The following is a 72089-nucleotide window of genomic DNA, read 5'->3' as shown; positions in this document are numbered from 1 at the left end:
CAATCTTTCCCCCAACTCTTCCATAAGAGTCCCTGAGCTGGTCAAATATTTGTCTGTCCATCTTTACATCTGTTTCAGCCAGCTACTGGGTGGGGCATCTAAGAGGACAGCTATGTTAGGCTCCTGTCTGCAAGCATAGCAGAGCATCATTAGTAGTGTCAGGCCATAAATTATAGGATACCCACACTATAATCCATAGATCCAAAGAAGCTAGATAACAGGGAGGGCCCAAGGGTGGAATCTTAAATCTTACTCAGAAAATAAAATAAAATATTCATTGGAGGGATGGAGGGAGGGAACTGGGTGGAGGGGGGATGGGAGGAGTCCAGGACATGGATAACCAAGTGTAGGGGAATTCGGGGAGAGACAGCCAAGAGGGCTGGGAGAGTGAGGTGGGTGGTGGTGGTGGGGGGATTGGCATCAGAAACCTGGGATGGGGGAGGTCCAGAGAGTCTATGAGGGTGACTTTAGCTGAGACTCCTAGCAGCAGGAGTTATTGATCCTGAGTAGCCACCTCCTGTAGCCAGGCAGGACTCCCAGTATAGTGTTAGGTACATCTACCTATTCACAAAACCTTCAACCCAAATTTGTTCTGCCTACAAGAAGTACAAGTACAAAGATTGAGCAGAGAATGAAGGAACAGCCAGTCAAGGACAGGCTCAACTTGAGTCCATTCTATGGGCAAACACCAAGTCCTGACACTATTCATGATATTTTAACCTCCTGGATATTTTTCTTGACTGGTAGCTGTAAGAAGCATCCTTGAGTTTATGACTACGATGATAGCAATTTCCCCCTTTAAAACTGGATAATTCTCTCTGCGTCTTTCTCTCTCTTCTTTCTCCCAACTTCTCTCTGTTCTCTTCCTTTGTTTCCCTGTGTGGGTAGAAAATAATGGTAGAAAACTTAATCATATGTATATGTATATGTATATGTACATGTACATGTACATGTACATGTACATGTACCTGTACCTGTACCTGCACCTGTATCTGTATCTGTATACACACACACACACACACACACACACACACACACACACACACACACAAACATATATATATAAATGCTAAACTTAAGATAAAGCATATAAAGTATATAAGGTTCAAACATTTGTTTGAAATATAGTATTTCCTCTCAATTGCTAGTTTCATGCCATTTAGTAATTGACAATGTCTACTGCAAGCAATAGACCTTAATGATCTGTGATATTATATGCATGCCACTATGGTAAAATATTTGGGAATACACTCAATAAGTTGAATATAATTACAGTATCTGGTTTTTAAAAAATACTGCCAAGGGCAGCAAAATTTCAAGAGGGTGAAGGTTGATTTCTTAGTAATTATTTCTTAATATTTAGTTAGTATTTCCAAAATAAATGATTTTCAAAATTTAGAATATGTCCAGTTTTAAAATCATATCAAATTATATTGGGTTTGATCCATTGGGTCATTGGAAACTTTGCCTCCCAAACTTACAACTACAGCATACTTTCAGGGGCTGTAAGTCCAATTTCACCCCCCCCCAAATTCAATAGAGAAATTTCAAAGGTAAGAATAGCTACATAATTTTAAAGACTAATATATTTAGGTTAGAAAAGTTTTACATTCTTTTACAAAGGGAAATATTTACTGTTACACCCTTATAATTCAAATTGCTTAATATGAATTCTAAAGATAGTTTCTCAGCATATTTTAGCATTTTGGAGAGGAATATATGCTCAAATAACATCTGCACTCAATGGCTAATAGAAACATTTCAATGTTTAATCAGAAGTAACTGTTCTGAATAAATTGCACAGGGAGCTACTATGTTGCTGCCCACAATTCTTAACACCTCTGAGTCATCAGAGAGGCAAGGATATGAATGATAGAAATGACAAGCAAAACCATGGGAGGAAGCGGCATATTTATTCCCAATTACTTGTGCAATATATGGGCTTTAAAGAATTTAAAGAAAGGTAGCTTTATTTCCCACAATTATAAAAATGATTTGTTTATTCTAGGCAATTAGAACAACTTGTAGTAGTATAAATTAAGAGAACCTAAAACTCATCCACCACAATTCCAAGAGTGACAAACACCAGCATTCAGTGTACATGCTACCAGGCCAGTTTGATAGACATTGATTTTTCTTTAAGGGTTGTTTGGGGTTATATGTAAAACAGGAGTTTAGTATCTTATATAATCCGAACATAATTTATTAATTTTGTATCAATAGCCATTGAGTTTATTTCCAAACTTTCTCTATTAAAATTATGTTACAGTAAATTTATATATTTATTTGTTAACCAATAAAGTTTATATAGTAGGCATTTCTGTATGATTTTTCTTGTTTATTAGGTTAATATATATTTTTCTAAATACCTCCAAATTTTTTCTAAACACTCTTGGTAGTTATACCCATGTATAGTGTCTGAATTTTAGTTTCATAATTGTTTATTTTTAAAGTTTTCAGATTATTAATAACATTTAAAACAGTATCAATATCTTTCATATGCTTATTAAATTTTACAGGTTTTTTTTTCTTCTTTGGGAGCCTGTTTATTAAACTCTGTCTCTGTCTCTCTGTCTCTCTGTAATCTTGATCAGTCAAGATCAATTACCCCTCCTAATACTGCATTTCCTTTCTTAACCTGCAAAATTAAGGGTATCAAATCCCAAAGTGGCCAGGGGAAAAAATCTACGCTTCCAGTTCAATGCAATGTTGGTTGTGTCTCCTAGCAGGACTCTAGCTCCTACCCACTGAAACAAAAATTTCTAGTCCAAAAAGCCTTAATGAAGTAACAGGAAGAAAAATTGCACTAATGGGTATCTAGGGTGATAAAGAGTGGAGCCATCATATTATAATAGATGCTGATTTCAAGCATATTCCAGGTTCTGGAAACCCTATTCCAGCCTTCTAGTTTGCTGCTGCCTAATTAGTGCTGTACTGTGTCTTCAAAGGTCATTCCTTTGTTTGTCAAGCCAGCTGCTTCAGGCTGGTGGGATACATGGTAAGACCAGTGGGTTACATGATCATGGACATACTGCTGCACTTCTCTGGTTGTGAAATGAGTTCCCTCGTCAGAAGCAGTAGCTTGTGGCATACCATGATGATGGATGTCAGAGCATTGGGTTCAGAAATAGCAAGCTCATAACCAGAATAAGTACCTATTCTAGTAAGGACAAAGTGTTATCTTTTCCACAAAGAAGTGATCCAAGGTAAGTAAACCCTACCACCAGGTCACTGGTGGGTAACCCTGGAAAATGGTGGCATATAGGAGGCTTGGTGTTGGTCTCTATTGTTGGCATAGCTAGCATTCAGCAGCAGCAGTAACAAGATCAGTCTTTGTCAGTGGAGGTCTATGCTGTTGAGCCCATGAACTGATTCCATCTCTGTCACCATGGTCACTTTGTTCAGGAGCCCACTGAGAAATGACAGAAATGGCTGAGGAAGGAGATTGACTGTCCATAGTGCATAGAATGAATCATCTATCTACTTGATTATTGAATTCCCCCTCTGTTGATGTCACATTTTGATGAACATTTCCTTGGGACACAAATATCTTCACATCCTTCTTCCATTTAGAGCAATCCATCCATAAACTTCTTCCCAAGTTATCTTTCTCACCAACTTTACAAGCCCCTAACCACCCAGACAGTCCATTAGCTGTAGTCCATGTATCAGTGAACAATGGCGCATCTGGCCACTTCTCATTCTAAACAAAATGTATGATTGTGTGTATTCCCGATGTTCTGTCCACAATGAGGATTTTCCCTTTCCAGGTGTCTTTCAGGATTGTTCGCAAAAGGGGTTGAATTTCTATGACTATCTAATTCTGTATGGTGGTTACACCATGCGTAGAAAAATCAGTAAATCAGGCCTGAGTGAAGCAATAATAGGGCACACTCCATGAAGCTATAAGTACATGATTGGGAGAAAATTATAATAGGAATAGAAACTAGAGGCATTTATGCACATTCTTCATGTAACTTGCTTGTACCTTCAGAACCTGCTTGGGTTTGGTCAAATATATACTTTCTCCATTTGATAATGGATTGCTGCTGTGCTTGGTGGGTCAGATAAAACCCAGATCAGGTCACATGGTAACTTGGTTACCCATTGTCAAATATTCCATTTCTAATAAAGACCAACAGTGAGCCAAGAGCTTCTTTCCAAAGGGAAAATAGTTGTCTGCAGATAATACATTCTTGCTACAAAATATTAAAGGTGGTCTTTGTGATTCACCTATAATGACCTGGTCTGATGGATGAGATGGTCTAATTGGTAGAGCAGTCTGCACTGTGACCTGAACCTGTTGAAGAGCCTACTCTTGTTCTAGATCATACTTAAAACTAGCAGCTTTCTGAGATGCTTGGTATATGGGCCAGAATAACAGATCCAAGAGAAGAATGTGCTATCTCCAGAATCCAAAATAGGTCCACTACACGGTATGTTTTTTCTTGGTGGTGGGAGGGCCCAAGTTCAATAACTTATCATTCACCTTAGAAGCAATATCTCTTCATGCCCCATACTACTGGACTCCTAAATTTTTACTGAAGTAGAAGACTCTTGAATTTTGCCTGACTTTATTTTCTATCTTATACTATGCATATGTATTACCAACAAGTCCAAAGTGGTTACCATGTCTTGCTCATTGATTTAATCAACATATCATCATTATAATAGAGAAGTTGCAGAAAATTAAACCAAAACCTTTCTTATAAGATTGGCTAGATTACAAGAAAAATTCAAGTTCCAGTCTCAAAGGGTATGTGTAGTTTAATTTACTTTAATAGTAAAGAATGAGATCTTTCAACTTTAATCAAGTTGCAATGTTGTGAAAAGAAGTATGATCAAGATCACGTCAAACTAAGTGATGACACAGAGCTGAAGAGTCAATATATCCTTCAGGTAAAACTGTATAGGTATACTGTTGGCCTTGCCAACTAAAAGCAAATTTCTCCTGGTGATCCTTTTGTACAGTTACCAAGAAAAAGGCATTTGCTAGATCAATAGCTACATAACATGTATCAGGAAATGTTAGTCTGCTTAAGTAAGAACACCACATCTGGTACAGCACGTACAGTTTAGAGTCAATGCTTGATTAAAGTTTCAGTATCTTTTTCTTTACTATTAAAGTAAATTAAACTACTGATACTCTTTGAGACTGGGACTTGACCCCCTCCCCCCCCCCCCCCCCGGATCTCTGGGTTGAAGCCTACTTGATCATGATGGATGATAGTTTTGATGTCTACTCCTCTTGGGTGAATTTGCTTCCTTTTGTTCTAGAGCTTTTAGGTGTGTTGTCAAGCTGCTATTGTGTGTTCTCTCTAGTTTCTTTTTGGGGGCACTCAGAGCTATGAGTTTTCCTCTTAGGACTGCTTTCATTGTGTCTCATAAGTTTTGGTATGTTGTGGCTTCATTTTCATTAAACTCTAAAAATTCTTTAATTTTTTTCTTTATTTCATCCTTGATTAAGTTATCATTGAGTATAGTGTTGCTCAGCTTCCACGTGTATGTGGGCTTTCTATTGTTTATGTTGTTATTGATGATCAGCCATAGTCTGTGGTGATCTGATAGGATGCATGAGATAATTCCAATTTTTGTATCTGTTGAGGCCTGCTTTGTTACCAATTATATGGTCAATTTTTGAGAAGGTCTACTAGGTGCTGAGAAGAAGGCATATCCTTTTGTTTTAGGATGGAATGTTCTATAGATACCTGTTAAATCCATTTGTTTCCTAATTTCTGTTAGTTTCACTGTGTCTCCATTTAGTTTCTGTTCCAGGAGCTGTCCATAAATGAGAGTGGAGTGTTGAGGTCTCCCACTATTATTGTGTGCGGTGCAATGTGTGCTTTGAGCTTTCCTAATGTTTCTTTAATGAATGTGGTTGCCCTTGCATTTGGAGCATAGATGTTCAGAATTAAGAGTTCATCTTGGTAGATTTTACCTTTGATGAGCACTAAGTGTCCCTTCTTGCCTTTTTTGATAACTTTAGGTTGAAAGTTGATTTTATTCCATATGTGAATGGCTACTGCAGCTTGCTTCTTGGGACCATTTGCTTGGAAAATTGTTTTCCAGCTTTTTACTCTGAGGTAGTGTCTGTCTTTGTCCCTGAGGTGGGTTACCCATGTGAGTAAATGTGGGTCCTGTTTGTGTAGCCAGACTGTTAGTCTTTGTCTTTTTTATTCAGGAATTGAGTCCATTGATGTTAAGAGATATTAAGGAAAAGTAATTGTTGCTTCCTGTTATTTTTGTTTTTAGAGTTGGGATTCTATTCATGTGGTTATCTTCTTTTAGGTTTGTTGAAAGATTACTTTCTTGCTTTTTCTAGGGCATATTTTCCCTCCTTGTGTTAGAGTTTTCCCTTTATTATCCTTTGAAGGGTTGGATTTGTTGATAGATATTGTATAAATTTGGTTTTGTCATGTAATACTTTAGTTTCACCATCTAGGGTAATTGGTTTTCCTGGGTATAGTACCCTGGGCTGGCATTTGTGTTCTCTTAGGGTCTGTAAGACATCTGTCCAGGATCTTCTGGCTTTCATAGTCTCTGGTGAGAATTCTGGTGTAATTCTATTAGGTCTGCCTTTATGTGTTACTTGACCTTTTTCCCTTACTGCTTTTAATATTGTTTTTGTGTGTGTGAGTGTGTGTGTGTGTGTACATTTGGTGTTTTGATTATTATGTGATGAGAGGAATTTCTTTTTTGGTCCAAACTATTTTGAGTTGTGTAGGCCTCTTGTATGTTCATGGACATCTCTTTCTTTAGGTTAGGGAAGTTTTCTTCTTTGATTTTGTGGAAGATATTTGCTGTCCCTTTAAGGTGGAAGTCTTCTTTCTATAACTATTATCCTTAGCTTTGATCTTCTCTTTGTGTCCTGGATTTCCCAGATGTTTTGAGTTAAGTTCTCTTTGTATTTTGCATTATATTTGATTGTTGTGTCCATGTTTTCTATGGAATCTTCTGTACCTGGGATCCTCTCTTCTATGTCTTGTATTCTAGTGGTGATGCTTGCATCTTTGGCTCCTGATTTCTTCCTAGGTTTTCTATCTCCAGAGTTGTCCCTTTCTGATTTCTTTATTGTTTCTACCTCCATTTTTAGATCCTGGATGGTTTTGTTCAATTCCTTCATCTGCTTGGTTATGTTTTCCTGTAATTCTTTAAAGGATTTTTGTGTTTCCTCTTTAAGGGCTTGTACCTGTTTACCTGTGTTCTCCTGTAATTCTTTAAGGGGTTTTGGTGTTTCCTCTTTAAGGTCTTCTACCTGTTTAGCTTATTCTCCTTCATTTCTTTAAGGGGGCTAGTAATGTCCTTAACATCCTTTACCAGCATCATGAGATATGATTTTAAGTCTGAATCTTGCTTTTTCCGGTGTGTTGGGGTATCCTGGACTCGCTGTGTTGGGAGTACTATGCTCTGATGATGTCAAGTAGTCTTGGTTTCTGTTGGTAAGATTCTTGCGTTTGCCTTTCGCCATCTGGTAATCTCTGGTGTTAGATGTTCTTGCTGTCTCTGGCTGGAGCTTGTTCCTCCTGTGACTCTGTAAGCCTGCATCAGCACTGCTGGGAGACCAACTCTTTCCTGGCAAGACCAGTGCACAGAGGGCTGTGGAACAGCCCCATCTCCCGGGTGCAGATGTAGGCCTGTAAGACTCTTCCCAGCTGCTCTGCTGCTTATGTGGCCTGTGTGTTCCTGAGTGAACTGGCCTTAGAGAGTCACTGGAGAGAAATTGGCGATCTCTCCTGAGTCTAGGGGTCAGAGCACTCCCTGAAGGCAAGCTTTCCTCTCAAGTTACTGTTTCTTCAGAGACTTGTGATATTATTTTTCAGTAACATCTGGCCTAACATGATTATAACAGAAATTGTGCTTATAAAAGGGGTTTTAGTCCATCAATTTAGAGTATAGGCAAGCCAGATAAAATGTATTTTTTCAGAGTACTAAGGATTGTTTCCTTTTCTCAGAAACCTAAACCTTTGCACCTTTCATTTTGTATATCTATTAAGCAATAATCAATTAATTCTTGAGTGGTGGCAGAAATCCATTGAATAAGTTTTTCTGGCCCTATCATAGTTTATACTGCCTCATCTTTACTATGCAAGAAAATGAAGAACTATGAGAACAATGTGAACACAAAGATAACCCAAACACAGTGAACAGAAACATCACATTTCAGTTTTAACCTAATTCTGTAAGTTTTACATCTCAATATTGTCACTCTATTATGCACTTCTTCTTCCCCTCCTCCTCCTCCTCCCTCCTCCTCCTCTTCCTTCCTCCTTCCTCCTCCTCCTTTTCCTCTTCTTCCTTTTGCTTGTATTAAACAGAAAGGCTTAATAATTCACAGTCACATCTTTCCACAATTTTGCAAACAAAACATAGTTTTTTTCCTCTAAACTTAGATATTTTTTTTAAGATTTAAAGATTTTAAAAAGTCTTATGATGTTCAAATTCAGAATTCAGAGAAAATAGTCATGACAATAGTCTCCCATAATATTGATATTCTCTATGTCAGAGGGATATTTTCTTTGACTCCTTTTTTTTAAGCCTACATTGTTATGCCCTTGCCATCTGATATTCATTAGGTTCCTATCAGAATCTCATAGTAGACAGCTTTGGACAAATGTTCTTAATATTTTATAATATTATGCATGTTTGTGACTACCCTAAAAACTCCAGTGTGATGCCCATTCTATCCCTTTCTCCTCTGCATAACTTGAAATGTCCTTTGTGTTTGAATGCTGTCTTACTGGATTTTCCCTTTACTCAGGGATTGGTTAGATGCAGTCACTTTAGTCACATAGTATAAGGTAAAATTTAGGGTTTGCTTCCTTCAGTTCTGTTCCAATAAATAGATTTAAGTTTGTTAAAATAAAGTGAAAGTGGAGGAACAGAAGGGGAGGGAGAGAAGGAGTGAGGGAGAAAAGGCGGGAGAGGGAATGAGGGGTGAGAGAGAGAGCAAGAGCGAGAGGAGAGTGAGAGCAAGAGAGAGAGAGAGAGAGAGAGAGAGAGAGAGAGAGAGAGAGAGAGAGACCTGGATCATGTCCCTTTCATCTTCAACTAAGACTTATGTATAAAAATATTTTGTAAAATAATTGTCCACAGATACACACAAAAATATATTTTAAGGAAGAAGTGTACTTTAAGCACTACTCTAATCCAAAGTGTGCGTATATATATGCAAACATAAAGCACATAGGGCCTTTGTGGGCTCTGGCCAGGGTATTACAACTTAGGAATGTATGCTCACCAGAACTAAGGCTGAGCTGGACCACCCACTAAACAGGGGCCACCCAAGGGAAAATTGGAGACCTGGGCAGGCAGTGCTGCCAGATTTGCTTCACAAAAACAGCTGCAGACATGGAGTAGAACTGGGATGGCCATCCCAGCACCTGCTGCCTGGCCCAGACAGCTGGGGATAAGGCTGTGTGGGCCCAGCTGCTTTTAGGAAGGGCACTAACAAAGACTACCGCCGTTTTGGCATATGTCAACTCTTGCTATATTTGGTTGAGGAAGTTTGGCAGGGAGTTATGTGGTGTACCAACTAAAATTTAGGCTGATTAGTCATAAGCCAGAATCATAAAATCATAGGATTGGAGGAACCTCCCGTAAAGTGGGTTTCAAACTTTGGTATGAATTAGAATAACATTGGGAATTCCAAACAAGGGTTGTTTCCAGACCTAACACCTTACAGAATCTAATGCAGTGGGCCTTGAGTGAATTTATTTAGAATTTACATTTTAGTCAGTACATGAAGTAAATGTCATCTAGATGAACTATGGAGTTTAAAGTTCTAAGGAACCTCACAGTTTGGGATATTTGTTTAAAATATATATCATGTTGAGTTCTTATTTCAAAAGTAAGGTTGTATATAAATCTACCAGAAGTTAGGAATTTCCCCTCCGCTAAACACAAATGTGTAAGAATCATCCAAGTGATTATTGTCTTAAAGGTTCAGTATAGGCCCCCAGCCATACATTTCCTTTAATGCCTCTACCTGCCAAAGTTACCACAACCTTTACAAACAGCACGACCAGGTGAAGATCAAGTTTCAAACAGCAAAGCCTGAAGGGCAGATTTCATATTCAAACCACAGTAGTTAGGCAGGCTTCTATGAGGAAATAAAAGGTTAGCAGGAGGAAGTCAAAGTTCTGTGACAATATGGTTGCCCAGGATAAAACCAAGTAGGACCAGGGGCCCTACCTATGAAGTCAGAGAAAGACTGTATGCAATGAATGATTGACACTTTACAGATTCATCAGAAGGGCTGGATGTTATGATAAAAGGTGTGTGTTGGGGCAAAATAAACTTGATAGACATCTTACAGGTGACAGGAATTTAGATACTGCATTTGTTTGAGCCAGTGGAAGGATACTCTTGTGCATGGCCCTGGTGCTGTTGTATTTTGATGTTAATTCCATTTTCCTAGGAAGGGTTGTCTGGAATGAGGAATGAGTCACATACTCAAGTGTCTCATTGTGACCCATCCCCTAATGAATACACTAATCAATCATTGGAAGAGTAGGTGGGACTTCTGGGTTGGAGAGAGGAAACAGAAAAGAGTTAGGGGCTTTTTTTTTGGGGGGGGGGTCGGGTTAGCGAGAGGCAAGATGTAGCTACTAGTGTCGGCTTATATGGTCAATCTGCCAGGATTCTCCACCAGAGGATTTAGATTAATATCATTTAGAAGATTAGGATTCTGATTGTTGTGCCCAGAGATTGAGTTTCCATTGTTTCTGAAAGTTTGTGTTGCATTTTTCCTTCATGCCACGGTTTGACTGGGTTTAAGAGAGAAAGGTACGGCGGTTTGCCAGATGTGTACCACAAAGGCCGTGGGGATTTTGAAGCATGGGGCTAGCTGATTAAGATCCATCAGTGGGAATTTAGCGAGCTGGGTGGAAAGATTTAAAACTCCGGGGCCAGAGAGTCTGCTGAAATGAGAACACCTGGCTAGAGCCATGTGGCCCCACACAGTGCCCAAAGTAGGGCAGGAATTTGCTGTTCATTTTAATATTTCTCACAACACACTCTGAACAAGAAAAAATATTTTTATTGAGGGGAGGAGAGGGTGATAGAGGTAGATAGATGGTACATTGATAGATAGATAGCCATATCCAGCATAGAAATCCATGAAGGAATATTGGGGAATAAAACACCACAATGAGTAGAAGAGAGGAAATGGAAGTCATTTGCCAAAGACAAACCAGGAAAAGCCGAGCAGTACTGTTTTGTTTTGTTTTGTTTTGTTTTGTTTTTGTTTTTGTTTTTGTTTTTTTTAACAGATCCATAGTCCTCACGAGACTCAGCCAGCTTCAGATCCAGTGACTATTGTGGTGTATGAATCAGCGGTAGAGAGAAACACCATTTTATCATTCTATATGATCCAAAGACAGCAGCTAGGCATCAGATGAAAGAGAATCTATTGTCAAAATCTGAGTTCTTTGGGGATCTGATCTGAATGAAGAGGAGAAAGCGCCGACTCATCCTGCTTAATCTCCTATGTAAGGGAAGGGCCCAAAGGGAGAGGCAATTCTGTGGCACAGGAGAGTCAGACACATACAAAGGAAAAAAATGTGATCAGGCTGGAAAGTGAACAGGGAAGGATTGTATGCTCAACCGAGAATTACTCTGGTGTGTGGTAGATTGAATAATGAGACCAGCCAGGGATCAAATTCAGCGGCCATTTATCTGTCTCAGTGCCACAGGGCCCTTGGATCCTAAAGTTATAAGGCTAGAGATGATACCTATAGATAAATCCATTTATCAGGGTTAGAAATAGTCCAGAAGCCTTAAAAATATGAAAACAAGTCATCTACAAATACAGATTTTAATGATATGGATGCTCCCTGTATTCCCATCACTCTTGGGAAACATCACCTAGATAAAATAAAAGTACTAAAAAAGATAAGCTCTGAAAAGTCTCAGGAGGATGGGAGAGTGAGCTCAGTGTACAGGTGGCAGAATTAAGTGTGACCAACAGAGGCCCCTGACACTCAGCAGCAGAGAAGGGAAACTACCAAAGATAGCTCTGGGGGATTTTGAACAGCCATTCAATCCAATCTAAGCAATGGACCAAGCCATTGAAAAAGGATTCCACTAAAACTGGTCTTTGTATTAGAGAGCTGACAGAGCAGCTACTCCAAGACTTCCCATCCTTACTGTTGTGATTCATGGTTTTTATATTTAGCAGAATTTTTACTTTTTATATATAAATTTTTATGTTGTTCTTGCCCCTGTCGTAATCATCAACTTTTATATGTGATTTTTTTTCACTTTTAGGCAATGTATTTTCTTTTTAACATTTTTATTCATTTTCCTTATGTGTTTCTTACCACTTATATATTTAGTGTGTTTTAGATTAAGTGTTATTTCCCCAATGTTCTTTATTACATTTATCCACTTTTGTTTCTCACATAAGTTACTATGGTCTTTTTTTCTAGTTTCATTCTTTTCTCCTTCCTGCCATTATATTTTTTCTCCATTCTTCTTTATTCGCCTTTAATTTATTTAACTTTGCCTTTTTTCTGTTCCTACTAGTTCTACTTCCCTCCTGCATATCATTCACTTACATTCTCCACATTTACCTTAAATAATTTAAAAGTTCATTTTTGAGTTTTGACATTTCCAGAGGCCATTGGTAATGTCTTAGTTTTATCATTCATTTTAAGTATGTTTCTGTATCATGCATGGTTTGACATCATTGCAGCAACAGTAGCCTTTTTACTGTTTACAAAATGATTCCAGTGATAAAGTATTTTTATTAGATATTTTCTTTATTTACATTTTAAATGCTATCCCAAAAGTCCCCTATACCCTCCCTCTGCCCTGCTCCCCTACCCACTCACTCCCATTTCTTGGCACTGACATTCCCCTGTACTGGGGCATATAAAGTTTGCAAGACCAAGGGGCCTCTCTTCCTAACGATGGCCGACTAGGCCATCTTCTGCTACATATGAAGGTGGAGACACAAGCTCTGGGGGTACTGGCTTGTTCATATTGTTGTTCCACCTATAGGGTTGCACACCCCTTCAGCTCCTTGGGTGTTTTCTCTAGCTCCTCCATTGGGGGCCCTGTGTTCCATCCTATAGATGACTGTGAGCATCCAATTCTGTATTTGCCAGGCACTGGCATAGCCTCACAGGAGACAGCTATATCAGGGTTCTTTCAGCAAAATCTTTCTGTTATATGCAATAGTGTCTGGGTTTGTTGGCTGATTATGGGATGGATCCCCAGGTGGGGTAGTCTCTAGATAGTCCACCTTTTCATTTTAGCTCCAAACTTTGTCTCTGTAACTCCTTCCATGGGTATTTTGTTCCCTATTCTAAGGAGGAATGAAGTATCCACATTTTGGACTTCCTTCTACTTGATTTTCTTGTGTTTTGCAAATGGTATCTTGGGTATTCTAGCTTTCTGGACTAATATCCACTTATCAGTGAATGCATATCAAGTGACTTCTTTTGTGATTGGGTTACCTCACTAAGGATAATATCGTCCAGATACATCCATTTGCCCAAGAATTTCATAAATACATTGTTTTTAATAGCTGAGTAGTACTCCATTGTGTAAATGTACCACATTTTCTGTATCCATTCCTCTGTTGAGGGCCATCTGGGTTCTTTCTACCTTCTAGCTATTATAAATAAGGTTTCTATGAACATAGTGGAGCATATGTCCATATTACCAGTTGGAACATCTTCTGGCTATATGCCTAGGAGAGGTATTGCTGGATCTTCCGGTAGTACTATGTCCAATCTTCTGAGGAACCGCCAGACTGATCTCCAGAGTGGTTGTAACAGCTTGCAATCCCACCAGCAATGGAGGAATGTTCCTCTTTCTCCACATCCTCACCAGCATCTGCTATCACCTGAACTTTAGCCATTATGACTGGTGTGAGGTGGAATCCAAGGTTGTTTTGATTTGCATTTCCCTAATGATTAAGGATGTTGAACATTTTTTTTCAGGTGCTTCTCAGCCCTTCAGTATTTCTCACTTGAGAATTCTTTGTTTAGCACTGAACCCCATTTTTAATGGAGTTACTTGAATTTCTGGAGTCCAGCTTCTTGAGCTCTTTGTATATATTGGATATAAGTCCCCTATCAGATTTAGAATTAGTAAAAATCCTTTCCCAATCTGTTGTTTGCCTTTTTGTCTTATTGATAGTGTATTTTGCCTTACAGAAGCTTTGCAATTTCATGAGGTCCCATTTGTCAATTTTTGATCTTACAGCACAAGCCATTGCTGTTCTGTTTAGGAATTTTTCCCCAGTGACTATATCTTTGAGGCTTCTCCCCACTTTTTCCTCTATAAATTTCAGTGCCTCTGGTTTTATGTTGAGTTCTTTGATCCACTTAGTCTTGCGCTTTGTACAAGGAGATAAGAATGGATCAATTTGCATTCTTCTACATAATAACTGCCAGTTGTGCCAGCACCATTTGTTGAATATGCTCTCTTTTTTCCACTGGATGGTTTTAGATACCTTGACAAAGATCAAGTAACCATAGCTGTGTGGATTCATTTCTGGGTCTTTAATTCTATTCCATTGATTTACCTGTCTGTCATTGTACCAGTACCATGCAGTTTTTATCACAATTGCTCTGTAGTACAGTTTGAGATTAGGCATGGTGATTCCACCAGAGATTCTTTTATCATTGAGAAGAGTTTTTGCTCTCTTAGGTTTTTTTATTATTCAAGATAAATTTGCAAATTGCCCTTTCTAACTCAGTAAAGAATTGAGTTATAATTTTGATGGGAATTGCATTGAATTTGTAGATTGCTTTTGTCAAGATAGCCATTTTGACTATATTAATCCTGCCATTCCATGAGCATGGGAAATCTTTCTATCTTCTGAGATCTTCTTCAATTTCTTTCTTCAGAAACTTGAAGTTCTTATCATACAGATCTTTCACTTCCTTAGTTAGAGTCACACCAAGGTATTTTATATTATTTGTGACTATTGTGAAGGGTGTTGTGTCCCTAATTTCTTTCTCAGCCTGTTTATTCTTTGAGTAGAGAAAGGCCATTGACTTGTTTGAGTTAATTTTATATCCAGGTACTGCGCTGAAGCTGTTTATCAGGTTTAGGAGTTCTCTGGTGGAATTTTTAGGGTCACTTATATATACTATCATATCATCTGCAAATAGTGATACTTTGACTTCTTCCTTTCCAATTTGTATCCCCTTGATCACCTTTTGTTCTTGAATTGCTCTGGCTAAGACTTCAAATACTATGTTGAATAGGTATGGAGAAAGTGGGCAGCCTTGTCTAGTCCCTGATTTTAGAGGGATTGCTTCCAGCTTCTCACCATTTACTTTGATGTTGGCTACTGGTTTGCTGTAGACTGCTTTTATTATGTTTAGGTATGGGCCTTGAATTCCTGATCTTTCCAAGACTTTTATCATGAATGGGTGTGGGATTTTGTCAAATGCTTTCTCTGTGTCTAAGGAGATGATCATGTGGTATTTGTCTTTGAGTTTTTTTATATAGTGGATTACGTTGATGGATTTCCGTATATTAAATCATCCCTGCATCCCTGGAATGAAACCTACTTGGTCAGGATGGATGATTGTTTTGATGTGTTCTTGGATTCAGTTAGTGAGAATTTTATTGAGTATTTTTGCATGGATATTCATAAGGGGAATTGGTCTGAAGTTTTCTTTCTTTATTGGATCTTTCTGTAGTTTAGGTATCAGAGTAATTGTGGCTTCATAGAATGAATTGGGTAGAGTACCTTCTGCTTCTATTTTGTGGAATAGTTTGAGGATAGTTGGAATTAGTTCTTCTTTGAAGGTCTGATAGAACTCTGCACTAAACCCCTCTGGTCCTGGGCTTTTTTTTTTTTTTTTTGGTTGGGAGACTATTGGTGAGTATTTCTATTTCTTTAGGGGAAATGGGACTGTTTATATTGTTAATCTGATCTTGATTTAACTTTGGTACCTAGTATCTGTGCAGAAAGTTGTCCACTTCATCCAGGTTTTTCAGTTTTGTTGAGTGTAGACTTTTGTAGTAGGAACTGATGATGTTTTGGATTTCCTCAGGTTCTGTTGTTATGCCTCCTTTTTTCATTTCTGATTTTGCTAATTAGAATACTGTCCCTCTGTCCTCTAGTTAGTCTGGTATATATCTTGTTGATTTTCTCAAAGGACCAGCTCCTGGTTTGGTTGATTCTTTGAATAGTTCTTTTTGTTTCCACTTGGTTGATTTTCAGCCCTGCCGAAATTTGATTATTTCCTGCTGTCAACTCCTTTTGGGTGAATTTGCTTCCTTTAGTACTAGAGCTTCTCTGTGTGTTGTCAGACTACTAGTGTATGCTCTTTCTAGTTTCTTTCTTTCTTTTTTTTTTTTTTTTGGAGGCACTCAGGGCTATAAGTTTTCCTCTTAGGACTGCCTTCATTTGTGTCCCATTATTTTTGGTATGTTGTGACTTCATTGTCATTAAACTCTAAAAAGTCTTTAATTTCCTTCTTTATTTCTTCCTTGACCAAGGTTTCATTGAGTAGAGTGTTGTTCAATTTCCATGTGCATGTAGCTTTCTGTTATTTATGCTGTTATTGAAGATCAGCCTTAGTCCGTGGTGATCTGATAGGATGCATGGGATAATTCAATATTTTTGTATCTTGTTGATTCCTGTTTTGTGACCGTTTATATGGTCAGTTTTGGAGGATGTACCATGAGGTGCTTAGAAGAAGGTATATCCTTTTGTTTTAGGATAAAGTGTTCTGTAGGTATCTATTAAATCCATTTGTTTCATAATTTCTGTTAGTGTTCATATGTCTTTGTTTAGTTTCTGTTTCCAGGATCTGTCCATTGATGAGAGTTGGGTGTTGAAGTTTCCCACTATTATTGTGTAAGGTGCAATGTGTGCTTTGAGCATTACTAACGTTTCCTTTATGAATGTGTCTGCCCTTGCATTTGGAGCATAGATATTCAGAATTGAGAGTTCATCTTGGTAGATTTTACCTTTGATGAGTATGAAGTGCCCCTCCTTCACTTTTTGATAACTTTGGGTTGGAAGTCAATTTTATTTGATATTAAAATGGTTTCTTCAGACCATTTGCTTGGAAAATTGTTTTCCAGCCTTTCACTCTGAGTAGTGTCTGTCTTTCCCCTGAGGTGGGTTTCCTGTAAGCAGCAAAATGTTGGGTGCCGTTTGTGTAACTAGTTTATTAGTCTATGTCTTCTTATTGGGGAATTGAGTCCATTGTTGTTAAGAGAAATTAAAGAAAAGTAATTGTTGCTTCCTGTTATTTTTGTTGTTAAAGGTGGGATTCTGTTCTTGTGGCTGTTTTCTTTTAGGTTTGTTGAAGGATTACTTTCTGGGTTTTTCTAGGGTGTAGTTTCCGTCCTTGTGTTGGTGTTTTCCCTTTATTGTCCTTTGAAGTGCTGGATTTGTAGAAAGATATTTTGTGAATTTGGTTTTGTCATGGAATACTTTGGTTTTTCCATCTATGGTAATTGAGTGATTTCCTGGGTATAGTAGCCTGGGCTGGCATTTGTGTTCTCTTAGTGTCTGTATTACATCTGTCTAGGATCTTCTGGCTTTCACAGTCTCTGGTGAGAAGTCTGGAGTAATCCTAATAGGCTTGCCTTTATATGTTACTTGACCTTTTCCCTTACTGCTTTTAATATTCTATCTTTATTTAGTTCATTTGATGTTCTGATTATTATGTGGCTGGGGGAATTTCTTTTCTGGTCCAGTCTATTTGGAGTTTTGTAGGCTTCTTGTATGTTCATGGGTATCTCTTTCTTTAGGTATGGGAAGTTTTCTTCCATAATTTTGTTGAAGATATTTGCTTGCCCTTTAAGTTGAAAATCTTCATTCTCATCTACTCCTATTATCTGTAGATTTGGTCTTCTCATTGTGTCTTGAATTTCCTGGATGTTTTGAATTAGGATCTTTTTGAATTTTCTTTGATCGTGCTTATATTCTCTATGGAAGCTTCTGCACCTGAGATTCTCTCTTCCATCTCTTCTATTCTGTTGATAATCTCACATCTATCGTTCCTGATTTCTTTCCTAGGTTTTCTATCTCCAGAGTTGTCTCACTTTGTTTTTTTGTTTGTTTGTTTGTTTACTTGTTTGTTTTTGAGACAGGGTTTTCTGTATACCCCTGTCTGTCTTGGAATTCACTTTGTAGACCAGGCTTGCCTAGAACTCAGAAATCTTCCTGCCATTGCCTCCCAAGTGCTGGGATTAAAGGCATGTGCCACCACTGCCTGGCTCACTTTGGGTTTTCTTTATTGTTTCTACTTCCCTTTTTAGGTCTTCGATGGTTTTGTTCAATTCCATCACCTGTTTGATAGTGTTTCCTTGTAATTCTTTAAGGGATTTTTGTGGATCCTCCTTAAGGACTTCTATCTGTTTAGCAGTGTTTTCCTGTAATTCTTTAAGTACTTCTACCTCTTTAGCAGTGTTCTCTTATATTTCTTTAAGTGAGTTATTAACTCCCTTCTTACAGTCCTCTACCAGCCTAATGAGATATGATTTTCAATCTGAATCTTGCTTTTCGGGTGTCTTGTTGTATCCAAGACTGGTTGAGGTGGGAGTGCTGGGTTTTGATGATGGGAGCAGTCTTGGTTTCTGTTGGTAAGATTCTTATGTTTGCCTTTCGCCATCTGGTAATCTCTGGTGTTAGTTGTTATAATTGTCTCTGGCTGGAGTCTGTTCCTCCTGTGATTCTGTTAACCTCTGTCAGCAGACCTGGGAGTCCAGTTCTCTCCTGAGTCTCAGCGGTCAGAGTACTCTCTCCAGGCAAGCTCTCCTCCTGCAGGGAAGGTGTACTGAGGTCTGGCGTTCAGACCTGCCTCCTGGCTGAAGATGAAGGCCTGAAACAGGGCCTGTCCCGGAAGATGTGTTGCCTCTGTAGACTGCATGCTCACCTGCACAGACTGGTCTCTGAGGGACCCAGGACACAAGATGGCTCCCTCATCTGCTCTGGAGGTCAGAGCCCTCTCTGAAGGCCACCTCTCCTCTGATGGTGGAGGTGCCCACATGTCTGGAGCTTGAAATGGGGTCTGTTCCTGAAGCTGTGTAGCTTCTGCAATCCTCTTGCTTACCCTCAGCAGTCCACGAACTTATCTGCGGGATTAAGCTTGTGTCTCTAGCTGCTTATGTATCAGAAGATGGCCTAGTCATCCATTAGTGGAAAGAGAGGCCCATTTGTCTTGCAAACTTTATATGCCTCAGTACAGGGGAACGCCAGTGCCAAGAAGTGGAAGTTGGTGGGTAGGGAAGTGGGGAAGGGGAGAGTATGGGGGACTTTTGGGATAGCATTTGAAATGTAAATGAAGAAAATACCTAACTAAAAAAAAATTACAAAAAAAAAAAAAAAAAAAAGAATAAGCTGATCAGTGAAAAAGATCCATTCCTCAAATCCAAAGCAACAGATGTGGAAATCACAACACTGAAATGTAAGAAGCTTGGAAAAATAGGCAGTAAGACTCCAAAAGACCAGGGGTCCTCTGCTACTGAGGGCTGATCTCGTTAGAGATATGGAAGTCAATTAAAGATGAGCACTTCAAACATTTCCTGGTGAAAATAATCAATGAACTCAGAGGATATAAACAAAGGAGTTTGTCCCATGTCCTAGAAAGGAAAATCAGCCAGATGAAAGTCAAAATCATCAAAGTGAATGAGAAAAACAGCATGAGAGATGAAAAAAATCACCAACATAGATCACAAAATGAACAAAAAATTGAGATTTTTTTAAGAAATAGAGAAAAATTAGAAAACTGAATAAATAAAAAAGTAATGAAAATGTCACTAATAGACTAAGAGACAGGAGACAAATTTGACAAAGCACTATAGTGAAGTATCAATAAAGTTTTTCAAAATAAAAATGAGCACAATGTCCAAGAATTCTAATAAATAATTTTCTAGCAAACTATTTTTTAGAGCCAGTCATAAAATATGGCTCAATATAGGCATAAAGTAAACATATTTAATAAGAAAACATGTCCTGAGAGCATTATTTAGAAATGTTAAGTCTAAGTCAGAAGCATGGTAAAGAACTGAGAGCCTTACAGCCCAATGTCACTGGCAGCTTCTCACACCAAGTTTTGCTACTCCAGACATCCCTAAGTAGGATGGGAAAACTGTGCTTGGGTACAGGAGGTGGATATTCACTTAGAGTAGAGATGATGTACTTGGATCCCATGGCTACATTCTTCTCTTCTCCCCCTGCCCCTTTTTGTGGTGATGAGAAACAGCTATTTTAGTCCCTTTCAGTTTTAGAATAGTGAACAGAGTTACACTGATCACAGAGGTCAAGCTGAAGTTGGCACATGTCTTGTTTAGCTGCCTATACTTCACTATTCCAACTGCCTCAAATTGTTCAAACAATAAAAAGACTAACACTTGATAAATATTTTTAAATGGTACCCAGCTACATAATTTATATCTAACCCTAACCATGATTCTTTTAAAGATTAGTACTGCTGTTAGTTTCATTGTCTTAGTATGAAATCAGAAATTATGGAGTTCAAATGTATTTTCATAGCATCAGACAGCTAGAAACGATGGAGCTGGAATTCAGTCTCTGGTTCGAGTGCCAGGAAAATTAAATTGAGGCAAGAATGACATAATGGGTCAAGAGAAGCCACTAAAGAGTAAAATAGCAAACAAAAAGAGACTTATAGGCTGACTGTTCTGGACAACAAATGTGTATATATATATGCATATATATGTATAAATATATGTATACATGTATATATATTAGTATTTAACACTGCAATAAATTCATTTTCATAATGTCTCTTCATATTTTCTACAATAGAAATATAATAATCAATGAAAGATTATTAGAAAAACACAGTTGAGTTGTGTACTTGAAAATAGTATGAAACATTGAACCTGCATAGGGACAGTGTAGTATATCTACCTGTGAAGAGTTTTAAACGGATAGAAGATAACCCCCCAGAGTGTGTGCACACACGCGTGTGTGTGTGCGTGTGTATGTTGGTGGTCAGGATCAGACCCAAGGATATCATACATACTGAACATGTGCTCTCTGAGCTACATCTCTACTCCTAATACCCTGGTTCTGAAATTGAGGATTTCACGTAAGCACAAGGCTTCTTACTGGTTTGTGGTTGTCTCATAGAAAGACAGTCACAGCCGGGGGACAAATTTGACTTATAATAGGTGTCACAAAAACTACAGCCTCTCCTTCAATATACAGCTGTGAATGTAGACATGTTTGTCAGGACTTAGCATTGGTCAAATGAATAGCACGTGGTGGCAAAAAGAAGCACCAGTAAATACAAATAGGAGCTTAGAGGCTGACCATGGAGTCTGAACAGGGAAAACCTGAGAACCCTCTGCAATTTGAAAAAGAGTAGTGCCACCTGGATGCAGTGTGAGCCGTTCTGTGGCAGAGAACAGTGCTTCCTAACTTGCTCTGTAAGTGGAAACCAGCTTTTGTCAGTTTCCCTCACCTCCCTCTAGCTAGGTGGAAAGTTGGAACCCTTACATCAAACCACGGTATACGTACGAAATATAAGAAATGAACATTAATATGTCTAATCAATTAGGGAGGAATGTGTTCGATCAATGAAAGCTATTTCTGGTGAAATTTGATGCAGGCTTTTGAGCAGTGTAAATGTAAGCCATTTTCTTTTGGTAGTTAACTTCAGTTGATCCAAATTTTCTCTGTGACTTCATAAAGTTTTTAAGTGGTCTTTACATTCATGGTGAAATTTTATTCTGGTAACTAAAAGTGTTTTCCTTGCACTGTTCTGAAACCTCTGAGCAAGGTGTTCTGTTATAGAATGGATGTGGGACTAAATGAATTTGATAGGAAAAGTGTGTGTTCTACTCTAGGCCTTGCTTCACAGTTTAAATCACCTTTCTGGGCTGATGTCCTCTGAGAAAAAGTGACAGCTATTAGTAGTTAACTTCTGGGGCTTGCGGTGTATATATTACAAAACAGTCTCAACTATATTCATGAGTTGAAAGTTAATGATTTTCCTGAGTGAATATTCTGGTAAATATGTAACACTACCATAAAGAAAATTAAACCAATTAAAAAATATTGCATAGTAAACTTGAGGACCAGATCCCTTGCATTAAGTGTTCCTGGTCCGTCTTTGTACACCTCAAAGCAGAGATGTGGAAGTCAAAGAGACAGACTGGACTGGCATATTTAACTAGCAGTTATACAAACAGATATCTTCACAGATTCACCCTAATGGAGATACCTGTTTAGAATATGGGATAACTACTGTTTAAGCCTGTAGGCAGCAACATCAGAAAAAAAAAATCATTACTCACACTTAATTGGAAGGAGTGCTACTAGTTGCATAAACACTCTGTGGTCAATAATTGCAGTCCCCACTGGAAAATAAATTGAAAATGTAGAGAGAGCATTAAGCAGGTGATTTTGCTAAGGCAACTGTTGTACTCAAGTGAATGGACACCAGCCTGGTTTGTTTGCTTGCTAATTTGTTTGCCTGTCCTATTTTTTTTTTATATATATATATATACCATTGGTTCCCAAACACAGCTCTTCATTTCGGTTACCTGGAGTTTCATTTGTAATTAAAATATTGAATGAGCATACATCGTTTTAAGTTCCATTATGGCTTGTTCAAACAAAAGCTGTTTTTGTTAATTTCCTACCCCTTCTTTTTCCATCCCCCAGATAACTACTACCCCCTAATACTGTAGCATTCTACCCATTCACCAGATAAATCCTGATCTCTAATATGGTAGCAAAGTGTCCTACCCATCCCCTAATATGTTAGCTTTCTGCCCATCCCTGATAGCTTCCTTTCCAGTTTCAAACCACTACTGTACTACTGTCCTCCCTTCCAACAACTCTCTGTCTCTCCTCATGATCTCCTTTCTAGTTTGATATTCTCTGTCTGCCTTTCTGTCTCTGTCTGTCTCTGTCTCTCCGTCTCTCTCTTTCTCTCTCAAACACACACATGTTTGTGTTATGTGATATAGATATCACATATGTATATCACACATATATATCATATATACACACACATGTGCACGATAAGCTAGGATTCAACTATGAGAGAGAACATACTATTTTTATTTTTCTGAATTTGAGTTACCTCACATAATACAATATTTTCCAGATCCATTCCATTTCCTGCTAATTTCATTTTTCTTTAAAGCCAAATAAAATCGCATTGTACTTATCCATTTCATTTTCATAATTTCATCATCTGATGATGGGCACCTAAACCGATTCCAGTTTTTTGATGATAGGCAAACCGATTGGGGTAAGATGGACTTTCAAAGTAGTTCTTAAAATTGATCATTATCATTATTTATTGTTTATTAGGGTGTGTGTCTGTGCATGCATACACTATAGGCAGAGGGTAACTTTGTAGAGTTGGTTCTTTCTCTCTACCTTTATACTAGTTCTTGGAACAAATTCAGGTTGGCAGGTTTATCTGGCAAATGTTTTGATGTACTGAACTGAATCACCAGATAAAAGTTGTTTTAAATTGCATTCCTCTAATTTCTAAAGATGAACACTTTAAAAATGTACTTGTTAGTAATTTTTGTTTCTTTTCTTAAGAACTGTCTGTTCATTATTCCATTTGCCTATTGGAAGATGGTGTTTTAAATTAATTATGTTATTTATTTACATCCCAAATGTTGCCCCTCTCAACCTCCCCCAGAGTTCTTCACCCAATCCCCCTCCCCTTGTCTTGGAGAAGGTGCTTCCTCCTCCCTGTGCACCTCACCCCCAGAGCATCCACCTTCACTGGGACATCAAGTTTCTACTGGATTAGATGTATCCTCTCCCACTGATGTCAGGCAAGGTAGTCCTCTACTACATATGTGCCAGGGGCCTTGGACAAGTCCATATATGCTCTTTGGTTGGTAGCTTAGTCTCTGGCATCCCCCAAAGGTCTGGGTTAGTTGGCACTGGTGGTCTTCTTAAGGCACTGCCATCCTCTTCAGCTCCTTTAATCCTTCTCTTAACTCTTTCATAGGGGTTCCTGACTTCAGTCCAATGGTTGGCTGTAAGTATCTGCTTTTGTCACAGTCACCTGCTGGTAGACCCTCTCAGAGGACAGCCCTGCTAGGCTCCTGTGTTCAAGCACAACATAGCATCAGTAATTGTGCTCGCCCATGGGATAGATCTCAGTTGTGCTGGTCACTGAATAGCATTTTCTTCAGTCTCTACTTTTGTCCCTGCATTTTTAGGCAGAAAATATCATCCTGAGAGAGGTAACCCAGACCCAAAAGGACATACATGGTATATACTCAATGATAAGTGGATATTAGTAAAAAGATATAGAATAGCTATGATAAAACCCACAGATAGAAGTTTAACATGAAGGAAGGCCCAAATGAGGATGCTTCAATCCCACTTAGAAGGGGAAACAAAATAATCACGGGAAGCAGAGGGAGGGAAGAACCTGGGTGGGAAAGGGGAGGGAAAGAGAAAAGGGGAGGAAGGATCAGGTACTGGGGGAGACAGGAGAGAATCCCAGAGAGACAGGAGAATGAATGGAAATATGCAGCTGCCAGGGAGGGGGTTGGGGTAACCTCTAGAAAGTCCCCAGAGACCTGAGATGTGAGAGGTGCCCAGGACTCAATGTGGATGACCTTAGCTGAAATGCCAAACAGTGGGGAGACAGAACCTGAACAGTCCACCTTCATAGATAGAAAGATAGAGAACCCTGAAATAAGAGTACACAGCCAGCATCACTTTGTTCTTCAGGAAGACACCAAAGGACATACTGGGAAGAGACAGACTTTTCAACAAATGATGTTAGGAAAACTGGAATATTTGTATCTAGAGGAGCAAAATTAGACCTCTATATCTCTTCACTATGAAAATAAACTCAAAATGGATAGAGACCTTACTGATGTTATAGATTTGAATCGTTGAAACAACTAGAAGAAAACAAATAAAATACCTTTTGATATAAATTTAGGAAATGATTCTGAATATAGTATCAGTGGCCTAAGAAGTACTAGCAAAAGCTCACAAATGAGTTCTCAAGAAATCACAAATCTTCTCCACAGCAAAGGAAACAATCAGCAGAGACCAACAACAGAATGGTAGAAAATCCTTGCCAACTAAACATGTGCTGGGGTTATGGCTAGAATGTATAAGGGCCATAGAAGTTGATTACTAATTCCTAATTCAAAATTATAAAGGATTTTTTTTTAAAGAAGATCTAAAATCAAAGTCAGCATATAACAGAGATGTCTTCACATTCATATTTATAGTAGCATTACTCATAATGGATAAATAGAGAAATACTCTAGATGTTCATCAATAGAGGTAGGTTAAAAAAATACAGGGAGGCTGGGTGTGGTGGCGCACACCTTTAATCCCAGCACTTGGGAGGCAGAGGCAGGTAAATTTCTGAGTTCCAGGCCAGCCTGGTCTACAAAGTGAGTTCCAGGAGAGTCAGGGCTACAGAGAAACCCTGTCTCAAAAAACCAAAAAAAAAAAAAAAAAAAAAAAAAAACCCACAACCCAAAAAAACCCCAAAAACCAAAAACCAAAAACCAAGGAAAGGACATACACGCACCAATACAATGGACTTTTTATAGCACTAAGAACAAATCATATAATTTGTATGAAAGGAGGGTACCATTGGAGACTATATGATAGATGAAATAAGCCGAATTTGAAAAGACAAGCATTGCCTATTTTTCTTGGTTAATGGAGTCTAGACTAAAGGAAAAACCAAGGACATGGAGATGTAGTGGGACTGTTTGGTCATAGCAATCTCAGGATGAAGAGATACACGACAAAGTGACAGAAAGTGATGGAATGCCACGATAAAAGTGTATCACTTTATTAAATTAATTTTTTAAAAGTAAAACCAAGGCAGGAAACATGGCATCCATTTGCTTTGAAAAGCATTTCAGTGATGACGTCTAATGAGATCAGACTTTTGACAAATTGACATATACACCTCTGAGGAAAAATATTACATTTCTTTCATAGAAGTAAAAACAACCCTAAATCTCCAAGTATGTTTTCTCTGATAGACTTACTACATTCTTTTTTTTATTAATTTTTAATATTTTTATTACATATTTTCCTCAATTACATTTCCAATGCTATCCCAAAAGTCCCCCATAGCGCCCCCCACTTCCCTACCCACCCATTCCCATTCTTTTGGCCCTGGCATTCCCCTATATTGGGGCATATAAAGTTTGCAAGTCCAATGGGCCTCTCTTTCCATTGATGGCCGACTAGGTCATCTTTCGATACATATGCAGCTAGAGACAAGAGCTCCGGGGTTCTGGTTAGTACATCATGTTGTTCCAACAATAGGGTTGCAGATCCCTTTAGCTCCTTGGGTACTTTCTCTAGCTTCTCCATTGGGAGCCCTGTGATACATCCAATAGCTGACTGTGAACATCCACTCCTGTGTTTGCTAGGCCCCGGCATCGTCTCACAAGAGACAGCTATATTTGGGTCCTTTCAGCAAAATCTTGCTAGTGTATGCAATGGTGTCAGCGTTTAGAAGCTGATTATGGGATGGATCCCTGGATACGGCAGTCTCTAAATGGTCCATCCTTTCATCACAGCTACGAACTTTGTCTCTGTAACTCCTTCCCTGGGTGTTTTGTTCCCAATTCTAAGAAGGTGCACAGTGTCCACACTTTGGTCTTCATTCTTCTTGAGTTTCATGCGTTTAGCAAATTGTATCTTATATCTTGGGTATCCTAAGTTTTGGGCTAATATCCACTTATCAGTGAATACATATTGTGTGAGTTCTTTGTGATTGTGTTACTTCACTCAAGATGATGCCCTCCAGGTCCATCCATTTGGCTAGGAATTTCATAAATTCATTCTTTTTAATAGCTGAGTAGTACTCCATTGTGTAAATGTACCATAATTTCTGTATCCATTCCTCTGTTGAGGGACATCTGGGTTCTTTCCAGCTTCTGGCTATTATAAATAGGGCTGCTATGAACATAGTGGAGCATGTGTCCTTTTTACCGGTTGGGACATCTTCTGGATATATGCCCAGGAGAGGTATTGCTGGATCCTCCGGTAGTACTATGTCCAATTTTCTGAGGAACCGCCAGACTGATTTCCAGAGTGGTTGTACAAGCTTGCAATCCCACCAACAATGGAGGAGTGTTCCTCTTTCTCCACATCCTCGCCAGCATCTGCTGTCACCTGAATTTTTGATCTTAGCCATTCTGACTGGTGTGAGGTGGAATCTCAGTGTTGTTTTGATTTGCATTTCCCTGATGATTAAGGATGTTGAACATTTTTTCAGGTGTTTCTCTGCCATTCGGTATTCCTCAGGTGAGAATTCTTTGTTCAGTTCTGAGCCCCATTTTTTAATGGGGTTATTTGACTTTCTGGAGTCCACCTTCTTGAGTTCTTTATATATATTGGATATTAGTCCCTTATCTGATTTAGGGTAGGTGAAGATCCTTTCCCAATCTGTTGGTGGTTTTTTTGTCTTATTGATGGTGTCTTTAGCCTTGAAGAAGCTTTGTAGTTTCATGAGGTCCCACTTGTCAATTCTCGATCTTACAGCACAAGCCATTACTGTTCTATTCAGGAATTTTTCCCCTGTGCCCATATCTTCAAGGCTTTTCCCCACTTTCTCCTCTATAAGTTTCAGTGTCTCTGGTTTTATGTGAAGTTCCTTGATCCACTTAGACTTGACCTTAGTACAAGGAGATAGGAATGGATCGATTCGCATTCTTCTACATGTTAACAACCAGTTGTGCCAGCACCGTTTGTTGAAAATGCTGTCTTTCTTCCACTGGATGTTTTTAGCTCCCTTGTCGAAGATCAAGTGACCGTAGGTGTGTGGGTTCATTTCTGGGTCTTAAATTCTATTCCATTGGTCTATTTGTCTGTCACTATACCAGTACCATGCCGTTTTTATCACAATTGCTCTGTAGTAGAGCTTTAGGTCCGGCATGGTGATTCCACCAGAGGTTCTTTTATCCTTGAGAAGAGTTTTTGCTATCCTAGGTTTTTTGTTATTCCAGATGAATTTGCAGATTACACTTTCTAATTCGTTGAAAAATTGATTTGGAATTTTGATGGGGATTGCATTGAATCTGTAGATTGCTTTTGGCAAGATAGCCATTTTTACAATGTTGATCCTGCCAATCCATGAGCATGGGAGATCTTTCCATCTTCTGAGATCTTCTATAATTTCTTTCTTCAGAGACTTGAAGTTTTTATTATACAGATCTTTCACTTCCTTAGTTAGAGTCACACCAAGATATTTAATATTATTTGTGACTATTGAGAAGGGTGTTGTTTCCCTAATTTCTTTCTCAGCCTGTTTATTCTTTGTGTAGAGAAAGGCCATTGATTTGTTTGAGTTAATTTTATATCCAGCTACTTCACCGAAGCTGTTTATCAGGCTTAGGAGTTCTCTGGTGGAATTTTTAGGGTCACTTATATATACTATCATATCATCTGCAAAAAGTGATATTTTGACTTCATCTTTTCCAATTTGTATCCCTTTGATCTCCTTTTGTTGTCGAATTGCTCTGGCTAGGTCTTCAAGTACAATGTTAAATAAGTATGGAGAAAGTGGACAACCTTATCTAGTCCCTGATTTTAGAGGGATTGCTTCAAGCTTCTCACCATTTACTTTGATGTTGGCTACTGGTTTGCTGTAGATTGCTTTTATCATGTTTAGGTATGGGCCTTGAATTCCTGATCTTTCCAAGACTTTTATCATGAATGGGTGTTGGATCTTGTCAAATGCTTTTTCTGCATCTAACGAGATGACCATGTGGTTTTTGTCTTTGAGTTTGTTTATATACTGGATTACGTTGATGGATTTCCGTATATTGAACCATCCCTGCATCCCTGGGATGAAACCTACTTGGTCAGGATGGATGATTGTTTTGATGTGTTCTTGGATTCGGTTAGCAAGAACTTTATTGAGGATTTTTGCATCAATATTCATAAGGGATATTGGTCTGAAGTTTTCTATCTTTGTTGGGTCTTTTTGTGGTTTAGTATCAGAGTAATTGTGGCTTCATAGAATGAGTTGGGTAGAGTACCTTCTGTTTCTATTTTGTGGAATAGTTTGTGAAGAGCTGGGATTAGATCTTTTTTGAAGGTCTGATAGAACTCTGCACTAAACCCATCTGGTCCTGGGCTTTTTTTTAGTTGGGAGACTATTAATGACTGCTTCTATTTCTTTGGGGGATATAGGGCTGTTTAGATCATTAACCTGATCTTGATTCAACTTTGGTACCTGGTATCTGTCTAGGAACTTCTCCATTTCATCCAGGTTCTCCAGTTTTGTTGAGTATAGCCTTTGGTAGAAGGATCTGATGGTGTTTTGGATGTCTTCAGGATCTGTTGTTATGTCTCCTTTTTCATTTCTGATTTTGTTAATTAGGATGCTTTCCCTGTGCCCTCTAGTGAGTCTGGCTAAGGGTTTATCTATCTTGTTGATTTTCTCAAAGAACCAGCTCCTTGATTGGTTGATTCTTTGAATAGTTTTTCTTGTTTCCACTTGGTTGATTTCGCCCCTGAGTTTGATTATTTCCTGCTGTCTACTCCTCTTGGGTGAATTTGCTTCCTTTTGTTCTAGTGCTTTTACGTATGTTGTCAAGCTGCTAATGTGTGCTCTCTCTAGTTTCCTTTTGGAGGCACTCAGAGCTATGAGTTTTCCTCTTAGAAATGCTTTCATTGCGTCCCATAAGTTTGGGTATGTTGTGGCTTCATTTTCATTGAACTCTAAAAAGTCCTTAATTTCTTTCTTTATTCCTTCCTTGACCAAGATATCATTGAGAAGAGTGTTGTTCAGTTTCCACGTGAAGGTTGGCTTTCTCTTACTTATTTTGTTATTGAAGATCAGCCTTAGCCCATGGTGATCTGATAGGATGCATGGGGCAATTTCAATATTTTTGTATCTGTTGAGGCCTGTTTTGTGACCAATTATGTGGTCAATCTTGGAGAAGGTCTCATGAGGTGCTGAGAAGAAGTCATATTCATTTGTTTTAGGAGAAAATGTTCTGTAGATATATGTTAGATCCTTTTGTTTCATAATTTCTGTTAGTTTCACTGTGTCCCTGTTTAGTTTCTGTTTCCATGATCTGTCCATTGGTGAAAGTGGTGTGTTGAAGTCTCCCACTATTATTGTATGAGGTGCAATGTGTGCTTTGAGATTTACTAAAGTTTCTTTAATGAATGTGGCTGCCTTTGTATTTGGAGCATAGATATTCAGGATTGATAGTTCCTCTTGGAGGATTTTACCTTTGATGAGTATGAAGTGTCCCTCCCTGTCTTTTTTAATGACTTTGAGTTGGAAGTCAATCTTATCAGATATTAGAATGGCTACTCCAGCTTGTTTCTTCATGCCATTTGCTTGGAAAATTGTTTTCCATCCTTTCATTCTGAGGTAGTGTCTATCCTTTTCTCTGAGATGAGTTTCTTGTAAGCAGCAAAATGTTGGGTCTTGTTTGTGTAGCCAGTTTGTTAGTCTATGTCTTTTTATCGGGGAGTTGAGTCCATTGATATTAAGAGATATTAAGGAAAAATAATTGTTGTTTCCTGTTATTTTTGTTGTTAAAGTTGGCATTTTGTTCTTGTGGCTGTCTTCTTTTAGGTTTGTTGAGGGATTACCTTCTTGTTGTTTCTAGGGCCTGGTTCCTGTCCTTGTATTGGTTTTTTTCTGTTATTATCCTTTGAAGGGCTGGATTCGTGGAGAGATAATGTGTGAATTTGGTTTTGTCGTGGAATACTTTGGTTTCTCCATCTATGTTAATTGAGAGTTTGGCTGGGTATAGTAGCCTGGGCTGGAGTTTGTGTTCTTTTAGTGTCTGTATAACATCCGTCCAGGATCTTCTGGCTTTCATAGTCTCTGGTGAAAAATCTGGTGTAATTCTGATAGGCTTGCCTTTATATGTTACTTGGCCTTTTTCTCTTACTGCTTTTAGTATTCTATCTTTATTTAGAGCATTTGTTGTTCTGATTATTATGTGTCGGGAGGTATTTCTTTTCTGGTCCAGTCCATTTGGAGTTCTGTAGGCTTCTTGTATGTTCATGGGCATCTCTTTCTTTAGATTTGGGAAGTTTACTTCTATAATTTTGTTGAAGATGTTTGCTGGTCCTTTGAGTTGAAAATCTTCATTCTCATCCACTCCTATTATCCGTAGGTTTGGTCTTCTCATTGTGTCCTGTATTTCTTGGATGTTTTGAGTTAGGATCTTTTTGCATTTTACATTTTCCTTGATTGTTGTGCCAATGTTCTCTATGGAATCTTCTGCACCTGAGATTCTCTCTTCCATCTCTTGTATTCTGTTGCTGATGCTGGTATCTATGGTTCCAGATTTCTTTCCTAGGGTTTCTATCTCCAGTGTTGCCTCATTTTGGGTTTTCTTTATTGTGTCTACTTCCCTTTTTAGGTCTAGTATGGTTTTGTTCATTTCCATCATCTGTTTGGATGTGTTTTCCTGTTTTTCATTAAGGACTTCTACCTGTTTGATTAGGTTATCCTGTTTTTCTTTAAGGATTTGAAACTCTTTAGCTGTGTTCTCCTGCAATTCTTTAAGGGATTTTTGTGCTTCCTCTTTAATGTCTTCTACCTGTTTACCAGTGTTCCTTTGTATTTCTTTAAGTGTGTTATTAAAGTCCTTCTTGAATTCCTCTACCATCATCAGGAGATATGCTTTTAGATCCGTGTCTAGCTTTTCCGGTGTGTTGGGGTGCCCTGGACTGGGCGAAGTGGGAGTGCTGGGTTCTGATGATGGTGAGTGGTCTTGGTTTCTGTTAGTAAGATTATTACGTTTACCTTTCGCCATCTGGTAATCTCTGGGGTTAGTTGTTGTCGTTGTCACTGTTTAAAGATTGGAGCAGAAGCTGTGTTCCACTCACCAGCAGTCTCAAAATCCTGTGGTGGTGGTCGTGGGTAGCTGGCAGTACCCAGGTGCTGGTCCAGCCGGAAGAGGCCTGTGGTCCTACTCAGGCCGCTTTTCTGCTTCCCTAACTAATGCAGTCTCAGGTCCCTCGCGCAATTGGATTGGAGCAGAAGCTGTGTTCCACTCTCCAGAAGTCTAAGATCCTGTGGCGGGTGTTGTGGGTAGCTGGCAAGTGTCAGCTGACCCTGTGCCCTTGCTACCCCGGTGCTTTTCTGACTGGAAGAGGCTTGTAGCCCTATGTAGGCCGGATTTCTCTCTCCCCAACCTGAGCAGTCTCAGGTCCTGAGTGATTGGACTGGAGCAGAAGCTGTGTTCCACTCACCAGCAGTCTCAAAATCCTGTGGCGGGGGTCGTGGGTAGCTGGCGGGTGTCAGCCGACCCTGGGCTCTTGACTTACTACATTCTTAGCTGAAACAATGTGACACTCCTGCCCCCCAAAATATCATGCTGCTTATAGTCCTTTGACTTTTCCAGGAGAGAGCTGAAGCTGAACTGTACATATCCCGTGCTTAACTTCTCCCTGGCTCCTCCAATGTGAGGTGCTCCCTCAGGTAAGTGAGAACAGAAGGGAGCAGGCCTCCCTTCCTTATATCTCTCTGTTTGGAATTTCATACATAAAGTACAGTTACTCAGAGTGAAGAATTGTGTCACTATGTAGACATGAGAATGCTAGGTATTGAGATCTTTCATAGCGGATAGGCAGAATTTTATAAAATTCTAGAATTATTACTATTCTCAAACATATTGTTAATTTCTAAACTATGCAACTTTTAAGAAGAGCTCATATCTCTAGCTGCATATGTAGCAGAAGATGGCCTAGTCGGCCATCACAGGGAAGAGAGGCCCCTTGGTATTGCAAACTTTATATGCCCCAGTACAGGGGAATGCCAAGGCCAAGAAGTGGGAGTGGGTCCGTAGGGGAGCAGGGTGGGGGGAGGGTATAGGGAACTTTCAGGATAGCATTTGAAATGTAAATGAAGAAAATATCTAAAAAAAAAACCCCAGCTTTTAAATAAGTTATCTTCCTTGTTTCATATGTTACTCTCTTGAGATATATTATACTTTGTATCCATTTTATAGATGTGAAGCTGGTACTGAGAAAGCTTAGGAAAACAATTCCAGATTTTAGAGCAGTTGTGAAGTGAGACCTCATTCCAGCTTTAAATTTGTGTTCTTATATTCCTTTACCATTGACATGCCACCAGAATCCCGCTAGAATAGTCAGTAGGAATCAAGGTTAAACTTTGTCATATTAAACTATGATTAATCAATCAGATTCTTCATAGAATTTAAAACTATAATAGGTAAAATAAATGCAAAAGTATAAATACCAAAAAAAAAAAAAAAACATGTTTCCCTCTCTGACTATGGCCTTTTGTGAAGCAAGTGTTAGAAAACAATTTAACATATGTTTTGAGGAGCAAACCTTCCTATGGTATACCACATTCCAAACATGTGCAAAAAGACAAGGGCAAACATGCTCTGTAATAAATTATGGCTAAAGTGAGTTCAGTTATTAACTTCTTCCTTGTTTCCTGGCTACTGGCAGCCAGAAACTCTCAGAAGTGTTCAAACCTTAGGAGTGATTGGCATCCTGAAGTTCAAAGACTTCCTGGAATGTTTTGGACTTACAGGCTTTCCTGGGTAATTCCCAACACATTTGTATACACAGCATGTTAGAACTCTCTCTCAGTGCTGCTTATCACTGATGCTCTGGGCATAACTAGATTTGGAAGAATAGACTGCCTGTGAGTCTAACCTGGAGCACACACACGTAACCTCTCTAACCCAGTGCACCTAGCCCTGGTCACTCAGATAGCGCTTAGAGTCCCTCTCCTCTGACAAAGGTGTCAGGTACTGCCTAGTGTGATCTTTTCACAGGTGAATTAAGAGATTTTTTTTTCTTAACTTGAAATTCTTTGCTATCTTTCTTAAAAAAAAATAGAAAAAAACTTTTTTAAAAATCCAGTTTCTTTGGGACAGAATTCTACCATTGATATTAAGCCATGTATATGAAAGATCCCCATATTCACATTATCTGCTCAAGTAGTTTCACCTCCAGAGTGTAAAAACTCAGCTCAGAAGTAGGAAGTCATAATCTTTCTTGATTGGTCCCACAAAGTGGAATAGGAAGAGGCAGCATTACTCCCATGGTCATTATTCCTCCCAGTTTTAGAAAAGAAGGTGGGTATACTAAATACCAGGCAAGAATGAGCATGTCTGGAATACGATGCACATAAGAACCATTGGGCTCCACCTTCTAAAACTGAACCAGCAGATTTTTCTGTAAGCAACATTGTGACTAAATTGATGACTTAATGACTTCTGTCAAAACATTTACAGACTTGGTCAACCCATTTTTTAGAAGCCAATTGTCAATAACTTTATTACAAATAAAACACAGATCTATGAACAGTTAAGATAAGGATTTAAAGAAGTTATAACACTGGCTCCTGCATTCAGCTACAAATATAGAATTCAAGAGGGAGAAGTCTCTGATATGTGAGGTCCTATTTCTGGTGAATATCAGGGGAGCAACTCTTCAGGAAAAACTGCTAAAGGAGGGACTGACTGCTCTGAATGTCAGTCAGTCCTCACATCAAGGGTTTCCCCAGCATCATTAGGTAATTCTGTATGATGATAACACTGTTCTTTTAGGGGCACTTTTCTGTTTAATACAAAAGAAAGCTGGTGCTTAAAGGATAGTGAGGGATAGATAAGTGTGTATGTAGGAGATTTAAGATTTTTTTTGCCATGAAAATGGTAGAAGCCCATAGGGTATCTCAAAGCAACTGAAGCCACCGCATCTTGATCATCTAAAACTTGAAGATGCCAATGCATGTTCAAAGATAGGAATCTTCACTTCTGCTGTCTCCATAGGAGAAGTGTTCTCTATTTCTAAAATTTGGATCATTATAATACTAGTTAACTTTTGGTCAAAGTTATTAAAATTTATTTTAAAACAAGTCAAGGTATTTCTTGGAACTACAAAATGTGCAATATTATTTTAGAGTTCCTATATTAAGATGCTTAGATTTAGTTTGCCAACTTGCCTGAAAGATCTCTTGTTCTCGTGTGTTTTATAATCCAGTCTAACACATGTGGGACTTAAGTTCGAAGCCAAAATATTTTTCTGTCCCTTGCTATTAGTTCATTTGCAATTCTGGACCTCCACCAGAAAGGAAACAATTTGTATGTTTTTTTTTTTTTTTTTTTTTTTTTTTAGAAATCCTAGTTTTGTAGGAGATAAAGGAGAATACCGATCACACCAGCCTATATTGACAGCCAAAGTTATAAGAGGATACATGACACTAAAATCAAATGTACTTTTTTGAATAGCATGTTCATTACATTTTCATAAGATTTCACTGAAAGAAAAACAAGTCATTTTGATCTTTCAGGGAAGCAGTGTATTTCTGTTAGGGTGTGAACTGAGTTTGTTACACCCATTGCCCAAATTATAGTAATTTTTTCCTGGTCAAAAAAAAAAAATTAAACACATATGCACATTCACGTATGTGTGTGTCCCCCCCCGCCCCACACAAACACACTTGCACTCACACCTGCCCTTATTCTAGTATTTTCATTCCTTCTTAGAAAAGATAACCTGCAGTATTTTTTTCCTTTTCATTAGTGATCACAGTCAAAAAATGTAAACTTGATGAAAACAGAGATTTTGTTTACTTTCTTTCTTGTTGATTAGCACATGAAAGGTACCCAGTCTTCTGTAGCAGCTCAACAAACATGTGTTTTCCCAGGCACTGGCATACAGCCTCTCTTAATATTTGCATTTATGTATCTGGATGAAGTAATTATAGAATTATTGGTTTATTAAATTAAGAAACTATCTATAATTGATACCCAGTGGCAAAGGGAAACTAAGTTTTCTCCTACGAAGTTTCACTGGGTATATCAACCACACTACAGAGCAGGGAGAAGTAGGGCAACATAAAATGAACTCAGTGGTTTTTTTGTCTACTTTTTTCTTTGAGAAATGTTTGTCTTGTTGACCTTTTGTTTGTTTGTTTTGATTTTTGTGTATGTTGGGTTTGTTATGTTTGGTTTGTTTGAGAGGGGAAGGACATAAATTTGGGTGGTTGGGGTGGTGGGGAGGAGGTAGAGGATGGAAGAATATGATATAAAATATTTTGTATACAAATATTTTGTATAAATATATTTTAATAGAATATGGTAAACCTAAGAGAAAGAAAGAGAAGAAAAGAGAAGGAAAGAAAAGAAAATCAATGAAATAACCTGGTTTGGCATGGTCTAGCCCATCTGTAATCCAATTACTCTGCAGAAAGGCAGGACTGTAGAGAGTTCAAGGCCATCATATTCCACATAATGAGTTCCAAGAGAGCCAGTGCTGTTAAGATCCTGTCTCACCACAAACAAACAAGCAAAGAAACAACAACAACAAAAATCAATGAAGAACATTGAGCTATCTCCTCTCCTCTCCCCTCCCCTGCCCTCCCCTCCCCTCCTCTCCCCTGCCCTCCCCTTCCCTCCCCTCCCCTCCTCTTCTCCTCTCTCCTCTCTCGTCTCTCCTCTCTCGTCTCTCCTCTCCTCTCCTCTCCTCTCCTCTCCTCTCCTCTCCTCTCCTCTCCTCTCCTCTCCTCTCCTCTCCTCTCCTCTCCTCTCCTCTCCTCATTCTTTCTCTTAGCTTTTCCTTATTCTATTAGAGTATGCTTATAAGTATATTTTAAATATTTTTTCAGGGAAACTATAATGAGAACTATAGTGGAAACTATAGTGGGAAAGATTTAAAGGCATATCAGATATGTTTCGATTTAAAAATGAAGAGTCTATTATAACCACTTTCTTTTATTAAGTGTAATGAAAATATAATTACATCATTTCCCCTATCCCTATTTCCCTCCTACCCTTCCTTACTGCCTTTCTAATTCATGGTCTGCTCTTCTTTAACCATTGTTGCTCCATATACCTATAAATAAATACTTATGTAAACATAACATACAGAGCATGCTCAGCGTGTATGTTTATGAGCTTCATAACTGTTATTGGATCATGATTCTGGGGAACTCATCCTTTGGGAAGACTAGTTTTCTCTATATAGATAATTGTTAATTGCATGTAGTTCTTTATTAAGAGATGGGGCCCTGTGAAATTTCCCTCATCTATGTTAAAATGTCAACTGTTGTTGGAATTGTTCAGGTCTTGTTTCAGCAGCCATGTTATTGTTCAGATTTCACATTTGTAGCTTCCCTGTTATACACAGAATACATATTCTCATAATACTTCCTGGTCCTTTGCCTTTTACAGTCTTTCTGTCCCCCTCTCCCTTGATATTCACTGTGCCTTAGGTGCAGAAGTTGTATTATAAATGATGTGTTTATAAAAAGATAAGGAGGTAAAATATGTTCTATGGGAGTGTGGTGAGGTATGTGTGTGTGTGGAGGGAGGGAATGTCTCAGTGTGCCCATGCTAAGATATCCCTTTCCCCTGAGGGACAGCCACACAATGGTATAGTATAAAATAGAATTCATTCAGGTCATGGGGATGGAAGTTAAGAGGATAATAGAGGCAGAGAAAGGGAGAGGGAGAGGGAGAGGGAGGGAGAGAGAGAGAGAGAGAGAGAGACAGAGAGAGACAGAGAGAGACAGAGAGAGACAGAGAGAGACAGAGACAGAGAGAGACAGAGAGAGAGAGATAGAGAGACACAGAGAGAGACAGAGAGAGAGAGACAGAGAGAGAGAGAGAGAGAAAGAAGGAGGAGGAGGAGGAGGGGAGGGGAGGGGAGAAGTAGAGGCTGGTCATGACCACGTGGAGAGACCGGGGAAAGGGAATTGAGAGAAAGAGGGAACAAGAGAGAAAGAGGCAAGAGAGAGAGGAGGAAGTGGGCAAGCATCCCTTTTTATAATGGGCCAGTCCTATCTGGCTGTTGCCAGGTAACTGTGGGGTGAAATTTAGACAGAATGCTAATAATAAATATGTAAGTTGGGGCTGAGTCCCATAGTCAGTTGCTTTCTATGGTGGAATGCTGAACCTTTTTCTTTTTAAATCGAGACTTTGCACCAGCATAAACCTCATTGTTAAAAGTCACAATAGAAATTCCCTGGCTACCTGCTGACCTCACAGGACAGGGGAGCAGGTAGAAGTAGACCAACTGTAGAGTAGATCTTTACCTCTTACTCCTTTCCTCCAAACTCATTGCTCTGTCTCATCTCCAGCTTTGAAGCAGAGCACCTGCTGCAGCCCTTCCTCCTGACTCCATTCCCAGTGGATCACACAGGTCTCTCCCTCCAAACTTCTTTGACTCGACTCATTGCTTTATCCCAGCCTCTAGCTCCATCCAACCAGCATTTCCTGGGAACCCATACATTATACCATCCAGAGAAGCAGGTAGCCTAACTTCAGATCTTCACCTCTCCCTCTTCTCCTCAACCCAGTCTCCCAGTCTCACCCCAGCTCTGTGGTAGACTACCTGCTTTGGCTTCCCCTTCCTTCCTGCCCCATCCAAAGAAGATCATACATATGTTCTACAAACTTCTGTTAATCCCAGAGATGAAAGGAGGAAGACTACCAACCCAAATTATCACAGCCAAGTTAATTAAAGCAAGCAATTAATTAAATCAAGTTTCAAAATTCATGTACATGGGCTGCCTTCCCCTAAGGTGGGGTTTGAGAGACCAGCATTAGTTGTGAGGAAGACAAGGTTTTATAGCTCAGGGGTAGGGAGTTTTTAAATGGAGGATTTGGTAGGCAAAATGTGTGGGGTTACAGGAGAAGAATATAAAAATAACAAGTTAGGCTTAACAATTCCCTGAAACAAAGATATGATTGCAAGGTAATAACTGGCAGCCATAACAACCCTTTTGAAACAAAGATAGGGTTGCAAAGATGCTTATTCACTCTTTGAAACAAACACATAATTGCCATCACTGGGACAGCACATTACCATTTGTTGACTTTATAGGGTACTTATAGCCCAATCCTTGAGAAACAGAGGTTTAAACAGGAATGAACGTAATTTATCTTTATAAGATGGCTTTTAAGCTTAAGGTGGTGGTAGGCTGGTTCTTCACATCCTCCTGACTTATCCTTATGGAACCCTGAGTGGCTATACCTGACAGATCCCAGAAGTATTCCCTACCAGCCAACAATCTCAGAGTCATCAAACTCTCCTATGAACAATAGAGACAACAAAAACTAAGGAATAGCCGGGGGCGTGGTGGCGCATGCCTTTAATCCCAGCACTCAGGAGGCAGAGGCAGGCGGATTTCAGAGTTCAAGGCCAGCCTGGTCTACAAAGTGAGTTCCAGGACAGCCAGGGCTACACAGAAAAACCCTGTCTTGAAAAAAAAAAAAAAAAAAAAACCAACAACAACAAAAACCAACCAACCAAACAAACAAACAAAAAACCCAACAACAACAACAAAAAACTAAGGAACAAATCATTCACTCTACAAAGAAAAGACCATATATCAGCATCTAGAATTACAATCATACCCAACCCAGATGCCTAGGTGCCAATGTAAAAACACAGTAATGGCCAGGACTAAATGGAAGCCAGGAATTCTATTATAGTAGGCTCTGAGAAATGCAGCATAGTTGAAGCACAAGACACCTTAATATAGCCTTTATGAAAGTGTTAAAAGTCTTTGAAGAGGAAATGAACAAATCCATTAATGAAATCTATGAAAACACAAACAGTGGAAGGAAATGAATAAAATAGTTCAAGACCTCAAAGTGGAAATAAAGTTAATTGAAAAAAAAAAAAGAAAGAAAGAAAGAAAGGAAAACAACTGAGGGAGATCTGAAAAGGAAAAGTTTAGGAACTTGAACAGGATGAACTGAAAACTCAGAAGCGAGCCTCTCCAAAAGAGTACAAAAGCTGGAGGGTATCTCAAGCATTGAACACAAGATTGAAGAAATGAATACTTCAGTCAAAGAAAATGTTAAATATTGAAAAATCCAGGCACAAAGCATCCAGGTAATCTTGAATGCTATGAAACGATAAAGTCTATGAATAATGGAAACGGAGGTAGGAGAAGAAACCTAGTCCAAAGGCAGAGAAAATATTTTCAACCAAATCATAAAAGAAATTTTCCATAATCTGGAGGAGAAAGTGCCTATCAAAGTACACAAGAAGCTACAGAACACAAATAGTCTAGAGCAGAAGGAATTTCACTTCAGCACACAATAATCAAAATACTAAATATGCACAACAAAGAAATAATTTTAAGAGCTGCAAAGGAAAAGGACCAAGTAACAGGTAAAGATAGACTTATTAGAAAAATATCTGATACATATGCAGCTAGAGTCATGAGCTCCGGGGGTACTGGTTAGTTCATATAGCTGCATATGTATCAGAAGATGGCCTAGTTGGCCATCAATGGGAAGAGAGGCCCCTTGGTCTTGCAAACTATATGCCTCAGTACGGGGGAACGCCAGGGCCAAGAAGTGGGAGTGGATGGGTAGGGGAGTGGGTGGGTAGGTCCTGGGGGACTTTTGGGATAGCATTTGAAATGTAAATGAAGAAAATACCTAATTTAAAAAAAATACACTGAAAACAAAAAAAAAAAGAAAAGAAAAACATCTGATTTCTCAATGGAGAATCTGAAAGCCAGAAGGGTCTGCATAGATGATCTAAAGACTGTAAAATAGTGATTCACAGCTTGTGGGTCTTGATGCTTTTGAGGGTTGAATGACCTTTTCACAGGGATCTCACATCAGATATTGTGCACATTTGATAGTTACATTATGATTTGAAGAGCAACAAAATTACAGTTATGAAGTAGCAACAAAAATAATTATATAGTTAGGGGTCACTGCAAAATGAGAAACTATATTAAAGGGTCGCAAGCTTTAGGAAAGTTCAAAAGCACTGCATTAACAGAAAACAGATGCCAGGCCAGACTATTATACCCAACAAAACTTTCAATCACAATTGATAAAAATAGAAAGACATTTCAAGATACTCAGCAACACAGAAGGCACTTGAAGGAAAATGTCAATATAAAGAGGCTAACCACACCCAAGAAAATACAGGGAATAAATGCTATCAGACCAGCAAATCCAAAGATGGAGGAAAATCACACCACCACAACAAAATAACCAGAATCAATAAACAGTGGTCACTGATAATACTCAGCATCCATGGTCACAATTCCTGAATAAAAACACACAGAGTAACAGAATGGATGTGGGAAAAGAGTGCATTCTTCTGCTGCATCCAAGGCATACCTTGCATCAAAGACAGACATCACCTCAGGTGGAAGACAACCGTCCAAGTCAATGACTTTAAGAAGCAACCTGGTGTAGCCATTTTAATATCTGACTAAACAGACTGGAAACTAAAACAAATCAGAAGAGATACAGAAGGACACTACAAATTCACCAAAGGAAAAAGTCATCAAGAGGAAGAATATTGTAATTGCTAACATTTATGCATCAAATATAAAGGGACCCAAGTTCATAGAAGAAATCCTACTACAGCTTAAATAACATATTAATTCTTACACAGTAATATTGGGTGATTTCAGTACTTCACTCTCATCAAAAAAGGGGTCATCAAGGCAAAAACTAATCAGAGAAATGCTGGAAATAACTGATATAATAAACTAAATCGACCTAACAGATTTTACAGACAATTTCACCCAAACGCAAAAGAATATACTGTCTCTCAGATACTCATAGAACTTTCTCCAAAATTGACAACATATTTGGACACAAATGAATGTGTCTCAACACATACAAGAAAATTGAAATAATACCCTGTATCCTACTTGACCAGCTGAGATCAAATCTGGATTTCATCAACAACAGACACATCTGAAAGTTTTCAAACACATGGAAACTGAACAACTCACCACTGAGTGATAAATGGATCAAGGCAGAAACTAAGTAGGAAATTAAGAAGTTGAAGAAATTGAATGAAAATGAAAACACAATATACCCAAACTTATGGGACACAGTGAAAGTTTGAAGAACTAAGTGCCTTCAAAAGTTAGAATTATCTAGTAACATAATATCTAGTAACATTAGCACACCTGAGAACTTTAAAACAAAAAGAAAAAATAATATACAAAAGAACTAGATGACAAGAAATAATCAAACAGTACGGAAACTGATAAAATAGAAACAAAAAACAACAAAATAATACAGAGTCAATGAAACAAGGAGTTGGTTTTTGAGAAAATAAGATTGGCAGTTATCTAAATTATTTTATTAACTTTAAAAAACTTTAAAATTAATTTTTATATATTTTATTTATTTTAGTTAATTTTTAATTAATAATTATTATTATTTTGTTGTTGTTGTTTCAGGACAGGGTTTCTCTGTATAGCCCTGGCTGTCCTGGAACTTACTTTGTAGACCAGGCTGGCCTCGAACTCAGAAATCTGCCTTCCTCTGCCTCCCAAGTGCTGGGATTAAAGGTGTGTGCCACCATGACATATAGGTCCTTTGTATATTTTAGCTTCCAGTTTTTAGTCTTTTAAAATGATTTCTAAGTATGCAAATGAATGTGTCTCTGCATCTATTTCGACCTCTTGTGTCTTTTCTTGGGCTCTTTTTCTCCTGTTTGTTTTGCCTAATTCTAGTCTGTTTTTGTTTTTTGGTTTTTTTTTTTTGTTGTTGTTGTTTTTTAAATTTATTTTTTATTAGGTATTTTCCTCGTTTACATTTTCAATGCTATCCCAAAAGTCCCCCATACCTACCCCCCCAATCCCCTACCCACCCACTCCCCCTTTTTGGCCCTGGGGTTCCCCTGTACTGGGGCATATACAGTTTGCAAGTCCAATGGGCCTCTCTTTGCAGTGATGGCCGACTAGGCCATCTTTTGATACATATGCAGCTAGAGACAAGAGCTCCGGGGTACTGGTTAGTTCATATTGTTGTTCCACCTATAGGGTTGCAGTTTCCTTGAGCTCCTAGGGTAATTTCTCTAGCTACTCCATTGGGGGCCGTGTGATCCATCCAATAGCTGACTGTGAGCATCCACTTCTGTGTTTGCTAGGCCTCGGCATAGTCTCACAAGAGACAGCTATATCTGGGTCCTTTCAGCAAAATCTTGCTAGTGTATGCAATGGTGTCAGGGTTTGGAAGCTGATTATGGGATGGATCCCCGGATATGGCAGTCTCTAGATGGTCCATCCTTTCGTCACAGCTCCAAATTTTGTCTCTGTAACTCCTTCCATGGGTGTTTTGTTCCCATTTCTAAGAAGGGGCAAAGTGTCCACACTTTGGTCTTCGTTCTTCTTGAATTTCATGCGTTTAGCAAATTGTATCTTATATCTTGGGTATCCTTTTATCTTATTATATTTTATTACTATTCCTTGGATGCCTAATTATTTTCTAAGAAAAGACAAAGGGGATGGGTCCAGATGGAAGGGGGAGTGGGGAAGAACTGGGAGAAATAAAGAAAGGGAAAACTGTAATCAGCATTTTTTAATAAAATCATTTTAGAAAGGTTGCAATACAAAATATCTATCATTTGAAACCATACATTTAAAAGTAAAATACAATCAAATACTATCTAGATGAAATGTTCAAAAGCATACATTGTTTAATTCATTCAAGGTGTACAATAGTTTTGTTGAAGCTAAACATTCAGATATAAAAGAATAAAATCTCTAGGTAAATGCTCATATAAATATAGTACACAGGAAAGGCTAAAAATGAAGGAGAGCTACTACCCCAAATTTTGCAGGTTTGGGTTCTACTCTATTATGATGTAGGTCTTGGTAAGAATATCCAAACTGTGGCATGTGAAAAACATTGTCTTAAACAAGTAGTTAGTGTCTTAGGGTTTTATTGCTGTGAAGAGACACCATGACCAAGGCAACTATATAAGGGACAACATTTAACTGGGGCTGGCTTACTGGTTCAGAGGTTCAGTCAATTATCAAGGTGGGAACATGGCAGAACCCAGGCAAGCATGATGTAGGAAAAGCTGAGACTTCTACATCTCATGCCAAAGGCAAACAGAAGACTGGCTTTCAGGCAGGTAGGACAAGAGTCTTAAAGCCCATGCCTACAGTCACACACTTTCTCCAACAAGGCCACACCTCCAAGTAATGCCGCTCCCTGTGCAAAGCATATTCAAATTACCACACTTTACTCTCCAATCCTCAACTTTTTTTTATTTTTCCACAGTTGTCTTACTAATTTCTCTTTGAGCTCCCAAAGCACCCTGTGATTTGTGTGAACATATACAGGTGTATACATAAAACAAACAAACAAACAAACAAAGTAAGTAAAATATGGAATTTCTCAAATGAATGCAGAGAATCCTCTTAAAAAGCTGTGCATCCCACAGAAAGAGAAATTTTGATTTAGTTGTGGCTATAAGTTTGAAGTGATTTCCTAAGTGCTATGTTTAATTAAATACATACTAAGTTATATAATAAAATAACATTCTCTTTTATCAATTCAGTCCCAATCTCAGCTCTGTTTTATTTTGATATTATTTAAAGTACTATTTCTCAATTTAAAAAACTTGACTATCTGATTGTAATTAGTGTTGTGGATATAAGTTAATGCTCTTTTCAATCTTAATGTGTCTGTATGGAATGCCAATGAACAATTATTCTGAGAAAAAATTGTTAGTATTCTAAGAACTATTTGTGTGTGTGTGTGTGTGTGTGTGTGTGTGTGTGTGTGTTTATCTTTTAGTTTCTGCAGCACATCATTCTTTTTGCTTTTTACCATGTCTTGAGCAATTCATTCTGGATCAGTTCCCATGAGCTGATGACCTATGCAGGTGGTCATGCTTCCTTAAAGTTTATTTTTCCACAGTCCCAAAACATTAAAATGATTAATATTTGGCAAATTAATTTTTGGTTAAAAAAAAGCAGTTTCTGAAACTAGTACTTTTGGTCCCACGCAACTTTCCACCACTTGCCACTCTTATTCTTGGCACTGAGACTATGTTAAAATTTTGTGTTTATAGGACTGTGGCCACTCAGTCATACTGCTCAGTCTTTTGCTTTGTGTGTGTGTGTGTGTGTGTGTGTGTGTGTTCCTGCAATGAACTCATGCCTTTGGTGGGTTTTGTAAGATAATTGATGGGTTTTCAATTTTATTGTTTTATTTCTACGGGCATTGAATATTTCTAATTGTATTCTTCTTTGATTGAGAGAAGAGAGGCATGAGTTTTATTTCCAAGGCTGTATTTCTAAGTTTTAGCTTTGAGGAAGAACATGGAAATGTAATTGTTCTCACCTGCTCTATTTAGATGTAAGCTCACACTGGCCTTTGCTGCTGAGATGTGCAGGCACTACCCGAATCATCTATATATTTTTTACATTTATATATTATATAGTATATATTTTTATATTTCAGGCTACAATGACTTATTCATATATAATTGGTAAAGAACAGAAGGATTTAGAAAGTGAGCTTCTACAGAAAAATCAATCTCTATGAGACTGTCTTTCCTATTTCATTGCCTGGAATTTCTGCATCTAGCTAAGGATTGTATACAAACTAAATTGTCATCACATTATTATTAGATAATGAAGAGAGTACTTTCTGACCTCAAATGTCCTACATTGTAAGGTGAAACAACATATAAAATTCTATAGTTTGTATTTTTAATATTTCAGCATGGACAAAGGCAGGGACTGATTAATTTCTGAGGTAAGAAAAATCTAATATTCCTAATTTTTTTATGTTTTTTGGTTAATTAGAACTTTTGATATGGTGGGGACATTTTTTCCTCATATGCTTTTGTGAATCAATGCTGTTATTTGTCTTTGATAAATTATTTTGCAATCATTATGCTATAGCTTCAGGAAAGTAGTTTTTAATTATATTCAACTCCTTACACTGTTGAGGGAGATGGCTGATGGGGAATTCATACACTCTCATATCAGGGATCTGATTTGAAGACCAAAGGGGAGAGACTTGAGAAAGGACAGGGTATAGAAATTCCTCATATATTATTTAAAAACCCTTACTAGTGCTTTAAATGTTAGTACAAAAGGTTTAGAATGAGAAAGGGACGAGAGGGATAAAGGAAGGAAAAAAGAGAAGGAGATGGGGGGAGAGAATGAGCTTTCTCTGATTTTAGTACATAAAGTATCTATTCCTTAATAGACTACCCATGTTTAATCGTGTTTTACTTACATAAGTCAACTGACATTATCAAAAGCATCTTTGGGTACAGGGATGAGATGAATGCTTGAGAATTAGAGATGGTCTCACTAGTTAGAAAGCTTGCAGGATGTCCCAACAGCAATATGATTTTATTTAGTGTGTGTTGGGTTCTTATAAAAGTATTCCCACTGGGACCAATTCTATACTGCGTTCTGCCATCAAAAAGATCTGTACACATTACAGGAAAGTTATGTGGCAGAAACCTCTGGAGAGTGAAGAGTCAATTCAATAATACATCTGCTTCTGTTTGTCAAAAGACATAAACGTACCCTGGATATAAGACACTGGAGGACATACTGGAAAATGATTTCTATTGCTCTGTACCTAGCACCGTTTTTTGTTGTTTTTGCTTTTAGTTTTTAGCACCTCAACAAGACCAATATTAAAAAACAGAGCCATGGCATATTTATATGGTAGATTAGTTTTAACTTTTAAATGTTTTGATATTATAAATATATCATTTACCACTTACCTTTTCTCCCTTCAAACCCTCCCATACCAACCCCCTGTTCTTTTTAAAACTCAGGCTTCTTTTTCATTAATTGTCATATATACATGCGTATAAATGTATATTTATATGCAAAATATTCCTAAATAGATAAATACAACCTGTTCAATCTGATAATGTTACTTTTATGAATTTTTTTCACAGCTGACCATTGGTGTTAGATAACATATTGGTATATTTCCCTGGGGGGCATTTCTTCCATTTTCAGCATTCCTTAGTTGGCTAGAGTTCTTTATGAAGGGTTGAAGCCTCCTGGGCTTTTACTCACCCTCTTCCCTGTATCTATTGTTCAGCTCATGTTTTAGATAGCCATGTTGGTAAGACTCTTGGTGTACCTTCTGACATCACTATGAAGTACAATCTCAGAACAAACTCCCTGATCTTCTGGCTCTTATATTCGTTTTACTCCTACATCAATAATGTTCCCTGAGTTTTAGGTGTGGGAGTTATTTTATAGACATATTAATTGTAACCAGGCTCCATAAATCTGCATTTTGCTTTGTTGTAGTTTTTCTGTAATGGTCACTGTTGTAAAGAGAAGTTTCTTTGATAAAGGGTAAGGGACACATTTATTTGTAGGTTTAAGGACAAATATTTAGAATGTAGTTAGAGATTATCCTGGTTTAGTAAAGTGGCAATTGTAGGTTATACCCTGATTCATGATTTCTTTCACCATTAGTAGTTAAGTAGACTTCCAGTACCAAGAGTGATTTAATTTTTTTTGAGTGGGTCTTAAGTTCCAATTAAAGAGTTTGTTACCATCAATATATGTGTCTCACTACAACACCCTGAAGGGTATTGTTCTGTGACGATTATGATTGTGTTATCTACATGTCATAGCTAGGTAGACAAATTTTTAATTTGAATCCTGTATTGTAGTTCCTGGTACAATGAAGGTAGTGCTAATGCAAGAGGCAATTAGGTAGGTTCCAGCTCATATGCTTCTTAGGCCTTCATCTGAAGTGCATGGTGTCTTTACTAATAGGGACTTCCCTTTCATTTCTCTGTAGTAACCAAGAGAAATACCACTAGTCTGTAATGTTTGGGGAATCTCTTAGACAATCCTGACCAGCAACTCAAAAGAGGGCATTTCTTGCCTGGGATTGAGATTTTGTTAGATGATCTTTGGCTCTTAGAGGAAGCATTGTCAGCCCACTTGTGAAAATATTATTTCACTATATATGTATATTTATACCCAGAACTTATGTGTATTATAGTGTTTTTCAGTAGATAATTAATAGTGTGATCCCCTTTGATTTTATTCAGACAGCCTTATTACTATTTTACCCTCCTCTCTCCTTCTGTATTTATCTTCCTTCCCCTACTTCTAATTAGAGTTATCTGCATTTTGCCACTTACCCCATGTCTAATTTAGGGCTACTACTGATGTCATGTAACACCATGACACCAGGAACAAAAACAATTTGGGAAGGAAAGGTTTTTGTTTGTATCGTTTGTATTGTTTTGTTTTTTTGTCATCTTACATATCCTGAATTACAGTCCACTGAGGTAAGCCAGGGCAAGGACTCCAACTGGGCAGTAACTTGGAGGCAGGAGCTAATACACAGGACATGGAAGAGTGCTACTTACTGGCTTGCTCCTCATAGCGTGCTCAGCCTGCTTTCTTATAGAATCCAGGGCCACCAACCAAGGAGTGTTCCCACTCACAATGGGCTGAACGCTCTACCAACAATCACTAACCTTAACCCTACAAGCTTCCTAGCTTACAAGCCAGTTCTCTGGATGCATTTTCACAATTGAGGTTCCTTTCTCTCATATATAAATACATTTGTCATGTTGATATAAAAATAGCCAGCACACCCCCTCAGACAACTTGTACCTTGTTATTACTCTTTTTACTTTTACTTATTGAAATTGTTGATTCTTTAATATTAAATTATCCCTAAGTTAATTTGTGCAAATCAACTTATTTAAATTGAGATTGGTATGTTATTAAGAAGCCACTCACCTCCATCCACGGCTCCAATATTTGTTGCAATATTGTTCCGGTATTGGCCAATGCCAATCAAGCAAATAGCACAACAGAGGATTTGGAGAAGACAGGTGTTCCAAGCCAGGGAGAATACACAATGGCTCTTCCTATGTTAAAGGGTTATGAGCATTAAGTTCCATGTTTTAGAGCAGTAAATAAACAGAAAACCAGTTGACTTGAATCTTACCATCAATTGATTATGAACTATTATTAGTTCTATGAAAGGGTAATTTTAATAGTAGCAACAGTTATTTTGTTCAATGAGAAGGGAAAATATGCAAAATTAGGGCATTAGTGTTTTAAATAAATATGAGGACTCCATAGTTTACAAAGTCAATATTGTCACCGATTTTACGAATCTAATAAAACAAGGCCACTCTGTGCCACTCTACTATTGCTTTAAATGTCATTGATAGCTTGACAGTTTGCATGTTTGTTCAACCTTTCTCCCCTTATTGCTTTTGAATCCATCTCTTGACACTATGCTGTTTGCTAAATATACCCATGCTTCAGTCCCTTTTCCCTAGAAATTGTGAACCAGGGCCTTTGAGTTGGAAGATGATCTCTTTGAAGTAATCTGATATATAAGCTTACTGATATAAAAATGGTTAAACTGAATAAATGAGAGAACAAAAAATGGGGTGGGTGGGTTCCCGTTTACATTTCTGAGAACATGCATCTGCTATTAGTTTATGCACCCAGAAGATATTCTGCCTTTTGATGCACAACTCAAAGTTAAAAGTGAGCACAGTTTTTCCAGATCTAGCTTCTTAGTTAATTAAAATATAAATGCTTCCTTCCTTCTATAGAGAACCACACAAATGTTATTTCAAATTTTTATTTTCTGACCTTTATAAACAATGTTTCAGAGGCTTTCAATAAAGGTTAGTGTTCTTTTTTTAAAAAATGTTAGTTTTGAAATCCAAAGAGAGTGATTTATGTGATTTTGGAACATCTCCAAATTCACAAATTCTTCATTGCAGGTTTAAGGGCGTGAAAGGATGTGTAAATATTTGGTGAGCAGCCTGAATCTTTCCAATGGAAATATTCTACCACTGGCATTTTGGTGTGAACTAAAAATGCCCCAGGTCTGGGCTTTGGGATTTGATTCAAATATAGAAGGTTGAAAATACATGTAACCTATAGGAACACCTCAACTATCGCTGTGAGCCTTGTATTCTCTATAAACACTCATTGTAAACAGGGAACTTTCTGACATGTACTGAAGGGAGAACAGTCTAGGTTTGATGCCTGTGAGAGGGATGGTCTGGGTGAGGCAGAGGGTGGGGAGAAGGAGCCATCTCATTACTACCACATCCAAATTTACACAGGTAGAGAATGATGTAGTTTTCTCAAATAAGTGGGATTTATCCCACAATCCCCTGCTGTAGAAGCCATAAAATCACCAAACTGGAAGGCAAAACCCAATTCTATCCTGCTCTCTTCTGCTTTTTTAACAAGGTTAAACCATGCACACACACACACACACACACACACACACACACACACACATGTATATGCTTGGTCCTGTGGACCTGTTTTTCACAAGTCAACTGATTTTTCTCTTGTTATTTCTATAACATTTTATGTATAACAATATATAGAATATTAATTCCACTATAAGAATTCACATAACTGCCACAGTAAATATCACCCTACCAAAAGTAAACTTTATTCTAATTTTTATACTCTTGATTAAACTTGTTCCTGAAATTAATATAGATTTTTATCATCTATACTGATTCAGATTGTGTTTATTTTACTTATCATATGTCTTTAAGATTTATTTAAGATGCTGTATGTAATAGTAGCTTGGTTTTTTAAAAAAAATACTGTGTAGTATTCTGTTGTGAACACATCACAATTCCCTTTATTCCATTGTACCTCTTCAAGATAGGACATGTTGGTTGTCCTCATATTTTGGATGTCACCAATAAGGCCTCTGTGAACACATTGTAAATGTCTTCTGTTGCACCATGACCCCACCCCATTCTTCATTCATAGATATATGAATGAAGTGGCATTATTGAGCCACAGGACACAGGACAAATGACACTAGTAAGTCATGCCAAGCAGTTTTTCAGTGACTGAACTACTTTAATTTCCATAGTAGCTCCTTCACAACATTGTGTGATTCGACTATTGAGTTGCATGTAGCTCTAGGATTTATGTTTTCAGTGGGTATGTTGTATATTACTATTTGTGTCAATCCATTCTAATACTGAAATGCATGTAGGTTTTGAGCCAGCATTGTAGCACATGGCCGTCTTTCCCCTCTTGTTTCTGTTTTCATTTTCCTGAAGATAAGTAATGTTAAATATCTCCTCATACTCATTTTAAATAATAATTAATTAATTAATAATAGTTAAACGATTCAGTGTTATTGCTGAATTGTGTCTCTCCCTCCAGTTTATATACTGAATTCTGCCACACACCTCAGAATGTGGTAATAGAATGGTTGTAGATGAAGTTAGGGTAAAGTCATACTAAAATAAAATAATGTATTTTTATATAAAAAATTGTCTTTACAAAACCCACCATGGTTTCTGATTCCTGTCCTTCTATAACTTTAAGACAATGTTTCCTTTCTTTTAAATCACCCATCTTACAATGCTGTCTTATAGTCACTATTAATTCTTAGCACAACAGATAATTGATGGCTCTGCTCTTACTATCCTGTCTATGCTCACTAACTTTGTTGATGCATTGGCAGTCTTCAGGGGGTAAATGTCACTTGTTACAGTCTCAATGGTTGCCTTCATTCCTCAGAATATATTTTGAAATCTGCCAGCACAGACGAGGAATTGATGTAGGGATGAGTCAATAATATCGTAATATAAAGCAATTGATTCTTATATTAATGGAGCAGGCAATCACTTGATAGTGACAAACATCCTCGGACACATGAATTTAAGGTGGTTTTGCAGCTCGTTTTCTGCACTGCCCGTCCTGAGGATGGAAAACATTTCCCTCTTGGCTTTTTCCCAGGACGGTTTGCATGTCAGAGTCTGCTTACTTGTTCACTCTGTTAATTGATTAGAAGAAATGCAATAACACAAGAGAAGATTTAGGATTCTGTTACCAAGTGATATGGATTTGGTGGCAAGCATAGAATATAATAGATTTCAAGATATCACAGAATTCATGTGTTTGAAACTCATGTTTTAATGCTATGCTGTTTGCCTAAATGACTTACCAACATGGCATTTTTCATTTAAAATTGTCTGATTCTGTGAATTAGAGAATTCCAGAAGACTAATGAAGCACGGGGAATATAACCATTTTTTTTTGCTGAGGATATGAAATTTATGAGGTCTTTAGTAAGACACACTAATGCATGGCATAAATACATGGTTTTGCAAATGCCTCAGTAGCATGTGTCTCTGAGAATTTTATTTGTCATCTTAGAAAATAATAGCTAAAAACAGAACAGAGAAATGAACATCCATGTGTGTGTGTGTGTGTGTGTGTGTGTATACCCAAGCACACACAATAGATAAAAACACATTTTTTTCAGTTTCTTTCTCTCTCTCTCTCTCTCTCTCTTTCTTTCTTTCTTTTTTTATTTTTTTATTTTTTAATTTTTGAGACAGGATTTCTCTGTGTAGCCCTGGCTGTTCTGGAACTCACTCCGTAGACCAGGCTGGCTTCGAACTCAGAAATCTGCCTGCCTCTGCCTCCCAAGTGCTGGGATTAAAGGCATGCACCACCACTGCCCTGGCTAGCTTCAGTTTTTTTCTGTTTTGCATTAGGTCTTATTAAATCAGGTGATTTTAAATGATTGTAACGAATAGGTTGAAATTGACTAGCCATTACAAAATATGGGAACTTGACACTGATATTAGATGTGGAAGTCATCTTCACAATTTTCTAAGTCAGAATGTCTAAGGGAAGACACTATTTCTGCTTATAAAGCAACACAGAAAAGTGCTATATAAAATGTCAGCTACTTTTCCTCTCAACTCTTTATGGCTCCTTTTCTATAAAATTGTCCTTGTTGCGTCCTGACATTCCTTGCCTACTGTAAAAGTCAGTGTAATACACAAGTGGAAAATTATCAAGATGTATTAGTCTATATTCTGCAAGCATTTCTGCAAATAGACCATCGCACATCTCTTTTCAGATGGATACATGGCAATATGCCTTTGCCAGTGGTCTAGTGGTCATGATTACATGTTATAAAAATGATTTGCCATGATATACAGGGCTTTCCATTTAAACTCTTGCCTCTGTAACTGGATTACTATCCAAAAATACTAAGCTGGGCAAATGTAACATCAATAAACATGCAGTTGTAAAGCATAGTTTTATGGTAGCCTACAAAGTAATGGGCGCTACCATGGACTTTCATAAATAATGTGTTTCTTGTTTGTCTCTCTCTCCCACATTGCCTTGCCTCTGTCCTAGATTTTACACTCACTGCCTTTGCATCCTGGTAAATAATCAGGTAGTGACTTCTCAATAGGAGTGGGCTCAGGTCACTTGACTCTCCTTTGCATGCTAGGTGTAGTAATCAAGGAGCAGGAAGAAGATACCATGGGAAAATGTTCATTTGTCTCCAGGCTCCATATATACATGAAAAGACATGAATCATATTAACCAAACTGCATTAAAACATAAAGTATATATCTATATCTATCTATAGCCCCAGGATTCAAGATATTTTCTATTTCTACTATTATTGGGACACATATCTCAAGTAATATGAATGTCCCCTCCAGGACTTATTGCCATCTTTCTTTATATGCCATGTACAAATATATGTACAAGTTAAAATGGCTTCACGTACTCTGGGTTAATCAAGTCTACATTTTTGAACATCATTGTACTAATGTTGACATCTCTGGTGATGGTTAATCTTGTTTGTCAATCTGACTGCATCTGTAATCAACTCAAACCCAGGTAGCTGGACACAACTGTGAGGGATTCCTTTTTCTTGATAGGGTCATTTTAAGTGGTAAGACACACCCTAAATTTGGATTATTGAATGTCAGAGGACATACCCTAAATTTGAACCATAGTTGCTGGTGTCAGGATCAATAATAGGAGATGGAAGAAGGAAGCTTTTGATTTTTCTTGCTTTCCCTCATTCTTGCTATTAAGTCCATCTATCCTGCTGCTGCTGTATTCTTTCACTGGTATTAGGACCTACATCTTCAGGATTCCAACATATACTGAACAAGTACCAGATTCTTCTCCTTTCCGTCGGGAGATAGCTATTGTGGGACTGGCTGAACCACAGATTGTTTGCTACATTAATAGCTACTCTTTTTGATATATTATTTTTGATAATATATATTCATGTGTTCTATCAGCTATATTCCTCTAGAGAACCCTGGTTAACACAGCTTTCATGTTCCAACTGTGTCTTTGTGACACAAATCGAAAACCTACAATCCTTAAAATAATGAGTCAACATCACCTCCAGCTTGGCTATCTTTTAGCATGGGGACACATCTTGCCATTCTCATAAGATAAGGAAAGCATATGCATACATTAGGAATTTACACTAAGTAGTTATTTTCTCCTAGTATCTCAAAACTTCAAAAGTGGGCATTTTGTTCATTTGTAAATGAATCACCTATATGTTTTGTCCATAAGAAAGCAATGCATACGTAATCAAATGTGAATGTCCCTTGAGACTCAGAGTATTTTCATTAACTAAAGTCCCTGCCATGCTTGGGACTCACTGTCAGAAACCTGGGGAGGTGACTGAGAATTCCTTTCAAAGTAAAAACAGAGACAAAAATAACAACAGCAAAGATCAAGGCATTTGATATCCACTTAATTTTCACTTGTATTTTTCTCCCATTGAGAGATATAATAAGTATATAATTAGGAGAAGAATTATAATTGCTTTTAATTTTAAAAATTTCAATGAGTAATTTAGAGGGGTCATCTTGAAATGATTTCCACATTAGGAAATTACATATGATCACTCAGAAATATATGTACACTTGCATTTCATCTTTCTTTTAAAAATTTAATATAACTTTTACTTATTCACTTATTATATACCACTGACTGCCCCCCACCTAGTCACCCCCTCCCACAATTCTTCCCCCTTCCCACTCCCTTTCTCCTCTGAGCTGGTGGCATCCTCCCTGGGTATCCTCCCATTCTGCCACTTCAAGTCTAGCTGCTTCCTCTCCCTCTGAGGCTAGACAAGGCAGCCCAGATAGAAGAACACATCCCATGGACAGGCAACAGCTTTTGGGATAGCCATTGTTCCAGTTTGTAACTCACATGAAGACCAAGCTACATGTCTTCTACATATGAGCAAGGAGGTCTAGTTCTAGCCCATGTATGTTCTTTGTTAGTGGCTCAGTTTCTGAGACTTCCAAGGGTCCAGGTTAGTTCACTCTGTTGGTCTTCCTGTGGAGTCTCTATCTCCTTTGGGGCTTCAATCCTTCCTCCTATTCTTCTATAAGAGTCCCCAAGCTCCATTCACTGTTTGACTGTGGGTGTCTGTATCTGTCTGTGTCAGCTGCTAGGTCGATCCTCTCAGAGAATAGCCATGCTAGGCTAATGTCAGCAAACATAACAGAACAGCAATAATAGTGTCAGAGATTGGTACTTGCCCATAGGGTTGTGCTGGTTATTGGTTGGCAATTCTCTCAGTCTCTGCTCCATCTCCCATCCTTGCATTTCCTGTAGACAGGAGAAATTTGGGGTTGAATGTTTTGTGAGTGGGTTGGTGTATATTTCTCTACTGGAGTTCCTGCCTGGCTACAGGAAGTGATCTCTTCAGGTTCTATATCCCCAATGTTGTGAGTCACATCTAAGGTCACCCCTATTGATTCTTGGGCACCTTCCTCATCCCAGGTCTCTGTCTTGTCCTGGAGATCACCTTTCTACATGAGGCTCCTAAATCTTCTCACTGTCATTTCTAGGGTTCCTCTAAAGAACACAAAGTGATGTCTGCAGTAACATGGACCCACACAGTTCCTCTTTGCGAGCTGTTAGCCATAACATACAAAGCAAAGGCGATGAGAAGCATGAGGTGTCATTTTCAGGATGTGTACAGAACATGCCATCCTGTGTGTCAGAACATGGTGAGACCTGACAGGCTTGACTGGTATGTCAACTCACAATTATCATGTGTATACATAGTGCCTAGTTTTCTCAAAGTGGTCAATTTTTAAGAGTAATGCAGTTTGAACATTCTACACAGAAGATAAAACCACAGTGGAATAGACACAATAGGAGTAAAAGTGGAAGAACTTAGATCATTTTGTAGAAGAGGAATTAATTTATGTTATTTATACAATGGGCCCAGAGACATGACAACTTAAGTTACATATATTATCCTGCAGATACATGGCAAATGATGCATTTTCCTAATGCAAACTTTAGGAACACTCATTTTTAGCTATCCTGAGAAATTATATGGTATGTTTGAATATTTACACCTTAATGATGAGGCATATAGGATATGAATGTAGGACTACACAAATGTGTACAGTTTGTAGTCTTGAGTGACAGCTCTGAATATTAGTGGATAAACGCAGCTACATTATGAGGCTTGTATGGTAGAGCATTTCTACTTCTGTCTAAATTACAGATGGAAACTTTGTTATCAGATGAGAAAGGGTGACAAAATTATGTTTTGATTTAGTGTGACCCTGAGGCTGTTCCTTACAAAAGGAGATGACATGCTAATTTGTGAATAAGTAATCCCAATGCAGAATATTTGTAGAAAAAAAAAAAAGAAGGATGGGGAGTTGTCTCAGTGTGAGGACACACCTATGATCTTGGGGATTTTGTATTTAGATTGCTGGACTGACAATATTTTTTCAATGAACTCAGGACCTGAAACACAAATTAATAATGCATATCTATAGAAAAGAAGTGGAAGAATCAACTATGTGTTGGTACTTTCAGCAGCAGAGTCTCATGATCGTGTTCTGGAGGGTAATCACAGCATTGACAATAGCCTGCAATGTTTAGGGGTCTATGGGAACTTACTGGCTAACAATTTTAAAAGAGGCAGTACATTCCTGGTAGTGGATCTTCTTTTTTCTAAGCCTGTGTTGGTTTTGCTCCATTGTAAAGTTACTCAATTTGATCTCTTATAATGCACATATAAATATGTGCATATATACATTTTAGGAAGCTTCTATAATAAGTTTCCATATGACCTTTCAAAACGTATTTAGTGTTAAACTTTCCTTCTCCATATTTCCTCTTCTATCTTGCCCCATACATCATTCATACGATTTAACCCTTCCTGTTCCATTTTCCTTTTTAAATTTTAAACTGCTGTATTCATCACCCTACCATTGAAAGCACATCTCATCCTTGAACTATATGGGAATTCACATATATAGAACACACATATCTGAAGAGTCGAAGGCAACATACACTGGCAAATCCATGGACTTGGAAACAGTCATTCTGAATGAATGACCTCCAAAATCAAATGTTTTACAATGTTTTATAAACACCTCTTAACATGAAAGCCAATAGTTTCAGAATCTGTACAGTTTTGTGCGTGACAAGGAAAAACTAGATGATTCTTCAAAGGATTTAGGGATAACAACTGAGAAATTAGCTGAAAGCCCTTGAAAAGATGATCATATGTATGCATATATTCATATAGATCACACATAGCTATATGCAATGTACAGGCCAGACACTTTTCTTGGAAAATCTGGGACATTAAAGAAAAATCTTGTAAACATCACTTGAATTTTCTTAGATTATTTTCATAGATTTTGATTCTTAAATAGAAGAAAAATGAAGAGGGAAGAATTTTTTCCCCAAATTACAAACTTGAAAATTAATCCTATAATTGAAAGTGACATAAAATCCCCCCATGCCTCTTTCTCTTTCCATATGTAGGTGTGATTTCATCATAATGAGACATTGCTAAGGGAATAACAGCTATTGATGACTGTAGGAAAAATTAAACATGAGCGAAGAAAGGATGTTGAGAAATAGGTTTTGGTTCCTGGTGATTATTATAAAAATGTCAAATTCTGTTGTCAGTTGAACATTTACTGTGCCAGATACTGCATGTTCTAAGATAAAGTATATTTTATCATAATGTATCATATATTAACACATAGAATGTATGTCATCATATTTAATGACATAATAATCTATAATATAATAAACTAACAATATTATATAATTTATGTAACCTACATGTAGTATATATCAGTGTATATTGCCTAATGCATTTAATTTAAAAATTAACTTAAAGTTAATTAAAAAAACAGTAGTTCCTATTTTATAAATGAAGTCAGAATACACTAGACTAAGATTAATTTACACTGTACCACACAGTAAAAAAAAAAAAAAAATAGCAACCTGAATGCAGATTTTAAATAATGAAGTAGTCATAGGGCTTGCCAAGATCTCATTGCTGATCCAAAATTATATAGTATATAAATGAAGACTACTTTTAAGCTGTGTGAAATGTGATTTGAGTTTCTTCACATCACCTTCAAAAGAACAATCATAGCTGTTAGAACCTCAGGCTGAAAAGAAGTTGCAGTTCAATTCAATAATGTTTCTTAAAAATTTAAATTTCATTCTGAGAATTTTATAAAATATGTTTTGATCAAATTCACACATCCCCTCACGCTTCCCAATCTACTCCCAATTCAACCCTACCCAATTTTCTGTATTGTTTGTTTATTTTTATGCTCACAAAGCCTAATCTGTGCTGTCTGTAGATTCTTTGATCTGTGGCCTTCTGCTAGAGTATAGTCAATTTACAATGATTTATACTCTTGAGGAAAACGGATTCCCCCTATACATTAATCCATCATTAATTGCCAATAGTTCTTTGGCTAAGAGTAGTGCATAGTGCCCACTTTTTTCTTTATCTTGGAATGTGGTCAGATTTAAAACTTGTGTGTATTGGTACAAACACTGTAAGTTTATTGCAGAAGTGCTCTGTTGTGTCCAGAATATACTGTTTTTTGTAGCCATCCATTGTGCCTGGTTCTTACACCCTTTCCTCTTTCACCATAATCCTGAGCTATGACAGGAGGAAGTGTGATATAAATATCCCACTGGGGCAGAACATTTGATTGTCTCTTATTCTCTATACCTTGATGAATTGAAGGTCTGTGTTAATCATAATTAACTGCAAATAGAACCTTCTTTGATTGGGGTTAGATGTGTTAATCTGAACATGATAAGCCATAAGGAGTCATTTTAATACTAGTACATTTAGCATTGAAATAGTAGTAGGTTATTATCTAGAACCTGTCTCTAGCCAAATGTCCTTGGCCCATTAGTATCACAAGATTTCAAATAACGGAGGTGGTCTTGAATCAAATTAGAGAATCGTTGGTTGCTCCTATAACGCTTTGGCCACTGTTGCAGTAGTGCATATGTATTTCCAGACTAGTTATTTTTGCTTGATGGGGCTTCTACCTGTTTAGCAGTTTTTTCCTGTAATCCCTTGAGGGATTTTTGTGCTTCTTCTTTAAGGCTTCTACCTGTTTAGCAGTGTTCGCTTGTATTTTTTTAAGTGAGTTATTAATGCCCTTCTTAAAATCTTCTACCACCATCATGAGACATGAATTTAAATCTGCATCTTGCTTTTTTTTTGGGGGGGGGGGAGGTGTTGGGTTATCCAGGACTTGCAGTGGTGGGCATACTGGGTTCTGATGATGCCCAGTGTTCTTGATTTCTGTTAGTAAGATTCTTACGTTTGCCTTTCACCATCTGGACATCTCTGGTGTTAATGTTCAAGCTGTCTCTGATTGGAGCTTGATCCTCCTGTGATTCTGTTAGCCTCTGTCAGCACTCCTCGGAGTCCAACTCTCACCTGAGTTCCAGTGGTCAGAGCACTCTCTGCAGGCAAGCTCTCCTCTTGCAGGGCAGGTGTCCAAAAGTCTGGAGTTCTGATTCACCTCCTGAGTTCTGGGGTCAGAACCCTCCTTGTAGGCTGACTCTCCTCTGGCAAGGAATGTGCCCAGAGGTCTGAGACTCAGCTCTGCCTCCTGGCTGAGGATGAAGGCCTGACCGGACCCTGTCCAAGAAGCGCTGTTGCTTCTGTTGCCCACGTGCTCTCAGTGATCACGAGGTCCTGGGTGTGCTAGGGGGTACTGGGGTGTAGAGAGTCCTCTGGGCCCTAGTGGCCCTTGGCCGGGTTCACACAGAAGATGGCGGGGCTGGCCCAGACCTGAATGGATCCCAGCCTCTGGTCAGGCAGGGTTCCTTTGTCCCTGTTCCTGCTGGCACGAGACCCTCCGAGATTCTTTGGAGCTGATGTTGTATACCACTCACCCATGATCTGGAGGTGATCCTGAGGTCCTGTGGCGTGGAGATTACTCCAGAGTCCTTAGCAGCCTCTGCTGGGTTCAGAAGGAAGATGGTGGGCAATGACTACTTTTCTTATCTGGTAGCATGTATAGCACCTTCCAGTACTATGAAAACTAGCCAATATGGATGAATCTTCCAGAACAATAAAAGTTTAATATCTCTTTGTTCCATGATTCAAGTATAGCATCTTCAGTACAAGGGTTTCATTGTCAAGTTCTGGACGGTCGCAAATTGTAGTAGCAATGAAGATCTATGAGATATCACTAGACAAGGACTCCAGAAGAGGAAACCCACTTATGTCACTGGGCTTTTCTCAGCCTATGTGATTAACGAATAGGAGTATTGTAATCTGTTACAAGATGACTATATTTTACATATATACAGATGGAAGTTTCTATGTGATTGCACAGGTTTCCACATGGTCTTCTCTAAAGATCTTCAGTGATATTTTTTCTTCCCTATATTCTCTCTTCTACCTTGCCCTTGAATTTTCCACCACAATATAATCGTTTCTGCTCCATTGTTTTTGTTGATGCCTTTAAATCACTGTATTCTCTCTCTCAATCTTTGAACATCTCTCTACCATAGCCCCTTAGTAACTTCCTAATTTATACAAGTATTCCAAATGAAGCACAAATAGCTGAAGATTCAAAACTAACCTCTACAAATGAGAGAGAACACATGAAATTATGAAATCACAGGTAAAAGGCTAGAACTGGAAATAATCATTTTGAGTGAGGTAACCCAGGCCCAGAAAATCAATTATAATTTTTTTGTAGTGAAAGAGAAGCTCTCCAAACTTTAAATGTGATGCAACCCTGGAATAATAACCAGATTACAGATTTATTCTTCATTTAGTGTTCCTTTCTGCATTGTGACATTTACATAAGAATATCCCCCAAATGCAGGTTTGACACCTGATTTTGCAAGCATCTCTGAGCATTTTTTTCAAAAGTAAAAATCAGCTTCATGCATAAATTCAGATGCTTAAAAATAATAACATGCCTTTATTGAATTTTAATACTTGAACTGACATTTGCATGTGCAAAGGGAATGCAAATAAAGGATCCATTTACACATTTCTGTACTTTTCATAGTAATTATCTCCAAGGAGAAGAATATTTAACATGCAAGTCAAGGAATTTACCAAATTGGAGACTGATGCAATTTTCACAGTCTTATAGATAATAAAATTGAGAGAAAGAAATGTTAAATTATAATCCTAGGTTTGTTGTAATCATAGACATCTTATTCAGATATTTAGAAACATCAAAATTTTAGTAAATTTTGAACACTTAAGGGAACCAGTAGTTTCTTGATTGAGCTCTGAAACCTCAAAGATAATATTTATTGTTTAAATGAGTAAAATTACAATAATTAAAATCCAAATAAAGTCTGTTAAGGTAAATAGATTAAAAATAGAAATATTATACAGATAAATTATTTTCTAAATGTTTATATGCATTGTAAAAATTAAGTTTTATTTTTGGAATTTATTTTCATACTTACTGGATTTCTACTTTCCCCCTGAGAGGACTGATATATGACCTGTAATGTCTGCTTTGTATGTGACATGTAGTTGCACTAAAAATAAATGGCAATATAATGAGAATCTGTTTTAATGGATGAAATATATGAAAGATATTATATCAACAGAGGAAAGATGCAGCATTGGAAATCGGATGCTCCCTCAGCTAGTCTTCAGTGACTACATGTCAGCAATAACATTACCTGTCATCAAATGCCCATAAAAGGTCCCCTACATCACCTACTAGTCTCTGGTCTTTTGTTCTGTTTCTCTGTGTCTCTGTGTCTCTGTGTCTCTGTGTCTCTGTCTCTCTGTCTCACTGTGTTCCTCTTTCTGTCTCTATCTATCTCTGCCTCTCTGTCTCTGTCTCTCTCTCCCTCTCCCTCCCTCTTTCTCTTTCTCTCTCCATTGTATATTGGAAGTGTGTGATCTGCTTTCTTGTTTCAATGGCACAGAGGTTTATAATTAAAGGATAGCTTTGTGGCTCAGGAGAGATTTGGACATTGGTTTTTAAACAGTGTTGAGACTATAAAAGACTATGAAGACTTTTGAAGTTGGACTAAATGCTTTTGAGTTATGATATGGCTATAATCCTATGGGAGTCAGGGAGTAGAAAGTGGTGGAAAGTGGTAGTTTCAATTAGAATTGTCTCCATAGACTTATATGTTTGAATACTTCGTCTTCAGTTAGTGGAACTATTTGAAAATGATTAGGAGGTATGGCTTTGTTAGAGTAGATATAGTCATGTTGGAGTGTATGTGACCTTGTGGGAAGATATGTACCACTGTGTGTTGGCTTTGAGTTTACCAAAGCCCATTCCAGGTCCAAACTCTTGCTCTGTCTGCTGCCTGCAAATTAGTTTGTAAAAGCTCTCAGCTACTTCTCCAACACAAGCCTGTCTGCTTCTGGCCATGATTATCATGGGATAATTCTCTGAAACTATAAGCAAGCCTCAAATTAAATGCTTTCTTTTGTAAGTGTTGCTTTGGTAATGTTATTGTCTTACAACAATAGAACAGCAACTAAGACAAAAAAACCCTACATTTTCAGACTGGGAAAATGAACCTGTTTTAAAGTATTTCTTTAACATAAGCATGAACACATGAGTTCTAGTCCCTAGTATGCACATATAAAAGCCAGATACATGAATCTGTAACCTCAGCACTGGGGTAGTGAGGTAATCAAGTTAGTTGAATGAGATAATCTATCTTAAATAAAAAACAAAATAAGGTTGAATAGTGATTGATTAAAGCAAGTGATATTTTATCTTTGTATACATATGTAACATATATGGCAAGCACACATATATTCTCTTTTTCTCTTTCTCTCTCCTTTCTCTCTCCCTTCTCTGTCTAATTTATATAAAAAATGTGAAAATATTTATAATGCTGAATGCAGTCTACAATTTGATGAAATCTCCACCAAAATTTCGGTTATATTGATAGAAATAGAAAAATGAATCACAAAATCTGTAAAGTAGAAAATAAACACTACAAAGAGTAAAACAGTGTAATTCAGAAAGTATCACATACTGTGTATCATTTTTGGCCAAGATACGATAGAATAAAAAGTATATAGAAGACTGAACTTGTGGGTTGAGATATCCAATAGAGTGCGTTTTTGATGATGTAGAAGGGAAACAGGTAAATGTCTCATCTATGGTATGATTATATTGATGAGACAATGGACAGGGAGTCTACCTCCATGGGTGATGAGGCTGGCTTCAGGTAAGACCGTAGATATTATTCAAAAAAAGGAATGCGATCTTGTATCTTGGGTCCCAAAGAGACCAGTCTGTGCAGGAGAGCACATGGGCTGCAGAAGCAGTATAGCTTCTCGGACAGGGTCTCTTTCAGGCCTACATCTTCAGCCAGGAAGCTGAGCTGAGAACCAGACCTCTGCACAATTGCCTGTAGAGAGTACTCTGACCACTGGGACTCAGGAGAGAGTTGGACTCCCAGGAGTGCTGACTAAGGCTAACAGAATCACAGGAAGAACAAGCTCCAGCCAGAGACAGCTAGAACAACTAACACTAGAGATTACCAGATGGCAAAAAGGCAAACATAACAATCTTACTGACAGAAACCAAGACCACTCAGCATCATCAGAACCCAGTACTCCCACCACAGCAAGTCCTGGATACCCCAACACACCTGAAAAGCAAGATTCATATGTAAAAGAAAATCTCATGATGCTGGTAGAGGAATTTAAGAAGGACATTAAAAACTCACTAAAAGAAATAAAAGAACAGAGCTAGACAGGTAGAAGGCCTCAAAGAAGAAGCACAAAAATCCCTTAAAGAATTACAGGAAAGCACTGCAAAACAGGTGAAGCTCTTAAAGAAGAAACACAAAAATCCCTTAAAGAATTACAGGAAAACAAAACCAAACAGATGATGGAATTGAACAAAATCATCCAAGATCTAAAAATGGATGTAGAAACAATAAAGAAAACCCAAAGGAAGACAACTCTAGAGATAGAAATCCTAGAAAAGAAAGCAGAAATCATAGATGTGAGCACCAGCAACAGAATACAAGAGATGGAAGAGAGAATCTCAGGTGCAGAAGATTACATAGAAAACATGGACACAACAATAAAAAAAAATGCAAAATGAAAAAAGATCCTAACTCAAAACACCCAGGAAATCCAGGACATAATGAGAAGACCAAACCTGATCTTCAATAACAACATAAATAATAGAAAGCCAACATTTATGTGGAAGCTGAACAACACTCCACTCAATGATACTATGGTCCAACACCCATTCATGATAAAAGACTTGGAAAGATCAGGAATTCAAGGCCCATACCTAAACATAATAAAAGCAATATAATGCAAACCAGTAGCCAACATCAATCTAAATGGAGAGAAACTTGAAGTAATCCCACTAAAATCAGGGACTAGACAAGGCTGTCCACTTTCTCCATACCTATTCAACATAGTACTTGAAGTCATAGCCAGAGCAATGTGACAACAAAAGGAGCTCAAGGGCATACAAATTGGAAAAGAAGAAGTCAAAATATCACTGTTTGCAGATAATATGATGGTCTATATAAGTGACCCTAAAAATTCCACCAGGGAACTCCTAAGTCTGATGAACAGCTTTCAGTGAAGTAGCTGGATATAAAATTAACTTAAACAAATCAGTGGCCTTTCTGTACACAAAGAATAAACAGGCTGAGAAAGAAATTAGGGAAACAACAACCTTCACAATAATCATAAATAATATAAAATACCTTGGTATGAATCTAACTAAAGAAGTGAAAGATCTGTATGATAAGAACTTCAAGTCTGAAGAAAGAAATCAAAGAAGATCTCAGAAGGTGGAAAGATTTCCCATGCTCATGGATTAGCAGGATTAACATAGTCAAAATGGCTATCTTGCTGAAAGCAATCTACAGATTCAATGCAATCAAAATTCCAACTCAATTCTGTACAGAGTTAGAAAGGGTATTTGCAAATTCATCTGGAATAAGAAAAAACCTAGGATAGCAAAAGCTATTCTCAAAAATGAAAGAACCTCTGGTGGCATCACCATGCCTGACCTCAAGCTGTACTACTGAGAAATTGTGATAAAAACTGCATGGTACTGGTACAGCAACAGAAAAGTAGATCAATGGAAAAGAATTAAACCCACACACCTATGGTCACTTGATCTTTGACAAGGGAGCTAAAACCATCCAGTGGAAAAAAAAGACAGCATTTTCAATAAATGGTGCTGGCACAACTGGCAGTTATTATGTAGAAGAATGGAAGTGATCCATTCTTATCTCCTGTACAAAACTCAAGTCTAAGTGGATCAAAGAACTCCACATAAAACCAGAGACACTGAAACCTATAGAGGAGAAAGTGGGGAAAAGCCTTTAAGATATGGGTACAGGGGAAAAATTCCTCAACAGAACAGCAATGGCTTGTGCTGTAATATCGAGAATCAACAAATGTGACCTCATAAAAATTCAAAGCTTCTGTAAGGCAAAAGACACTGTCAATAGTACAAAAAGGCTACCAACATATTGGGAGAGGATCGTTACCAATCCTAAATCAGATAGGGGAAGAATATCTAATATATCTATAAAGAACTCAAGAACATGGACTCCAGAAAGTCAAATAAACCTATGAAAAAATGGGGTACAGAGCTAAACAAAGAATTCTCAACTGAGGAATACCAAATGGCTGATAAACACCTGAAAAAATGTTCAACATCCTTAATCATCAGGGAAATGCAAATCAAAACAATCCTGAGATTCTACCTCACACCAGAGAGAATGGCTAAGATTAAAAATTCGGGTGACAGCAGATGCTGGTGAGGATGTGGAGAAAGAGGAACACTCCTCCATTGTTGGTGGGATTGCAAGCTAGTACAACCACTCTGGAGAACAGTTTGGCACAACCACTCTAAAGATCAGTCTGACAATTCCTCAGAAAATTGGACATAGTACTACCAGAAGACCCAGCAATAACTCTCCTGGGCATATACCCAGAAGATGTTCCAACTTGTAATAAGGACACATGCTCCACTATGTTCATAGCAGCCTTATTTATAATAGCCAGAAGCTGGAAAGAACCCAGATGTCCCTCAACAGAGGGATGGATACAGAAAATGTGGTACATTTATACAATGGAGTACTACTCAGCAATTAAAAACAATGAATTTATGAAATTCTTTGGCAAATGAATGGATCTGGAGGATATCATCCTCAGTGATGTAACCCAATCAAAAAAGAGCACACATGATATGCAATCACTGATAAGTGGATATTAACCCAGAAACTTAGACAACTCAAGATACAATTTGCAAAACATAAAACTCAAGAAGAAGGAAGATCAAAGGGTGGATACTTTGTTCCTTCCTACAATGGGGAACAAAATACCCATGGAAGGAATTACAGAGACTAAATTGGGGGCTGAGACTGAAGAAAGAATCATCCAGAGACTGCCCCACCCAGGGATCCATCCCATATACAACCACCAAACCCAGACACTATTGCATATGCCAGCAAGATTTTGCTGACAGGACCCTGATATTACTATCTCTTGTGAGGCTATGCCAATGCCTGGCAAATACAGAAGTGGATGCTCATAATCATCTATTGGATGGAACACAGGGCCCCTAAAAGAGGAGCTAGAGAAAATACCCAAGGAGCTATAGGGTCGGCAACCCCATGGGAGGAACAACAATATGAACTAACCATTCCCTCCCCTAGAGCTTTGTCTCTATGCATATGTAGCAGAGGATGGCCTAGTCGGACATCAATGGGAGGAGAGGCCCTTGGTCTTGCGAATATCATATGCCCCAGTACAGGGGAATGCCAGGGCCAGGAAGTGGGAGTGGGTGGGTTGGGGAGCAGGGCAGGGCGGGGAGCATATAGGGAACTTTTGGGATAGCATTTGAAATGTAACTGAAGAAAATATCTAATAAAAGAGAAATTCAAAACAGGAATGCACATGAGGAGCACAGATGTTAAAAGGTGGGTGGCTATGAGCAAGAAATCTATAGATTCTTTCTGTTATTAATTTTCTAGAAGATAGCAAAAATCAATTTGACATAGGAAATTTTAGCTGGGAGACAAGCTATGGAAGACTTGAAGACAACAGAAATGTGAAATAGACAGCTAGGAACATGGAAGATCACATGGACCCATGAAGTACTTTAACACAAGCAGGCACCATTAGGAGTTAATTTCAAACCAACTGCACAAAATTTTCAAGGAAGTGTGATATCTCTCCAGCCTCAAGGAAATAATGAAAAAAAAGAAAGAAAGAAAGAAAGAAAGAAAGAAAGAAAGAAAGAAAGAAAGAAAGAAAAAAGATCTAGTTCACGTTTGTTTTTATAAACTCAAAAATAGGTCATAGAGTCCTGGGTTAGTCTTCACCTTATTCAGGTGCATAGATAGAAGTATAGAGTAGATAGAAGGAGTGACTTGATCAGGATTTATGTTTTGCCATGAACATTTATTCTCTGAGAAAAGATAAGGTGAGGAAGAGAATGTACATGACAGGATGAAAAGGGCAAATAGTAGTTTGGCTATAGAATGAGTATAAAAAGAGTAATTGAGTATGTGGCCTGGTACACATGCGGGGGAGGTGAGTGTTGTCTGAGAGTAGGGTGTACAGAGTGGAGTTTATAAAAGTTTATATGTCCTGATAACAGTGATTGGCCGATGAGGTTACTATAGAAATGTAAGTCATTAGGACTTTAAAGTGCTGGATGCTACCTGCATTTCAAATTCAAAAAAGTAATATTGTAGTTGTCTCCAGAAATGTCTTTCTTAGGACTCAATAAAGTATAGCATTGAGTGGGAGGTTTGCAGTTTGTTTGGACATAAAGGATTTGATAAAAGGAGAGCCTTATCAACGTGGAAATGAGAAAATACCTTGTCCTAGGGTGCTTTGGGAGAAAACAGATCTATTGGGTGATCTTCAGAAGAAGTACCCAAGGAGAGGCATGTCTCAGGCAGGTATGGAACAGGAAGGACAGAAAAGAAACAAACAAAAAATAATTTCATCAAAGTAAGAAGGAAAAGAATAAAGTTTTTCTTTTGATCATTTACTTATTACGATAAAATTTCATCTTCAGATAATTTCTATTCCTCTTCTTATTCCTTCATACCCATGTCTTCTTCATTTTTTAAAATTATTTTATTTATTTGGATTCCAGTCACTGCCCCCACTTGGTCATCCCTCCCACAGTTCCTCATCCCATTCCTTCTCCCCCTTGCCTCTGAGAGGGTTCCCACACACACACCCCAGTCACCTGACTTCCCCCTTCCCTGGGGCTTCAAGGCTCTCAAGGATTAAGTGAATCTTCTCCCACTGAGGCCAGACCAGATAGACCTCTGCTATGTATGTCTTGGACCAGCCTGTTGTGTGCTTCTGGTTAGTGGCTCAGTGTCTGGAGCTCACTGGGGTCTGGGTTAGGTGAGATTGCTGGTCTTTCTATGGGGTTGCTCTGCCTTTCAGCTTCTTCAGTCCTTCCCCTAATTCAAACATAGGGGTCCCCAACTTCAACTCAATGGTTGGTATAAGTATCTGCTTTGTTTCAGTCAGTTGCTTGTAGGGCCTTCCAGAGGACAGCCATGCCAGGCTCCTGTCTGTAAACACATCATAGCATAGTAGTGTCAGGCTTTGGTGCCCACTCTCCCATGAGATGGATCCCAAGTTGGGCCAGTCACTGGACCTCCTATCCCTCAGTCTCTTCTCCATATTTGTCTCTGCAGTTATTTTAGACAGGAACAATTCTGGGTCAAGAATTTTGACTGTGGGTTAGTAATCCTGTCCCTCCACTTGAGGCCCTGTCTATCTATTGGAGGTGGACTCTTCAAGTTCCCTTTCCCCAATGTTGGGCATTTTGGGCCCCCCAGTGAGTCCTGAGAGTGTCTCACTTCCCAGGTTTCTGGTACTTTCTAGAGTCCCCTCACTTCCTACTCCCTGAGAAAGATGGTTTCTATTTATTCTCTTGGCCCTCTGGGTTCTTCTCTCCTTTCTCCGCATCCTAATATCTTATCCTGCTCCCCTTCCCCCTCCACCCACTCTTCCATTAAGGTCCCTCCTTCCTTCTGCCTCCTGTCATTATTCTATTCCTCCTTCTAAGTAGAGTTGAAGCCTCCTCACTTGGACATTTCTGCTTGTTACCCTTCTTACAGTCTGTAGGCTATATTCTAGATATTCTGTACTTTTTCGACTAAAATATCCACTTGTCAATGAATACATGCCATACATGTATTTCTGTGTCTGAGATACCTCACTTGAAATTTTCTCACTCACCCATTTTCCTACAAAATTCATGATGTCCCATTGTGTAAATGGACCACACTTTCTGTATCCGTTCTTCTATTGAGGGACATCTGGGTTGCTTCCAGTTTCTGGTTATTACAAATAAGGCTGCCATGAACATGGCAGAGCCTGATTCCTTGGTATGGTGGGGCATCTCTTTTTTTTTTTAATATTTTTTTATTACGTATTTTCCTCAATTACATTTCCAATGCTATCCCAAAAGTCCCCCATACCCTCCCCCCCACTTCCCTACCCACCCATTCCCATTTTTTTGGTCCTGGCATTCCCCTGTACTGGGGCATATAAAGTTTGCAAGTCCAATGGGCCTCTCTTTCCAGTGATGGCCGACTAGGCCATCTTTTGATACATATGCAGCTAGAGTCAAGAGCTCTGGGGTAGAAATTTTAAAATGTGTACATATATCCTAAAAGGTTGAAAATGATTTAAACAAAGCCAGAGGAGGTGGCACACGTTTATAATCTCAACACTTGGGAGCTATAAACAGGAGGATCAGGGTTTCAAGTCATCTGTGACTCTATAGTAAATTAAAAACAAACCTAGATTACATGAGACCCTAACTTTAAAAAAGAAAAAAACAGTGTTTAAACAAAAAGAACTGTAATATTTAAGTCAATATACAAATAACTTCAACAAATACTAGAGGAGCTTTAGAATGACTCAATGACTACACAATTAGAATAGTAAACAGAAACAGTAGCAAATTGTCAAACTAAGAAAAAACAAAAGTGTATATACATAATAAACCTAACTTTTTAAAAACTCAGCATCTTTTGAAAAATATAAACCAAGCCCCTTTTGTCACCACTAACAGGTTGCCTGTTGAGGAGAGGGGCTTTGTTGAGGCCCATTGGTGAAGCACTTAGGTGGGGCATCTCTTGAGTGTATTCCCAAGAGTGGTATAGCTGGGTCTTCAGGTAGAACTTTTTGTAATTTTCTGAGGAACTGTCAGATTGTTTTCCAGAGTGGTTATACCAGTTTGCAATCCTGTCAGCAATGGAGGAGTGCTCCTTTTTCTCCACATCCTTGACAGCATCTGTTGTCACCTGAGTTTTTGATCTTAGCCATTCTGATTGGTGTGAGGTGGAATCTCATGGTCATTTTGATTTGCATTTCTCTGATGACTAAAGACTTTGAACATTTCTTTAAGTGTTTCTAAGTAATTTTCTTCTATTGTGAATTCAGCTGTAGGAGTTCTCTGGTGGAATTTTGGGAGTCACTTGTGTATATTATCATATCTTCTGAAAATAGTGATACTTTGACTTCTTTCCTTTCTCATTTGTATCCTCTTGATCTCCTTTTGCTGTCTAAATCCTCTGGCTAGAACATTAAGTACTATATTGAATGGACAGGGAGAGAGTCATCAACCTTGTATTGCCCCAGATTTTAGTGGGATTGCTTCTAGTTTCTCTTTATTTAATTTGGTGTTGGCTGTTGGTTTGGTATATATTGCTTTTATTTTGCTTATGTATGTGTCATTAATTCCTGATCTCTCCAGAACTCTTAACATAAATGTATGTTGTATTTTGTCAAAGGTTTTCCCACCATCTAATGAGAAGATCATTTGGTTTTTTCCCTTTGAGTTTGTTTATATAGTATTACGTTGGTGGATTTTTGCATATTGAACCATCCTTGCATCCCTGGGATGAAGCCTACTTGATCATGGTGAATGATGGTTTTGATGTGCTCTTTGATTATGTTTGCTAGAATTTCATTGAGTATTTTTGTATCCATATTCACAGGCAAAATTAATTTGAGGTTCTTTTTCTTTGTTGTCTCTTTTGTGCAGTTTAGTTATCAGAGTAACTGTGGCTTTATAGAATGAATTAGGTAGTGTTCCTTTTGTTTCTATTTTGTTGAATAGTTTAAAGAGTATTGGTATTAGTTCTTCTTTGAAGGTCTGGTAGAATTCTACACTAAAATCATCTGGCCCTCTGCTCTTTTGGTTGGGAGGTTTTTGACTATTTCTATTTCCTTGGGGGTCATGGGACTTTTTAGATAGTTTACCTGTTCTTGATTTAACTTTGGTATATGCTATCTGTCTAGAAAATCATCCTTGATATCTAGATTTTCTAGTTTTGTAGTAGGTTCTGATGCTTTTTTAATTTCTCCAGGTTCTGTTGTTATGTCTCCCTTTTCATTTCCGATTTTGTTAATTTGGATACTGTCTCTGTGCCTTTTAGTTAGTTTGGCTAAGGGTTTATCTATCTTGTTGATTTTCTCAAGAATCTACTCTTGGTTTTGTTGATTCTTTGTATCATTCTCTTGGTTTCTAAGTACTGATTTCAGCCCTGAGTTTGACTATTTCCTGCCTTCTACTCCTCTTGCGTGTGTTTGCTTCTTTCTATTCCAGAGCTTTCATGTGTGCTGTTAAGTTGCTTGTATGGGATCTCTACAATTTCTTTATAAAGACAGTTAGTGTTAAGAATTTCCTCTTAACACTGCTTTCATTGCGTCTCATAAGTTTGGGTATGATGTGTCTTCATTTTCATTGAATTCTATAAAGTCTTTGACCAAGTTATCATTTAGCAGAGAGTTGTACAGTTTCCATGAGTATGTAGCTTTTCTGTTATTTTTGTTGTTGTTGGAGTCTAGCCAGAGTCTGTGATGGTCTGATAGATTGCATAGGATTATTCCAATCTTCATGTATCTGTTGAGGCTTGTTTTATGTCTGATTATTGGTCAGTTTTGGAGATGATTCCATGAGGTGCTTGAGAAGGTATATTCCCTTCTTTGAGGGTGAAATGTTCTGTAGATATTTGTTTAATCCATTTGGTTTATAACTTCTGTTTCATTGTGTCTCTGTTTATTTTCTGTTTCAATGCCCTGTCCATTGATGAGAGTTGAGTGTTGAAGTCTCGCAGTATTATTTTGTGATGTTCACTGTGTGTTCTGAGTTTTTGTAAAGTTTCTTTTATGAATGTGGGTGTCCTTGCATTTGGGGCATAGATGTTCAGGATTATGACTTCCACTTGGTGGGTTTTCCCTTTGATGATTATGAAAGTCCATCTCAT

The sequence above is a fragment of the Mus caroli genome, unplaced genomic scaffold, assembly GCF_978045245.1.
Source record: "Mus caroli unplaced genomic scaffold, Mus_caroli_1 scaffold_18, whole genome shotgun sequence".
In the NCBI taxonomy this organism is placed as follows: Eukaryota; Metazoa; Chordata; class Mammalia; order Rodentia; family Muridae; genus Mus; species Mus caroli.
The sequence above is the reverse complement of the archived record's forward strand: the minus strand, read 5'-3'. Positions refer to the sequence as shown.